Genomic DNA, 72,089 nt, shown 5'->3' with positions numbered 1-72,089 from the left:
CTAAGTGTATGGGCTGACAAACATTTACCCATGGTGGTCTACATGAACTTACTGTATAACCATGTGTGGCTGTGAATAGGTGCATGGGAATACACCTCCCAAAAAAAGACAATGAATTTCATTTTATGTTACTTTTATAAGAGTCAACCTGTCAGCATTTTTAGTTGTCAGGCGGATGCGCTTATCAGTTATAATTCCACCAGTGGCACTAAAAACCAGCTATGACAAAACACTAGCAGCAGGGCAGGCCAGGACATCCAGGGGTAGAGAGCGAGTTCATGCCATGTGTTCAGCTTGGATACTCAATAATTATAAGGCACAGAGGAAACACTGAGAATTTTGGTACAGTCAGCAAGGTTACCCCTCAGCATCTTCCCAAACTTTGCATTCCTTGTCAGAGTAACTTAGGGCCTGTGCGATGGAGGGTCTGAGAAAACTCTCCCAGAACTTTGCCAGTGTTTTCCTGCTCTGCTGGATTAGAGTTGTGTTTCTTTCGCCCGTACTTCTTGGTTGTCCAACGAACTGTGACCTCTGCCACCAGCAGAATTTTTTTAATAATTCCGCAACAAGGGCCTTTTGATACTGCCCCATTTTAGAAGACCTGCGTGCCTTGGGAATAAGAGATAGAAAGTTCTCTTAATAGCGTGGGTCTAGAAGTGTCACCATCCAGTATTGACTGTCACTCAAAATTTTGAGAACGTGAGGGTCATGGGAAAGGCAGCGTAACATAAACTCATCCATGCATACCAGAGTACTAACAGGCAAGACTTCTGTTCCTCGACAAGAGGACGACTGACGATGCTCTCCTCCTTCTCACTGTCCTCAGGCCATCCGTGCTTAACAGACAGTATGACAGTTGAACATGAAAGTAGCTCCTGTTCTTCCTCCTCCTCTTCCTCATTTTCACCCAATCCATGTTGGAATGAGATGAGGCTGGACTGTGTGTAATCACCCTGTATGGTTCCTTGCTCCACGATGGTACATATGTCTGACATCCATGTCCACTAGGGTTGAGCGACTTTTAGTTTTTTAGGGTCGAGACGGGTTTCGCGAAACCCGACTATCTCAAAAGTCGAGTCGAGTGAAATTGGCCAATTATCGCGAAAAGTCGGGGATCGACCGAAACACGAAACCCAATGCAAGTCAATGGGGGAGCATAGTCGGCAGTGAGTGGAGGCCAGGAAAACAACTACAGTGCCCATTTTAATGGCAAAAACATCCATTCTTGTTACTGAAGCTTGTCAATCTTAATTTACCTTATAATAATAGTAAGGCATTGGAAATTGGGGGTCATTTGGCTAAAGTTGTGGGGGGTAGGGCTGGTTCAAGTATTTAGTGGGCCCAGGAAATCTGGACCACGTCACGGCAGTGGAGCAGGGAGAGGTAAGTATTTAAACTTTGCAAGTGCTGTGATCCTGAGCAAGCAGGGGGGGGCCCACTCGTTGGCATTGGCACTGGCACAGGGCCCCTCAAAGTACGGCGGTGTGTTTGCACGGTGGGGGCGCCTCCCACCGGCAGCGACACTTTTGCGTATTATGAGGGGCCCTGTGCCAGTGACGTCGCCAACGAGATTTCCCCCCCCTTACCTGATGAAGGAGCCTGCAAATTCATCTGCACCTTCCTCTTTGGCTCCGTGTAAGGTGGTATGGTATGCGGGAAGGGGAACCTGACTTTCAGCAGGGTCACATTCTGGCTGTATATCGTGCACGGGGAATGTAGCGTTCTGGGTCAATGTACCAGCAAACTCATCTATCACTGGCTGGGCAATGGGCAGGATGAGGAGGAAACACAGATATAGGCCCAAATAATAAAGTGGGCTAAATGCAGTTCAAAATTGGTAACAGGACTAACCAGGGGGCATTACTTTGTTCAGTGGAGTCCAACTGTAATGAGAGGCTGACACAGTGAGTAGGCCCAAATCAGTAAGTAGGCTAAATGCAGTTCAAAATTGGTAACAGAAGTAAACAGACGGCACTGGTTTGTTCAGTGTAGGAGAACATCAAGGAGCGGCAGACACTGTTAGTAGGGCCAACAAAACAAGTAGGCCAAATGCAGTGTTATATTAAAAACAATTTAACGAGAGCCTGAAGATAGAAGCTAGGGAAAGGCAACCTGGAGAACACCTTGGAGCGGAAGACACCGTTTGTAGAACCAAGACCAAACTTGTAGGCCTAATGCAGTGTTGTTTCAACAACTACTTAATGAGAGCTTGAAGACAGAAGCTAGGGAGAGGCAACCTGGAGAACACCTTGGAGCGGCAGACACCATCTCTACAACCCAGACCCAACTTGTAGGCCTAATGCAGTGTTTTTAAATTAAATATAACCGGATAATAATTGTATATATGTAATCATGAATTACCCTTAAAAAACATAAGTTTATTAAATATATCTCTAAAAAGCCAACAACCAATGGCTCACCCCAAAAACGAAAAACAACACACCGTGAATAAACTAAAGTGGGGGGAATAGTCAGCCCTACTGAAACGTCTATGCTGAATGGCTGCCTAACTGCGGGGGTAGGCACCCTAGGGGAAGCGTTATGGCGCCCCCGCTCCGCGATGGCTGACACTGGGGTCCCTAGATACGCCCTGATGGGTTTATCAGGGCGTATCTAGGGACCCCAGGGTCAGCCATCGCGGAGCGGGGGCGCCATAACGCTTCCCCTAGGGTGCCTACCCCCGCAGTTAGGCAGCCATTCAGCATAGACGTTTCAGTAGGGCTGACTATTCCCCCCACTTTAGTTTATTCACGGTGTGTTGTTTTTCGTTTTTGGGGTGAGCCATTGGTTGTTGGCTTTTTAGAGATATATTTAATAAACTTATGCCTAATGCAGTGTTGTTTCAACAACTACTTAACGAGAGCTTGAAGATAGAAGCTAGGGAGAGGCAACCTGGAGAACACCTTGGAGCGGCAGACACCGTCTCTACATCCCAGACCCAACTTGTAGGCCTAATGCAGTGTTGTTTCAACAACTACTTAATGAGAGCCTGAAAATGAAATTTCAGGACAGGAAACAAAGAGAACAGCACGGAGCGGCATACACCGTTAGTAGGCCCCAACCACACTAGTAGGCCAAATTCAGTGTAATATTAACAACTACTTAACGAGAGCCTGAAAATGGAAGTTCAGGACAGGAAACAAGGAGAACAGCATGGAGCGGCATACACCGTTAGTAGGCCCCAACCACACTAGTAGGCCAAATGCAGTTGTTCCATTTAACAACTATTTAACATGAGCCTGAAGATAGAAGCTCAGCAAAGGCAACCAGGAGAACACCTTGGAGCGGCAGACACTGTTAGTAGGCCCCAACCAAACTAGTAGTCCCACTGCAGTTGTTAAATTCCGATAGGCTGAAAACCTGATAATTGCAGGTATTTTTTTAAAGAGGACAGCTGTATTGAGTGGCGCTGCCAGACACTGTTAGTAGGCCTTACACCACAAAGTTGGCTCGACGCAGGTTTAAAAAAGGTTACATGGTGTGCTCAGTGGAGGACAATTGGAAGGAGGGACCGCAGAAACACTTAGTAGGCCTAAAATAAAAAAGTAGGCTCTATGCACTTTTAAATAGGTTCAAGGGGTACACAGGCAGCATTGGTGTGGTCAGTGGAGGACTATTGGAAGGAGGGACTACAGACAGACTTAGTAGGCCTAAAATAACAAAATAGGCTCTATGCAGCTTCGATTATGTGGCAACCTGGAGAAGACCTTGGAGCGGAAGACACCGTTTTTAGAACCCAGACCCAACTTGTAGGCCTAATGCAGTGTTGTTTCAACAACTACTTAATGAGAGCTTCAAGATAGAAGCTAGGGAGAGGCAAACTGGAGAACACCTTGGAGCGGCAGACACCGTCTCTACAACCCAGACCCAACTTGTAGGCCTAATGCAGTGTTGTTTCAACAACTACTTAATGAGAGCTTCAAGATAGAAGCTAGGGAGAGGCAACCTGGAGAACACCTTGGAGCGGCAGACACCGTCTCTACAACCCAGACCCAACTTGTAGGCCTAATGCAGTGTTGTTTCAACAACTACTTAACGAGAGCTTCAAGATAGAAGCTAGGGAGACGCAACCTGGAGAACACCTTGGAGCGGCAGACACCGTCTCTACAACCCAGACCCAACTTGTAGGCCTAATGCAGTGTTGTTTCCACAACTACTTAACGAGAGCTTGAAGATAGACGCTAGGGAGAGGCATCCTGGAGAACACCTTGGAGCGGCAGACACCGTCTCTACAACCAAGACCCAACTTGTAGGCCTAATGCTGTGTTGTTTCAACAACTACTTAACAAGAGCTTCAAGATAGAAGCGAGGGAGAGGCAACATAGAGAACACCTTGGAGCGGAAGAATCAGTTTGTAGACCACAACGAAACTTGTGGCCCCAATGCAGTTTTATAATTCTGACAGGCTGAAAACCAGCCTTTTTTTTTTTTTTTTTCTTTTTTTAGAGGACAACAGCTGTATTAAGTGGCGCAGACAGACACTGCTAGTAGGCCTTACACCACAAAGTTGGCTCACTGCAGGTTGAAAAAGAGTTACATCGGTACACAGTCGGCATTGGTGTGCTCATTGGAGGACAAATGGAAGGATGGACCGCAGACAGACTGAGTAGGCCTAAAATAAAAAAAAATTAGGCTCAATGCAGTTTGAATTATCTTGCAGGGGTACAAAGGCAGCATTGGTGTGGTCAGTGGAGGACAATTTGAAGGAGGGACCGCAGACAGACTTAGTAGGCCAAAACTAAATAAATTAGGCTCAATGCAGCTTCAATTATGTGGTAGGGGTACACAGGCAGCATTATTGTGGTCAGCGGAGGACAATTGGAAGGCGGGACTGCAGACAGACTTACTAGGCCTAAAATAAAAAAAATTTGGCTCAATGCAGTTCAAATTATCTTGCAGGGGTACACAGGCAGCATTGGTGTGGTCAGCGGAGGACGATTGGAAGGAGTGTTGTTGTGAATTCTGTTGTCGGGCTCCCTCCTGTGGTCATGAATGGTACTTCGGCTGGTTCTGTCCATGGACTTCCTCTGGTGGGTGTTTCTGAGTTTCCTTCCTCAGGTGACGAGGTTAATTCGTTAGCTGGCTGCTCTATTTAACTCCACTTAGATCTTTGCTCCATGCCACCTGTCAATGTTCCAGTATTGGTCTAGTTCACTCCTGGATCGTTCTTGTGACCTGTCTTCCCAGCAGAAGCTAAGTTCCAGCTTGTATTTCTTTGCTTTGCTATTTTTCTGTCCAGCTCGCTATTTTTATTGTTGTCTTGCTTGCTGGAAGCTCTGGGACGCAGAGGGAGCGCCTCCGCACCGTGAGTCGGTGCGGAGGGTCTTTTTTGCGCCCTCTGCGTGGTCTTTTTGTAGGTTTTTGTGCTGACCGCAAAGTAACCTTTCCTGTCCTCGGTCTGTTCAGTAGGTCGGGCCTCACTTTGCTAAATCTATTTCATCTCTGTGTTTGTATTTTTATCTTTACTCACAGTCATTATATGTGGGGGGCTGCCTTTGCCTTTGGGGAATTTCTCTGAGGCAAGGTAGGCTTTATTTTTCTATCTTCAGGGCTAGCTAGTTCATTAGGCTGTGCCGAGTTGCATAGGGAGCGTTAGGCGCAATCCACGGCTATTTCTAGTGTGTTTGATAGGATTAGGGATTGCGGTCAGCAGAGTTCCCACGTCCCAGAGCTCGTCCTTTATTATCAGAAACTATCAGGTCGTTCCGTGTGCTTTTAACCACCAGGTCCATTTATTGTCCTGACCACCAGGTCACAACAGAGTGTCTGACACAGTTAGTACTCCCAAAAAATAAATAGATGTTAATGTCTCGCAAAACAACAAAACCCAAAAACAAAAGGGTGGCATACTTAGGTACAGGGGTGGGCTCCTCTGCTGAGTTTCAGACATAGTAATTTGGCAGTAAGTATTTACTGGTGTCAATATAGGACACTGAACCTGACTATTTTAACTAGCATCATACATGTCAACAAATTGATATTTTCAGTGCCAGGCATTGAAGGATGTCAGCGCATAGACTAAACATTGGTGGAGCTGTGAGAGATAATTTTGCAAGTGGTAGAGCACTGTTTGAGCTGGGGGGAAACTCTCTTGTGGCCGGTGGTACAGGCCCAGGGCCCCTCATGTTACAACGGTGTGTCTGACGTTGGGTGCGCGCCACCATCGCCAGAGACACTTTATTGTACTATGAGGGACCCAGTGGCATTGCCGTTGACCAAAAGCAGGCACACCCACCTCTTCAGACAAACAGCACTCTCACGGGTGCTTGCGCCAAGTGGCGAGACCACGGCCCCGTGGGGGGAGTTTGCCCATTTAGGGAGGTGTAAACATGTCATATGCTGGACAAACAGCTGCTGCAAATTAAGAGATTGGAACAGTCAGTAAGACCAGTCAAGCAAGACCTTTTTATAGGAAAGCTAGGTGTCAGCTGGGAAAGGTGGGGCAAAATAATTCGAAATCCATGAGTGGTTAATTTTAATGAAGGTTAGATCATCAACATTTTAGGTAGTCAGACGAGTCCTTTTTTCGGTCAATATTGAACCAGCAGCACTGAATACTCTTTCTGATAGCACACTAGCTGCTGGGCAAGCAAGCTCCTGCAATGCATATTCTGCCAATTCAGGCCTGGTGTCTATTTTGGATGCCCAGTAATCAAATGGGAATGACGGTTGAGGGAGAACATCGATAAGGGATGAAAAATAGTTAGTAACCATACTGGACAAATGTTGTCTCCTGTCACTTTGAATTGATGCTGCAGTACCTGTCCTGTCTGCGGTCATTGTGAAATCACTCCACAACCTGTTCAGAAAACCCCTCTGTCCAATGCCACTTCTGATTTGTGCACCTCTAACACCTCTGCCCTGTTGCCCCCTGCACCTCGTTTGAGAACCATCACCGGCGCTGTGTGCTGGAAATGCCTGAATCAAACGGTCTACAAGACTTGCTTGTTTGGTTGCTAATATTTGTACGAGGTTCTCATGTGGTATGATATTTTGCAATTTGCCTTTATAGCGAGGATCAAGGAGGCAGGCCAACCAGTAATCGTCATCGGTCATCATTTTAATAATGTGTGGGTCCCTTTTGAGGATAGGTAAGGCATAATCCGCCATGTGGGCCAAAGTTCCAGTTGTGAAATCTGCGGTTGTGCTGGGTTGAGGGGCAGTTTCAGGCAAATCTACGTCACTTTTCTCCCTCAAAAAACCTGAACCCGGCCTTGCAACGCCACCAGTTTCTATTGGCCCCAGAGAAGCTTCCTCATTCAAAAAATACTCATCCCCATCATCCTCCTCGTCCTCCTCCTCTTCGCCCACTATCTCGTCCTGGAGACTGCCCTGACCAGACAATGGCTGACTGTCATCAAGGCTTTCCTCTTCCTCGGCTGCAGACGCCTGCTCCTTTATGTGCGTCAAACTTTGCATCAGCAGACGCATTAAGGGGATGCTCATGCTTATTATGGCGTTGTCTGCACTAACCAGCCTTGTGAATTCCTCAAAACACTGAAGGACTTGACACAGGTCTTGTACCTTCGACCACTGCACACCTGACAACTCCATGTCTGTCATCCAACTGCCTGCCCGTGTATGTGTATCCTCCCACAAATACATAACAGCATGCCTCTGTTCGCACAGTCTCTGAAGCATGTGCAGTGTGGAGTTCCACCTTGTTGCAACGTCGATGATTAGGCGTTGCTGGGGAAGGTTCAAAGACCGCTGATGGTTCTGCATACGGCTGGAGTGTACGGGCGAACGGCGGATATGCGAGCAAAGTCTGTGCACTTTGAGGAGCAGGTCGGGTAACCCCGGATAACTTTTCAAGAAGCACTGCACCACCAGGTTTAAGGTGTGAGCCAGGCAAGGAATGTGTTTCAGTTGTGAAAGGGCTATGGCAGCCATAAAATTCCTTCCGTTATCACTCACTGCCTTGCCTGCCTCAAGATGTACAGTGCCCAGCCATGACTGAGTTTCTTGCTGCAAGAACTCGGACAGAACTTCTGCGGTGTGTCTGTTGTCGTCCAAACACTTCATTACCAATACAGCCTGCTGACGCTTGCCACTAGCTGTCCCATAATGGGATACCTCATGTGCAACAGTGGCAGCTGCGGATGGAGTGGTTGTGCGACTGTGGTCTGTGGACGAGCTCTCGCTTCTGCAGAAGGACGAGGAGGAGGAGGAGGGGGGCAAACGCCTACAGCCAACTGTTTCCTAGACCATGGGCTAGGCAGAACTGTCCCAATATTGCTGTCCCCTGTGGACCCTGCATCCACCACATTAACCCAGTGTGCCGTGATGGACACGTCCATGCATCTGTTGTCAGGTGCACCTTTGTACTCACAGATTGCCTGAGTGCATGGACTATGCGGTCTTTTACATGCTGGTGGAGGGCTGGGATGGCTTTTCTAGAAAAGAAGTGTTGACTGGGTAGCTCGTAGCGTGGTACAGCGTAGTCCATCAGGGCTTTGAAAGCTTCGCTTTCAACTAACCGGTAGGGCATCATCTCTAATGAGATTAGTCTAGCAATGTGGGCGTTCAAACCCTGTGTACGCAGATGCAAAGATGAGTACTTCCTTTTCCTAACGAGAGCCTCATGTAGGGTGAGCTGGACTGGAGAGCTGCAGATCATGGAACTAGCGGGGGTGCCGGTGGACATGGCAGACTGAGATAGGGTTGGAGATGGTATTCTTGCTGGTGCCCTACATGCAGTGTTTCCTACTACGAACCTGGTGATTCCCTGACTGCTTTGGCCTGGCGACAAAACCTGCACATTTACTGCAGGTGGTGCGGGAAATGGTGGGCTTACAGTGAGGGAAGGGATGTAGCGATGCTGACTAGCTTCATTGGCCGAGGGTGCTACAACCTTAAGGGATGTTTGGTAGTTAGTCCAGGCTTGCAAATGCATGGTGGTTAAGTGTCTACGCATGCAACTTGCATTTAGACTTTTAAGATTCTGACCTCTGCTTAAGGTAGTTGAACATTTTTGACAGATGACTTTGCGCTGATCATTTGGATGTTGTTTAAAAAAATGCCAGACTGCACTCTTTCTACTATCGGATACCTTTTCAGGCATTGCAGACTGAGCTTCTTTAACCGGATGGCCACGCTGTCCTACAACTGGTTTTGGTTTTGCCATGCGTTTTTGGCCAGATACGGGCCTGGCTGATGGAACCTGTTGCGATGTTGATGCCTGCTGCGGCTCCTCCTCCGCTTCAGAGCTACTGCCGCCTGCACCCTGTTCCCCCAATGGCTGCCAATCGGGGTCAACAACTGGGTCATCTATGACCTCCTCTTCTATCTCGTGTGCAACTTCATCTGTGTCACCGTGTAAGCCTGCGGTATAGCGTTCTTGACGGGGCACCATAGTCTCATCTGGGTCTGATTCTGGATCAGTACACTGCGAGGGCAATGTGGTGGTCTGAGTCAAAGGAACAGCATAGTAATCTGGCTGTGGCTGTGCATCTGTGCACTCCATGTCCGATTCAATTTGTAATGGGCATGGCCTGTTAACTGTTTCACTTTCTAACCCAGGAACGGTATGTGTAAAGAGCTCCATGGAGTAACCCGTTGTGTCGCCTAGCGCATCCTTCTCTGTTGTTCTTGGTGAAGAAGACAAGGAAGCGACTTGTCCCTGACCGTGAACATCCACTAACAACGCGCTGCTTTTACATTTAGCAGTTTCAGAAGAGGAGGCGAAAGAGCTAGAGGCTGAGTCAGCAAGGAAAGCCAAAACTTGTTCTTGCTGCTCAGGCTTTAAAAGCGGTTTTCCTACTCCCAGAAAAGGGAGTGTTCGAGGCCTTTTGTAGCCAGACGACGAACCAGACTCAACAACTCGAGACTTAGGTGCTATATTGCTTTTCCCACGACCACCTGATGCTCCACCACCACTACCATCATTACCAGCTGGCAATGACTGCCCACGGCCACGACCTCTTCCACCAGACTTCCTCATTGTTTGAAAAACAATTCCTGATGACTTCATTAATAAATTGTATGAATCATTGTTGAACCGCATGGATGCAGTCCTTCGAGCTCAAGGAAGTCACATAAAATATTAAATATGACTCCAATAGCACCACAACTTCATTCACCAATGTTATGCAATATAAATTTGTATTTTAAGTTAATTATTTGTTAATTATTTGTTAATTTATTAATGAAGTCATCAGGAATAGCATATAATGCAGTCTTACATGCCTCCCAGAGTTCATCTAGATGCTTTGGTTTTGTCTTCCAAGCTTCCTCTTTCATCCTACCCCAAACATGCTCAATGATGTTCATGTCTGGTGACTGGGCTGGCCAGTCCTTGAGCACCTTGATCTTTTTTGCCTGGAGGAACTTTGTTGAAGAGATGGATGTATGAGATGGAGCCCCATCCTGCTGCAGAATTTGACCCCTTTCATGATTTGGATTATAAGAGGTAGCTAATACTTCTTGACATTTTAGGCTGTTGATATTGCCTTCTACCTTGCAAATGTTTTGCACACCCCATACTGAATGTAACCCCAGACCAAGATCTTTCCACCACCAAATTTAACTGTTTTCTGGGTGTATTTTGGATCCATATGGGCTCCAGTAGGTCACAGTGGGCTGCGGTGTAATTCTACTGAAGATTTATCAGAGAAATCCACCTTCTGCCACTTTTCCAGCATCCATCTGTTTAGCAGGCTGTGGGACTTTGCAAATGCCACCCGATTTTGTATTTGCCTTTTATTTAGTGCTGGCTCCTGGGCTCTGATTCGACCATGGAGGCCATTTCTAGACAGAATCCTACAAACTGTTCTAGTTGACACAGGGACTTGAGGTGACCAGGCCTGTTGGAGCTCTACTGCAGTGGAAGAGGGGCTTGCTTTGGATTTTCTAACCAACAAATGTTCCTCCTGAGCAGTTGTCTTGCAGGGTCTGCCGGACCTGGGCTTGTCAAACACATCTCCAATCTCTTCAAATCTTTTTTTAATTGTTTGTACTTGACGCTGAGACACATTAAAGGTGCCAGCCACCTCTGCAGTGTATCTGGTCTTCAGCCTCTTGATAATCCAGGCTTTGGTCGCAGGGTGGATTTTTGTTATGTTGTCAGAGCTCAAGTTGCATTTCAAGTGCTGGGTGCTGGGTCTCTTTTTATACACATACACTAATTAACCGATCATTTACTGAGCAGAGGTGAGGATGTAAACATGGATTGGATGCATTAAATGACCAGGCGACTAAACTTTTGTCTTGCCAAAATCTGACCATTCTGTGTCCATTAACCGATCAATATTTCTGCATTGATGCCAATTTATTTTCTTAACCTAAACCACATTTCAGAGGGTTTCAGCTTTCAAAAGAATAATTTATACAACCAATGGATGAATTTAACATCAGGTTATACGCTTTTATTTACATAACATGGATAAGCGACATAGCTTCTGTCAGGGAGTGTAGTTTGACTTTATATTGGTTTAGGGATTAGGAGTGATGGTCTACTCATGCCTAATTCATATTTGTATGCCTATTTCACTACTTCCACAGGCTATCCCCTTTTAAAAGATCTCCTTTTTAGGTCTACTGATTCATTGTTAAATTCAGTCAAAGATGAACAATTCCTCCTCAGTCTCAAAAACTGCACCTTTAGGATACCCCTCTTTAAAGGGGTGAGGTATCACACTCATATTAAAAGACTATTTGTCCCCGTGGGTTTGTGAAAAACAGAAGTCCTAAGAGAGCCATCAACCCCTTTGAGATATAGACATCCAGAAAGGCAATCTCCTTTCCCTCTATTTCATGTGTGAAGGACAGGCCCATGTTGTTGTTATTTTAAATATTCCATAAAGGATGTAAAGGACCTATGGTTGCCTGCCAGCAGTGGGATTTTCATTCTGATAAGGGACTGGAAAAAGCATGACAAGCTAAGTACAAATAGTTTAACCAGGGTAGTGTTTTTTACTGCCCTATTGTCTGTCTCTAATTCATATTGAATTTTATCTGGTATATTTATGAGATTAAGAGTTCCTCCATCTTGGAAACTAATTGACAGATGGGAGCAACATGAATATCTAATTATCTATTAGAGGTAAATACTACCTGTACTGCACTTTACTGTGAGGGTGGTTTAGGGCTAGGATTATCTGGTTGTCTATTGGAGATAAATGCTACCTGTTCTGCTCTTTTCAAAAGGGTAGTTTAGAGATATCGATATCTGCTTGTCTATTGGAGACACATGCTACCAACATTCCACTCTATACCAGAGATGGTTTAAGGTATTAAATATCTGATTATCTATTGGAGATAAGTGCTACATTTACTGCACTTTATAGTAGGGGCGGCCTAGAAACGTAAGGGAAAGCTGCCGACGAGCGTGGGCACCATACCATTTAACATTAGGATGGCAACCTCTGTTGACAGGTAGGAACTTCTGTAGGGAACAACAGGGTGTAATACTTTGTACTTATCTCCTGGTAAAGGGTTTAGTATGTTTATTGGAGTACAATTCTGCTAGTAAATGCATATTGAAATTAAACCCACTAGTATTTGATGGTAACAAGAATTTATTAATGTTTTCAACTTGTTAATATTAAAAGTTATATTTTAGGGGTCCATACTCTTTTCTGGTTTGTAAAATAATTGGACCTTGCTCTTTATATATATATTTGCTTTTTTCCTAACTGATTGGACCTCCCTTAGCAGCAACAACTGCAATCAAGCATTTACGATAACTGGCAATGAGTCTTCTACATCATTCCGGAGGACTTTTGCCTACTCGTCTTTGCATAATTGTTGTAATTCACCCACATTGGGGCGTTTCTGAGAATGAACTACTTTTTACATTCATGCCACAGTATCTCAATTGGATTAAGGAAAGGGCTTTAACTAGGCACTCCAAAGTCTTAATTTTAATTTTTCTTAAACCATTCAGATGTGGACTTGTTGGTGTGTTTTGAATCTTTGTCCTGCTGCATAACCCAAGTGCGCTTAAGCTTGAGGTCATAAACATATTGTTAGGTGTCAAGTTCCCGCCGCTGCACAGGCAGAATCTCAAACCACCTCTGCTGCAGTGTCTCATTCTTCTCCAGCCGCAGTGGAGCCTGCTCAGCAGAGACATCGGTCCCAGCGTCTGGCTCAGGCAGATACTGTGCGCTTGGTTACTGCTGCCCTTCCAGGCTCAGCCATTGTAACCAGCACTGTTCAGCAGCGAGCAGATGCTCCTGGGACTAAGTCCTGCATTTCCTCTACTGAGTATGCCCAAGTGAAGACCTCTCATTGGAGGTCAGGGGTCACATGCTCAGGTCCTGTAGCAGCTCTTATTGGACCACTAGGAAGGTCCTTGAGTGCTCCAGCTATAAAAGGTAAAAATGCCATTTCTGGCAAAATGGAGACAAGCCTTTATGTTCTTATTTCTCATCAGTGGTTTTTGTCTTGGAATTCTGCCATGCAGGTCATTTTTGTCCAGTCTCTTTCTTATGGTTGAGTCATGAACACTGACCTTAGCTGAGGTAACTCCTGGGAAAGTTCCTTATTTTTCACCATTTGTAGAAAATGCATCTCACTGTGGTTTGCTGAAGTTCCAAAGCTTTACAAATGGCTTTATACCCCTTTCCAGGCTGATAGATCTCAATTATTTTGTTTCTCATTTGTTTCAGAATTTCTTTGGATCGCAGCATAATGTCTAGCTATTGAAGATCTGTTGTTCTTCTTCACTTTGCCAGGTCCTATGTTGTGAATTCCGCTCTTGGGCTCCCTCCGGTGGTTGTAAGTAGCATTTTTGTGAGTTCTGCTCTTTGGCTCCCTCCTGTGGTTTTGAGTGGTATGGCTGCTTCTTGGATTTAGCTTCAGCAGCTGTTTTCACTGATCGTCTTTCTGGCTCGGCTATATTAGTCTGGCCTTATCCCTCATTCAATGCTAGTTGTCAATTGTTCCTGCCTGGAGTCATTGCTCTTAGGACTTTCCTGACACTCTGACCAGTTCATCAAAGCTAAGTCCTTGCTTGTCCTTTTGCGGTTCTCTTGTTGTGGACTTGTTGTTCAGCACTTTCTTTGTTTTTGTTCATTTTTCCAGCTTTTCAGTATGGATCTATTCAGCTAAGCTGGAAGCTCTGGGCAGCAGAGTTTGCCCTCCACACCTTTAGTCAGGTGTGGAGATTTTTGCATTCCTCTGCGGTGGACTTTTTTTAGTTTTTATTACTGACCGCACAGCGTTCTGTCCTGTACTATTTTCTATCTAGCTAGAAGTGGCCTCCTGTGCTAAATCTTGTTTCATACTACGTATGTCATTTCCTTCTCCTCTCACAGTAATTATTTGTGGGGGGCTAATCTATCCTTTGGGGATTTTCTCTGAGGCAAGATAGTTTTCCTGCTTCTATCTTTAGGGGTAGTTAGCTCTTAGGCTGTGACGAGATGCCTAGGCAGTGTTAGGAGCATTCCACGGCTGCTTCTAGTGTTGTGTTGAGCTTAGGGACTGCGGTCAGTATAGTTGCCACCTGCTCAGAGCTAGACGCATGTCGCTCCTTAATCACCAGATCATAACAGTACAACTGGCCAACATTGAGCTGAATGCCTCTCAAAAGAAGGAAGAGAAAAAGAGTTCTGAGCCATTTTTTTTCTTTCTTTAGTTTGCTTTGTCTTTTTCCTTCCTCTTGATCTCTGGGTGATTTGGGATTTGGATGCAGGCATGGATGTTCAGGGTTTGTTTTTGTTTTCTTGTGTGGATCAGCTTGCTGCAAGAGTACAGAGTATTCAAGATTATGTGGTTCAGACTCCGGCCTTAAAGCCTAGAATTCCTACTCCGGATTTGTTTTACGGGGATAGATCTAAGTTTTTGAACTTTAAAAATAATTGCAAATTGTTTTTTGCTCTGAAACCCCGTTCCTCTGGTGACCCCATTCAGCAAGTAAAGATAGTTATTTCTCTTCTGCGTGGCGACCCTCAGGACTGGGCATTCTCACTTGAGTCAGGGAATCCGGCATTGCTTAATGTAGATGCATTTTTTCAATCGCTCGGATTATTGTATGATGAACCTAACTCTGTAGAGCATGCTGAGAAAACACTGTTGGCACTGTGTCAGGGTCAGGAAGCGGCAGAATTATACTGCCAGAAATTTAGAAAATGGTCTGTGCTCACTAAATGGAATGAGGAGGCTCTGGCAGCAATTTTCAGAAAGGGTCTTTCTGAAGCCCTTAAAGATGTTATGGTGGGGCCGACTTTTCAGCCTGTCTGTGCCAGAGCATGCCGCCATGCGGAGCTATGTTAAGGAGTCTTTAGAGAAGGGGCATATTCGGCCGTCTTCGTCACCATTGGGAGCGGGATTCTTTTTTGTTGCCAAGAAGGATGGCTCCTTAAGACCCTGTATTGATTATCGCCTTCTTAATAAGATCACGGTCAAATTCAAATACCCTTTACCTTTGCTCTCTGATTTGTTTGCTAGGATTAAGGGGGCTAGTTGGTTTACCAATATTGACCTTCGAGGGGCATATAATCTTGTTCGTATTAAACAGGATGACGAATGGAAGACTGCATTTAATATGCCCGAAGGCCATTTTGAATACCTTGTGATGCCATTTCGGCTCTCTAATGCTCCATCTGTGTTCCAGTCTTTCATGCATGATATTTTCCACAATTATCTTGACAAATTCTTGATTGTGTATTTGGATGATATTTTGATATTTTCCGATGATTGGGAGTCTCATGTGAAGCAGGTCAGGATGGTATTCCAGATCCTTCGTGATAATGCTCTATTTGTGAAGGGGTCTAAGTGCCTATTTGGAGTTCAGAAGGTCTCTTTTTTGGGGTTTATTTTTTCTCCTTCGTCTATAGAAATGGATCCTTTTAAGGTCCAAGCCGTTCATGACTGGATTCAACCCACATCTGTGAAGAGCTTTCAGAAATTTTTGGGCTTTGCCAATTTTTATCGCCGTTTCATTGCCAACTTCTCTAGTGTGGTTAAACCCCTGACCGATTTGACGAAGAAAGGCGCTGATGTGACTAATTGGTCCTCTGAGGCTGTTGAGGCCTTTCAGGAGCTTAAACGCCGATTTACTTCTGCCCCTGTGTTGCGTCAACCGGATGTTTCTCTTCCTTTTCAGGTTGAGGTTGATGCTTCTGAGATTGGGGCAGGGGCCGTTTTGTCTCAGAGGAATTCTGATGGTTCCTTGATGAAGCCATGTGCCTTCTTTTCTCGAAAGCTTTCGCCTGTGGAACGCAATTATGATGTCGGCAATCGGGAGTTGTTGGCTATGAAGTGGGCATTTGAGGAGTGGCGACATTGGCTTGAGGGAGCCAAGCACCGCATTGTGGTCTTGACCGATCATAAGAATTTGATTTACCTTGAGTTGGCCAAGCGGCTGAACCCTAGACAGGCTCGGTGGTCCCTGTTTTTCTCCCGTTTTGATTTTGTGGTCTTGTATCTTCCAGGATCTAAGAATGTTAAGGCGGATGCCCTCTCTAGGAGTTTTTTGTCGGATTCTCCTGGAGCCCTTGAGCCGGTTGGCATTCTTAAGGAAGGGGAGATTCTTTCTGCCATCTCCCCTAATTTGCGGCGGGTGCTTCAGGAATTTCAGGCTGATAGGCCTGACCGCTGTCCTGTGGGGAAGCTGTTTGTTCCTGATAGATGGACGAGTAAGGTGATTTCTGAGGTCCATTGTTCAGTGTTGGCTGGTCATCCTGGGATTTTTGGTACCAGAGATTTGGTTGCTAGGTCCTTTTGGTGGCCTTCCTTGTCACGCGATGTCCGTGCTTTTGTGCAGTCCTGTGGGACTTGCGCCCGAGCTAAGCCTTGCTGTTCCCGCGCTAGTGGGTTGCTTTTGCCTTTGCCCGTCCCGGAGAGGCCTTGGACGCATATTTCCATGGATTTTATTTCGGATCTTCCTGTGTCCCAGAGGATGTCTGTTATCTGGGTGGTTTGTGACCGGTTCTCTAAAATGGTCCATTTGGTACCTTTGCCTAAATTGCCTTCCTCCTCTGATTTGGTTCCATTGTTTTTTCAGCATGTGGTTTGTTTGCATGGCATTCTGGAGAATATTGTGTCTGACAGAGGTTCCCAGTTTGTTTCCAGGTTTTGGCGGGCCTTTTGTGCTAGGATGGGTATTGATTTGTCTTTTTCTTCGGCGTTCCATCCTCAGACCAATGGCCAAACTGAGCGAACTAATCAGACCTTGGAAACCTATTTGAGATGCTTTGTGTCTGCTGATCAGGATGATTGGGTGACTTTCTTGCCGTTGGCCGAGTTTGCCCTTAATAATCGGGCCAGTTCGGCTACTTTGGTTTCGCCTTTCTTTTGTAATTTTGGTTTCCATCCTCGTTTTTCTTCAGGGCAGGTTGAGCCTTCTGATTGTCCTGGTGTTGATTCTGTGATGGACAGGTTACAGCAGATTTGGACTCATGTGGTTGACAATTTGACGTTGTCCCAGGAAAAGGCTCAGCGTTTTGCTAACCGCTGTCGGTGTGTTGGTCCTCGGCTTCGTGTGGGGGATTTGGTTTGGTTGTCCTCTCGTCATGTTCCTATGAAGGTTTCTTCCCCTAAGTTCAAGCCTCGGTTTATTGGTCCTTATAAGATTTCTGAGATTATCAATCCTGTGTCTTTTTGTTTGGCCCTTCCAGCCTCTTTTGCCATCCACAATGTTTTCCATAGATCTTTGTTGCGGAGAAATGTGGTGCCCGTTGGTCCATCTGTTGATCCTCCTGCCCCAGTGTTGGCTGAGGGGGAGTTGGAATATGTGGTTGAGAAAATTTTGGATTCTCGTTTTTCGAGGCGGAAGCTTCAGTATCTTGTCAAGTGGAAGGGTTATGGCCAGGAGGATAATTCTTGGGTTGTTGCCTCCGATGTTCATGTCGCCGATTTGGTTCGTGCTTTTCATTTGGCTCATCCTGATCGGCCTGGGGCTCTGGTGAGGGTCCGGTGACCCCTCCTTATGGGGGGTACTGTTGTGAATTCCGCTCTTGGGCTCCCTCCGGTGGTTGTAAGTAGCATTTTTGTGAGTTCTGCTCTTTGGCTCCCTCCTGTGGTTTTGAGTGGTATGGCTGATTCTTGGATTTAGCTTCAGCAGCTGTTTTCACTGATCGTCTTTCTGGCTCGGCTATATTAGTCTGGCCTTATCCCTCATTCAATGCCAGTTGTCAATTGTTCCTGCCTGGAGTCATTGCTCTTAGGACTTTCCTGACACTCTGACCAGTTCATCAAAGCTAAGTCCTTGCTTGTCCTTTTGCGGTTCTCTTGTTGTGGACTTGTTGTTCAGCACTTTCTTTGTTTTTGTTCATTTTTCCAGCTTTTCAGTATGGATCTATTCAGCTAAGCTGGAAGCTCTGAGCAGCAGAGTTTGCCCTCCACACCTTTAGTCAGGTGTGGAGATTTTTGCATTCCTCTGCGGTGGACTTTTTTTAGTTTTTATTACTGACCGCACAGCGTTCTGTCCTGTACTATTTTCTATCTAGCTAGAAGTGGCCTCCTGTGCTAAATCTTGTTTCATACTACGTATGTCATTTCCTTCTCCTCTCACAGTAATTATTTGTGGGGGGCTAATCTATCCTTTGGGGATTTTCTCTGAGGCAAGATAGTTTTCCTGCTTCTATCTTTAGGGGTAGTTAGCTCTTAGGCTGTGACGAGATGCCTAGGCAGTGTTAGGAGCATTCCACGGCTGCTTCTAGTGTTGTGTTGAGCTTAGGGACTGCGGTCAGTATAGTTGCCACCTGCTCAGAGCTAGACGCATGTCGCTCCTTAATCACCAGATCATAACAGTCCTATTTAAGTGTTTTTTTTTTATTGAGAACAGGTGTGGCAGTAATTAGGCATGGGTGTATCAAGGGAAATTTAGCTCAGCTTCCCAAAGATGTGATAAACCATAGTTGATTTATTTTTAAAGGGGGAGGCAATCATTTTTTCCATTTTTTTTGCCTGTAGGTTTGGATTTCTTTTTTACCGAAATAATAAAGACCTTCATTTAAAAACTTCATATTTTAATTACTTATGTTTTCATTGTCTAATATTTAAATTAGTTTGGTGATCTGTAATATTTAAGTGTGACAAACATGCAAAAGAACAGGAAATCAAGAAGGTGCAAACACTTTTTCACACAACTAATCAGTGGGGAAAATAAGTATTTGATACACTGCCAATTTTGAAGTTTGTCCCACCTACAAAGAATGGAGAGGTCTGTATTTTTTATCGCAAGCGCACATCAACTGTGAAAACCAGAATCTAAAATTAAAAATCAGAAAATCATATTGTATAATTTTTAAATAATTAAATTCTATTTTTTTGCATGAAATCAGTATTTGATCACCTACCAACCAGCAAGTATTCTGGCTCTCACACACCTATTAGTTTTTCTTTACGAAGCCCTTCTACTCAGCACTCATTACCTGTATTACTTGCACCTGATTTAACTTGTTGCCTGTTTAAAAGACAGCTGTACACATAGTCAATCATTTGCACTCCAAACTTTCTACCATGATCATGACCAAAGAGCTGCCTAAGTGCACCAGTGACAAAACTTTAGACCTATACAAAGCTAGGATGGACTACAAGACAATAGTCAAGCAGATTGATAAGAAGGTAGCAACTGTTGACACAATTTTGTAAAATGGAAGAAACACAAGATGATTATCAATATTCCTCTCTAAAGGGCTATATACAAGATTTAGCCTCATGAGGGAAGGATGATTCTGAGTAAGGTCATGAATCAGCCTAGAACTACAAAGGGGCACCTGGTCAATGAGAAGAGAACTGGGACCACAGTCTTTCAAACATTTCAATTATTAACACACTATGCCATCATGGATTAAAATCCTGCAGGCCAGACAAGGTGCCTCTGCTCAAGCCAGCCAGAGAAGGTCATTTGATCAGATGACACCAAATACAACTTGTTGCTATCAGCTTTACTCATCAGCTTTACTCATCCTGTATGGAGGAAGAAGAAGGAGGAGTACAAGCCCAACAACACCATCCCTGTTGTGAATTCTGTTTTCGAACTCCCTCCTGTGGTCATGAATGGTACTTCGGCGAGTTCTGTCCATGGACTCCCTCTGGTGGCTGTGAGTGGAGCTGCTGCTTCTGAGGTTCCTTCCACAGGTGACGTAGTTTATTCTTTGGCTGGCTGTTCTATTTAACTCCACTCAGATCATTACTCCATGCCAGCTGTCAATGTTCTTGTACTGGTTCACTTCACTCTTGGATCTTTCTGGTGACCTGTCTACTCCAGCAGAAGCTAAGTCCCTGCTAGTTATTATTTGTTCATTGTTTCCTTGTCCAGTTGGCTATCGTGGTTTTGCCCTGCTAGCTGGAGGCTCTGGGATGCAGAGTGGCACCTCCGCACCGTGAGTCGGTGCGGAGGTCTTTTTGCACACTTTGCGTGGTCTTTTGTAGTTTTTTGTGCTGACCGCAAAGATACCTTTCCTATCCTCAGTCTGTTTAGTAAGTCTGGCCTCCCTTTGCTGAAACCTGTTTCATTTCTGTGTTTCTGACTTTCATCTTAACTCACAGTCAATATATGTGGGGGGCTGCCTTTTCCTTTGGGGAATTTCTCTGAGGCAAGGTAGGCTTTATTTTCTATCTTTAGGGCTAGTTAGCTCTTAGGCTGTGAAGAGGCGTTTAGGTCGTGTTAGGTACGCTCCACGGCTATTTCTAGTTGTGTGATAGGATTAGGGGTTGCGGTCAGCAGAGCTCCTACTTCCCAGAGCTTGTCCTGTGTGAGTTTAACCATCAGGTCGTTCCGGGTGCTCCTAACCACCAGGTCCATAACACATCCCATCAATGAAGCATTGTGGGGGGGGACATCATACTTTAGGGATGCTTTTCTGCAAAGGAAACAGGACTACTGTACTGTATTGAAAGGAGGATGGATGGGGTCATGTACCATGAGATTTTGGTCAACAACCTTCTTCCCTTCCAGCATGACAATGACCTGAAACACACTGCCAGTGTAACTAAGGAATGGCTCTGTAAGAAGAAATTAAAAGTCCTTGAATGCCCTAGCCAGTCTCCAGACCTTAACCTCATAGAAAATCTTTGGAGGGAGCTGAAACTCAATGTTGCCGAGAGACATCACTGAAGCCTGAAAGATCAGGAGAATATCTGTATGGAGGAGGGTGCCAAAATCCTTGATGCAGTTTGTGCAAATTTTGGCAAGAACTACAGGTAATGTCTGAATTATTTAATTGCAAACAAAGGTTTCTGTACCAAATGTTAAATTCTGCCTTTCCATTGTATCAAATACTTATCTCATGCAATAAAATACAAATTAGTTATGTAAAAATTATACAATGTGATTTTCTGTTTTTTTCTTATAAGATTCTGTCTCTCACAGTTGAGATGTACCTAATATTTACTAAAAATTACAGACCTCTCAATTCTTTGTTGGTAGGTAAACTTGCAAAATAGGCAGTGTATCAAATCCTTATTTTCCATATGAATATATATATATGTATATATATAGACATATGTACATTTTGCTTCCTGTAAGTTTGCCTACCTTGTCTGTGTAATCACAAATTGACTTTTTTGTATTTAAAATAAACATGAAAAGTCTGTCAGTGTTATTAAATGGATTATTGACCACTGCAGAGTTACTACTTGTTTCTATCATGAGATCACTTTGACATTACTAAGACTAGGTGCACTTGCAATTAAACTTTTTTTTGTCAAGGCATCAAGAGCACAGCGCAATGTGCTACCATGTAGTAAGCTGTGTGAAAGATGCACATTAGAATTTTGTAAGTTTATTTTATTATTATAAAATTAACATGCATTATTTGACCAAAATTGGAAAATCATTTTAATGAAATTTGTTAGTGAAAGTTGCATATGAATGGATGAGAGTTAACCCTCATAAGTTAATCATATGCCAGCTATTTCATCTCTCAATCCTCCCTGCTATTAACAGAGTGGCTCCTGACAATAACCTGGAACATCTGCACTCATACATCACTACTGAGTTTGCAAGTTTTATTGGTAAGTGGGAGGTGTGAGGGAGAAAACCTGAAAGCCTTCAAGTACGTGGTTTACAAGTTTATGTTCTTAGCATAAACAAAAGTCAGCTATGTTTTATGAGGAAAAGCCAGAGACATAATTTACTGTTCTGCCACTAACACGATTTCAAGCCAAGTAGGTGATTATTTTTATTGCGAGATGATTAAAGCAAAGCACTACTGTAAGTTAAATTTTTCTTCACTTATTTTTCTATGGCACGTACACAAAACTTTTCAATATTGGCTGAAATTGTTTGAAACTTATTTCAAATTGGAATGAAAATGTTTAGCAAGACACCAATAACCAGCACATATCACCTGAAGTAATAAGGTGATATACCATAATTACTACATTTTTCTTAAAATGTTTTTATTGATAGTTGGATAGAAACCCACTAACTCTGTGTTAATTGCAATAGCCAATGGGGATTTTAGCTGGTATTTTAGGCTTAAATCATTACATTATATTGTGTGATCCATCAAATCAGACTATATTAGTGAAGTAGTGAACGGATTGAATTAGGTTCTTATTTGATTTGGGAAATACATGTGATTAACTTCAATTGTAAGATTCAAAATTAAATTATCCAAGTTTTACCAGCTTATAATCTGATAGAGATGACATGTTGTATTCCACAGATCTCTTTTTTCATTGTCATTCTTTGCATATCAATAAAACTAACTGCTCTTTTTTCTTAAAGTTTTTCAGCTCAATTCAGTGCTATACAGTATATTTAAAAAAAATAAACAATAGCGTAAAAATTCAGGACAGTATGGCAAAAAGAGAATTTAAGTTCCTTCAAATTGTTTAATTTGGAGTCCAGGACCACTTCATAATCCTCCTCATAAGACGCATCCATAGAAATTTGCATATGTCATCTGTAGTGGTCAACACACTGTATTTTGGTAAAAACAAAAAAAAACAAGAAAAAATATATTTGCTGCAGCTATTATGGTACTAAAAGCATGCATGTGCATCAAGTTTCAAATAATGTTTTATTTTTGTCTAAACAACAAAAAACTGTGCCACGTAAGAGAGGTAAAATATCTATTGTTGTAAATTAATTGGTACCAATTTGTAAAAAGAAGCAGCAATACTCCAAGATCTGATCTTCTCTTCTGTTCTTCACAGTAATTCTTCAATCTTATTCATGACAATTGATGATCTTTGGCACCTTGACAAATCATGACATTCTGTGAGGAAGGCTAAGACTCACGTAAAGTTGCGCAGCTTTGCTAGCAATAGAGGTGCTGGAGACCAGGAACAACTTGTGAACAAGACCAAAGTTTCAAATTGCATTTAAAAGGGCTTCCTTAGGCACTAGACACTTAATTTAGCAAAGAAACATCAATTTTATCCTACATGCAATTAGCCATAAAGCAAAAACCTTAAAGAAGCTCCAAAAATAAAATGCTTTAAACATGGCCAAGGTACCAGTAAAAGATATATAAATTTATTATAGATTTCATATAAAACATGGACAATGAAAATCAGACAATTTACCACAGATACAAAAAAAAAGAAAGGTGGGTACACCCAAAAGTAGTAAAACATTCTGGTAGAACATCCATGAAGCAATACTTTTTATATATTAATGTGTTGTTGGTGTCTGTAAATACAGGCACTAATAATACTCAATCATCACATGTCATGATCTGTTCCATGGTTTTATCCTGTCCGCCCTTTTTCCAGGTGATCATGTCAAGGGTTAACTTTGCTCTGCCTCATTCTGGGATTAGGTTTGCTCTTTAGCTCCGATGCATCCTGCTGGCGGTGTCAGCTATAGTTCTGCCTTCGGCGTGTGAACCTGACTCTGGTAGCTCTTGGTTTGTCCTGCTGTGATCCCTGACTTGATCCATGTCTGTTAACTCCCTCTGTCTGCTCTTTTCCCATCAATTCCCTGTTTTCGGTTTTGATTCTCTGGCTTCTGACTTGGCTTGTACTCGGACTCGCTTCTGCCTTCTGACTTTGTCTTATCCGCTTCTGACCGTTGCTGAACCTCCTTGCTTTTTTCTGACCACATGTGCTGCTGATCCTTTTAGTACTTCTGCCTATTGTTTTTTTTTACTTGGCTTGCTTGACCACTCTCTCGCCACTTGGTTGCGCCTATTCTTTTAACTGTGGTGCTTCTCTGTGCACGCAGTCTCACTTCCCTCTCAAGCTCCTTCTGGTGGAGGTTGCATTATAGTGCAATGCAGCAGCATGACATTATAGCTGACCATATACATTTAAAGGGATTTCTGCAATTTTTTTCTCTGCTCTGCTTGCTATGGATCCACTTCATACTTGGCAGATCAAATGGACAGTTTGAAAGTGATGATACAAGACCTGTTTGTGGAACAAAGGACCTTGTCCTCATCTCATAACCACCTGCAAAGGGAGCTTTCTGACACAGTTAAATCGTTGCAGAATGGCTGTAAGCACTCTAACTCTGTTGATGTCTCATTGCACTCTCCTGAACCTACAGTCAAACTCCCAGATACTTTCTCTGGGGAGAGATTCCATACTTCCCTGCTTCTGCCCCTGAACGTGTGTCTGCGTACAGATTCTTTGAGGCTTTGGGACTGATTTATGATGAACCACACCAGGTTAGGGTAGCTGAGGACATGATCATGAGTCTCTCCCAGAATGATGAACTCACTGCTGAATAGTATTGTTCTGAGTTTAGGTAGTTGTCCGTCGAGATGTCCTGGGGTGACTCTGCTCTGAGATGCCTGTTTGATACACTGGCCCTTCATACGCCACCCAGTTCCCATGAAGAGGCCATGACCCAGGCCACTTGTATGGACCGGAGGTTATGGGAGAGAGGAATTATCCAGTGTGAGATTCCTGTATTGCCTGCCTAGTCTGAGGTAATGTCATTCAAGGAGACTATGGAAGTCGGCGCCACCAACTTCAAGGAGAAAGAGAGGAAATGACGACGTGATGGGAAAATTATGTTTTTGTTATGGAGATCCAAGACATTGGAAGAAGGATTGCCTCTCTTGTCCATTGAGTAACAAGCTGCTGAGTCGGGATGATGATCTAGGAGGTCATCTAGACTCTCCGGTACCATTTCCATCATTTCAAAAAATGTTGTTAGAGGTGGAACTGTGTTATGGAGGTGGTTTTGCATCCACTTCAGCATTTGTGGACTGTGGATCTTCCATGAACTTCATTGACTCTAGTCTGGTGTCCAAGTTAAAGTTAGGGACAGTTAGACTAGAGACTCCCATCCATATCGTTGCCATCGATAAGACACCATTGTCTAAAAATGTCCTTACATTTGTCTCTGAGAAGTTCCTCCTCAAGGTGGGTTCCTTACACCAGGAACAAATTTCATGTTTTGTTATGAATCCTACCTACTGGACTGGTGCTGGGATTCCCATGGTTGCAGAGGCATAATCCTGTTATAGACTGGGGATCTCGTGATATTGTTAAATGGGTCCTAATTGTTTCAAAGTTTGTCTTTCTGCTGCTTTTGTGTCTGCCATTAGTCCGGAGGGTATTCCGGAGTACCTAAAGGACTTTAGGGACGTGTTCTCCGAAAAAAAGGCTGAGGTCTTACCACCCCATTGTCCTTATGATTGTACCATCAATCTTATTCTGGGCTCTAAATTGCCCAAAGCCTGTTTGTACAATATTTCTGGCCTGGAAGGTACTGCTATGAAAAACTATACCTCTGATAGTCTACGCAAAGGTCACATACGTCCCTCTGTCTCACCTGTGGCCACGGGATTTTTTTTTGTCAAGAAAAAAGATGGTGGTTTACACCCATGCCTCGATTTCCAGGAACTAAATAAAATTACAGTGAGAAATACTTACCCTCTCCCACTCATTCCTGATTTCTATAACCAATTGTCTGGGGCTAAGTGATTTTCCAAACTTGATCTCACTGCCAAATGGATAACTCCTAGACAGGCTAGGTTGTCGCTTTTTTCTCATTATCATTTTTCAATCACTTTTCGGCCTGGTTCTAAGAATGTCAAGGCTGATGCCTTATCTCGCAGTTTTAATTAGATATCGCCCCCGAACCTCCTTACTCCATTCTTCAGCACGGGGTGGTTGTTGCGGAGGTATCCTCTGAATTGGAGCAGGAGATTCGGAAGGCTCAGTCTCTTGTTCCTCCCTCTTTGCCTGACAATAAACTCTTTGTCCCGATTCAGTACCGGTTGAGGGTTCTCCGGGAGTTTCATGATTCAGCTCTCAGTGGATACCCGGGGTTTTCAGCCACCCAGAAAGCCATTTCTAGGCTGTTTTGGTGGCCCTCCATGACCTCTGATATCACTGTGTTTGTGTCTGCTTGTGATACCTGTGCCCGTGATAATAGCTCCCAGAACCGGCCAACCGGGGAATTGGTGCCATTGCCAATTCCGGATAGACCTTGGACTCATTTATCCATGATTTTATCACTGATCTCCCTCCTTCTAATGACAAAGCTGTAATCTGGCTAGTGGTGGACATATTCAGTAAACAGGTGCATTTTGTACCTCTGGCAGGATTGCCTAATGCTGAAACACTATCTAAGCTGTATGTTGAGCACGTTGTTCGGCTGCATGGTGTGCCTTTGAATGTGGTTTCTGATAGAGGGTACAATTTGTGTCCAAATTTTGGAGGACATTTTGTAAAAGATTGGGTATTTGTTTGACCATCTCCTCGGCATACCAGCTTGAGAACAACGGTCAGTAGGAGAGGACCAATCAATCACTTGAACAGATTTTGAGGTGTCTTGCTATGTCTCAGCAGGATGATTGGTGTTCTTTGTTGCCCGTGGCTGAATTTGCATTTAACCATCAGATTAACCAGTCCACGGGCACCTCTCCATTCTTACGTAACTATGGTTTTCACCCCCATTTTGGTGAATTTTCTAGGAACGATTTAGGATGTCTAAGGGCTAACACGGCAGTGCAACAATTGGGTGAGGTGTGTAGAGAGGTCCAGAAGAACATTGGGGAGGCTCAGGGTGAACATAAACTTTTTGAGAATAAGCAACGGTCTGTAGGATCTATATTACTGGTGGAAGAAAAAGTGTGGTTGTCTACCAAGAACATTTGTCTTAAGTTTCCATCTGCTAAGCTAGGTCCCAGGTTTACAGATCCTTATGAGATTATTGAGGGGGTCAATCCAGTTGCCTTTCGCTTACAGCTTCCTCCATCGCTTCGAATCCCCAATTTGTTCCATAAGTCCCTTCTTAAGTTGTTTGCACCATCATCTGCTGGGCCTCGATCCCCTCCGCTTCCTGTCTTTGTGGATGGTCAGACCAAATATGAAGTGGAACGGATTGTGGAATCTCACATGATCCGTAGTTCACTTCAGTATTTGGTCCATTGGAGGGGTTGCGGTCCTGAGGATCGATCTTGAGTATTGGCGAGATCTGTCCATGCTGATCGATTGGTTTGGGCATTTCACGCAAGTTATCCTGGGAAGCCTGGGGGTCCAGTGCCCCCCCTTGGGAGGAGGGTACGGTCATGATGCGTTTCAGGGTTTTATCCTGTCTGCCCTTTTCCTGGGTGGATCATGTTAAGGATTAACTTTGCTCTGCCTCATTCTTGGTTCAGATTTGCTATTTAGCTCTGATGCATCCTGCTGGCAGTGTCAGCTATAGTTCTGCCTTTGGCGTGTGAAACTGACTCTGGAAGCTTTTGGTTTGTCCTGCTGTGATCCCTGACTTGCCCCGTATCTGTTGACTCTATCTGTCTACCCTTTTCCCAGCATTTCCCTGTTTTTCAGTTTTTATTCTCTGGCTTCTGACTTGGCTTGTATTCAGACTAGCTTCTGCCTTCTGACTTTGTATTATCCGCTTCTAAACTATTGCTGAACCTCCTGGCTTGTTTCTAGCCATGTGTACTGCTGATCATTTCAGTACTTCTGCCTATTGTTGTTTTTTGACTTGGCTTGTTTGACCACTCTCTCGTCACTTGGTGGAGCCTATGCTGCTACTCTGTGGTGCTTCTCTGTGTACGCAGTCTCACTTCCCTTTCAAGCTCCCTCCAGTGGAGGTTGCGTTATACTGCACTGTAGAAGCATGACACACGTTTGTACATGTATATATAGATAATTTCAAAGCAGGTACAATATTAGTCCAACATGTACTTTAACATAGCAATCACAATTAAATTAGAAAATAGCCTCCAAGTATGGACAGTCACAAAGATTAACATAATCAACATTGCACAATGTCCTATAATATAGCAGCGCGGTAGCAGATATACATATTGTGTACGTTGGACAAAGCATTTCCAAGCGAAACGCGCATTGGGTGTGGTGGATCCCCGTTCACTAATCATAGATAATTATGCCTCCTTTTGCTCTTATGTCACATTTTAGGCCTTATGCTTGTGCTGCACTGCTTCATACCCTTGGTACACTATATGTATATCTGCTATCATACTGCTATATGGACACTGCAATGTTGATTATGTTACTCTTTACGACTGTCCATACTTGGAGGCTATTTTTCTAACTTAACTGTGAGTGTTATGATAATGTGCATATTGAACTAATAATGTACCTACAGTACAGACCAAAAGTTTGGACCCACCTTCTCATTTAAAGATTTTTCTGTATTTTCATGACTATGAAAATTGTACATTCACACTGAAGGCATCAAAACTATGAATTAACACATGTAGAATTATATACTTTTAATTCCAGTTGTTTCACACTTTTTTGTTGTCTTATATTCTATTTTCTTCAAAGTAGCCACCTTTTGCTTTGATGACTGCTTTGCACACTCTTGGCATTCTCTTGATGAGCTTCAAGAGGTAGACACCGGGAATGGTTTTCACTTCACAGGTGTGCCCTGTCAGGTTTAAAAAGTGGGATTTATTGCCTTATAAATGGGGTTGGGACCATCAGTTGTGTTGTGCACAAATCTGGTGGATAGACAGCTGATAGTCCTACTGAAATGACTGTTCGAATTTGTATTATGGCATGAAAAAAAATGGGCTAAGTAAAGAAAAACGAGTGATCATCATTACTTTAGGAAATGAAGTTCAGTCAGTCCGAAGAATTGTGAAAACTTTGAAAGTGTCCTCAAATGCAGTGGCAAAAACCATCAAGCACTACAAAGAAACTGGCTCACATGAGGACCGCCCCAGGAAAGGAAGACCAAGAGTCACCTCTGCTTCTGAGGATAAGTCCCCAACACACCTCCAGGATGTGTAAGGGCTATTTGACCAAGAAGGAGAGTGATGGGGTGCTACGCCAGATGACCTGGCCTCCACAGTCACCAGACCTGAACCCATTCGAGATGGTTTGGGGTGAGCTGGACCGCAAAGTGAAGGCAAAAGGGCCAACAAGTGCTAAGCATCTCTGGGAACTCCTTCAAGATTGTTAGGAGACCATTCCCGGTGACTACCCCTTGAAGCATATCCAGAGAATGCCAAGAGTGTGCAAAGCAGTCATCAAAACAAAAGGTGGCTACTTTGAAGAACCTAGAATATAAGACATAATTCCAGTTGTTTCACACTTTTTTGTTAAGTATATAATTCCACATGTGTTGATTCATAGTTTTAATGCCCTCAGTATGAATGTACAATTTTCATAGTCATGAAAATACAGAAAAATCTGAGAAGGTGTGTCCAAAACTTTTGTACTGTGTATATATATATATATATATATATATATATATATATTTATTTAAACACTGCTCAAAAAAATAAAGGAAACACTAAAATCTATGTCTGAGTGCCCAACATCCACAGATGGGGTTGTGCTCACTGCCCAACACCATGTAGGACGCTTGGTATTTGCCACAGAACACCAGGATTGGCAAATTTGCCACTGGCGCCCTGTGCTCTTCACAGATGAAAGCATGTTTACACTGAGCACATGTGACAGACATGACAGAGTCTGAGACACCGTGAAGGGCAATCTGCTGCCTGCAACATCCTTCAGCATGACCGGTTTGGCAGTGGGTCAGTAATGGTGTGGGGTTGAATTTCTTTGGATGGCCGCACAGCCCTCCAAGTGCTCACCAGAGGTAGACTGACTGCAATTAGGTACCGAGATGAGATGCTCAGACCCCTTGTGAGATCATATGCTGGTGTGGTTGGCCCTGGGTTCCTCCCAATGTAGGACAATGCCAGACCTCATGTGGTTGGAGTGTGTCAGCAGTTCCTGCAGATGAAGGCATTGAAGCTATGGACTGGCACACCCATTCCTCAGACCTGAATCCAATTGAAAACATCTGGGACACCATCTACCATCATCACGTTGCATCACAGACTGTCCAGAAGTTAGCGGACACTTTAGTTCAGGTCTGGGAGGAGATCCCTCAGGAGACCATCTGCCGCCTCATCAGGAGCATGCCCTGGCATTGTAGGGAGGTCATGCAGGCACGTGGAGGCCACACACATTACTGAGCATCATTTCCTTGTCTTGAGGCATTTTCAATGAAGTTGGATCAGCCTGCAAACTTCATTTTCCACTTTGATTTTGAGCATTATTCCAACTCCAGTTCTCTGTGGGATATTACATAGTAACATAGTAACATAGTTAGTAAGGCCGAAAAAAGACATTTGTCCATCCAGTTCAGCCTATATTCCATCATAATAAATACCCAGATCTATGTCCTTCTACAGAACCTAATAATTGTATGATACAATATTGTTCTGCTCCAGGAAGACATCCAGGCCTCTCTTGAACCCCTCGACTGAGTTCGCCATCACCACCTCCTCAGGCAAGCAATTCCAGATTCTCACTGCCCTAACAGTAAAGAATCCTCTTCTATGTTGGTGGAAAAACCTTCTCTCCTCCAGACGCAAAGAATGCCCCCTTGTGCCCGTCACCTTCCTTGGTATAAACAGATCCTCAGCGAGATATTTGTATTGTCCCCTTATATACTTATACATGGTTATTAGATCGCCCCTCAGTCGTCTTTTTTCTAGACTAAATAATCCTAATTTCGCTAATCTATCTGGGTATTGTAGTTCTCCCATCCCCTTTATTAATTTTGTTGCCCTCCTTTGTACTCTCTCTAGTTCCATTATATCCTTCCTGAGCACCGGTGCCCAAAACTGGACACAGTACTCCATGTGCGGTCTAACTAGGGATTTGTACAGAGGCAGTATAATGCTCTCATCATGTGTATCCAGACCTCTTTTAATGCACCCCATGATCCTGTTTGCCTTGGCAGCTGCTGCCTGGCACTGGCTGCTCCAGGTAAGTTTATCATTAACTAGGATCCCCAAGTCCTTCTCCCTGTCAGATTTACCCAGTGGTTTCCCGTTCAGTGTGTAATGGTGACATTGATTCCTTCTTCCCATGTGTATAACCTTACATTTATCATTGTTAAACCTCATCTGCCACCTTTCAGCCCAAGTTTCCAACTTATCCAGATCCATCTGTAGCAGAATACTATCTTCTCTTGTATTAACTGCTTTACATAGTTTTGTATCATCTGCAAATATCAATATTTTACTGTGTAAACCTTCTACCAGATCATTAATGAATATGTTGAAGAGAACAGGTCCCAATACTGACCCCTGCGGTACCCCACTGGTCACAGCGACCCAGTTAGAGACTATACCATTTATAACCACCCTCTGCTTTCTATCACTAAGCCAGTTACTAACCCATTTACACACATTTTCCCCCAGACCAAGCATTCTCATTTTGTGTACCAACCTCTTGTGCGGCACGGTATCAAACGCTTTGGAAAAATCGAGATATACCACGTCCAATGACTCACCGTGGTCCAGTCTATAGCTTACCTCTTCATAAAAACTGATTAGATTGGTTTGACAGGAGCGATTTCTCATAAACCCATGCTGATATGGAGTTAAACAGTTATTCTCATTGAGATAATCCAGAATAACATCCCTCAGAAACCCTTCAAATATTTTACCAACAATAGAGGTTAGACTTACTGGCCTATAATTTCCAGGTTCACTTTTAGAGCCCTTTTTGAATATTGGCACCACATTTGCTATGCGCCAGTCCTGCGGAACAGACCCTGTCGCTATAGAGTCACTAAAAATAAGAAATAATGGTTTATCTATTACATTACTTAGTTCTCTTAGTACTCGTGGGTGTATGCCATCCGGACCCGGAGATTTATCTATTTTAATCTTATTTAGCCGGTTTCGCACCTCTTCTTGGGTTAGATTGGTGACCCTTAATATAGGGTTTTCATTGTTTCTTGGGATTTCACCTAGCATTTCATTTTCCACCGTGAATACCGTGGAGAAGAAGGTGTTTAATATGTTAGCTTTTTCCTCGTCATCTACAACCATTCTTTCCTCACTATTTTTTAAGGGGCCTACATTTTCAGTTTTTATTCTTTTACTATTGATATAGTTGAAGAACAGTTTGGGATTAGTTTTACTCTCCTTAGCAATGTGCTTCTCTGTTTCCTTTTTGGCAGCTTTAATTAGTTTTTTAGATAAAGTATTTTTCTCCCTATAGTTTTTTAGAGCTTCAATGGTGCCATCCTGCTTTAGTAGTGCAAATGCTTTCTTTTTACTGTTAATTGCCTGTCTTACTTCTTTGTTTAGCCACATTGGGTTTTTCCTATTTCTAGTCCTTTTATTCCCACAAGGTATAAACCGCTTACACTGCCTATTTAGGATGTTCTTAAACATTTCCCATTTATTATCTGTATTCTCATTTCTGAGGATATTGTCCCAGTCTACCAGATTAAGGGCATCTCTAAGCTGTTCAAACTTTGCCTTCCTAAAGTTCAATGTTTTTGTGACTCCCTGACAAGTCCCCCTAGTGAAAGACAGGTGAAACTGCACAATATTGTGGTCGCTATTTCCTAAATGCCCAACCACCTGCAGATTTGTTATTCTGTCAGGTCTATTAGATAGTATTAGGTCTAAAAGTGCTGCTCCTCTGGTTGGATTCTGCACCAATTGTGAAAGATAATTTTTCTTGGTTATTAGCAGAAACCTGTTGCCTTTATGGGTTTCACAGGTTTCTGTTTCCCAGTTAATATCCGGGTAGTTAAAGTCCCCCATAACCAGGACCTCATTATGGGTTGCAGCTTCATCTATCTGCTTTAGAAGTAGACTTTCCATGCTTTCTGTTATATTTGGGGGTTTGTAACAGACCCCAATGAGAATTTTGTTACCATTTTTCCCTCCATGAATTTCAACCCATATGGACTCGACATCCTCATTCCCTTCGCTAATATCCTCCCTTAAAGTGGACTTTAGACAAGACTTTACATAGAGACAAACCCCTCCTCCTCTCCGATTTTTACGATCCTTTCTAAACAGACTGTAACCCTGTAAGTTAACTGCCCAGTCATAGCTTTCATCTAACCATGTCTCGGTTATTCCCACTATGTCAAAGTTACCTGTAGATATTTCTGCTTCTAGTTCTTCCATCTTGTTTGTCAGGCTTCTGGCGTTTGCGAGCATGCAGTTTAGAGGATTTTGTTTTGTTCCAATCTCCTCACTGTGGATTGTTTTAGAAATGTTCTTACCTCCCTTCTGAGTATGTTTTCCTGGGTCGTCTTTGTTCGAGTCTTTGTTCTGATTTTCGTTGATTACATTTAGGTTTTATTGTTCTCAACACATTCCACTATGTAATGAATAAAGATTTACAACTGGAATATTTCATTCACTGATATCTAGGATGTGGGATTTTTGTGTTCCCTCTTTTTCAAACAGTATATGTCAGTGTCTAATACTTATTATTAGCATGTGTATGTAAAATTTGGGAAATGTATGTATTTAATATAAAAATGTTTTCATGGAAAAAAAATGGCGTGTGCTCCCACATCAGAGAGGGAAAGCCAGTGACTGAGGACAGATATTAATAGCCTAGAGAGGAATCATGGTTTTTGCCCCCTCCCCCCCCGGCTAAAAATATTTGCCCTCAGCCACCCCAGAAAAGGCGCATCTGTAAGATTCTGGCACTTGGCCTCTGTCTTTCACTGCCCTGAAGTGATGGCAAATGGGGTAATAAGGGGTTAATGTCACATTTGTGCTGTAAGGTGACATTTAGCCAGCTTAGTAATGGAGAGGTGTCAATAAGACACTTATCCCTTACCAATTCTAAAGCTTGTAAAGGGTTAAAAAAGACACAGCCAGAAAAAAAGTCTTTTAATTAAATAAAACACTAAACACAGTTTGACCATTTTATTGTTACTGGTAATCCATGCGAAGCCCTCGATCTTCTGTAAAAAATCTAAAATAAAAAACCAACAATATACCTATACCTGTCTGGCGTTCACTCATTCCCATGCCGTAATCCATATCTGGGGTATATAAAGTTTACAACCGGGAGTGGTGCTAATGCAACCGGCCTGGTTGTAAACTACTGAGGAATGAATAAAATGCAGGGAGTGGAGCTTCAGTGATTTGCGGTAACCTCACTGAAGCTGTGCTCCCTCACAGCCTGAACTCAGATGAACTCTTAAGCATGGGAAAATCAGCTGGCATTTTCCCATGCTCAAGAGTTCATCTGAGTTCATTACTAAGCCAGGCTCAATGTCACATTACAATAAAAAGGTGCATTAACCCCTTATTACTCCATATGCCAGACAGATTACAGATGTGCCTTTTCTGGGGTGGCTGAGGGCAGATGTTTTTAGCTGGGGGGACAATAACCATGGTCCTTTTCTAGGCTATTAATATCTGCCCTCAGTCACTGGCTTTCCCTCTCTGGCACAGAAAATTGTGCTGGAGCCCAGTTTTTTCAATGAAAACATTTTTTCATTAATTACATACAGGTCCCAAATGTTACACACACTGTTATCTATTCTATTCTTAACATGTCAGTGTGATTTTACTATACGCCGGACATGAATTACTGTTTTTTCAATGGACACCGATGCATAAAAATCGGACAACACTTGCATGATGCGAGTGCTGTGCAATTTTTTTCTCGCACCCTTTGACTTGCATTTGTGTGTCTTGCCTGAGATACGCAGCAAATCGCAGCATGCTGCAATTTTTTTCTCAGTCCGATTTCGGCAGAGAAAAAAAATTGCAAAAGGGATGTCACCCACTGAATAACATTGGTCTGAGTGCAATCCGATTTTTAATAGGATTGTACTCATCTGTTTTTCTCGCAAGTGAGTATGAGCCCTAAGGGTGCTGAAGTGCGCCAGAAACGCATAAGGTTTAGAGGGTTTTCCTTCTTATATTTCTCATTATACACATTTTAAACTGTTCTAATAAAATAAGATTTTTTTTACCTGAGTGAATGTGCTGGAATCACCCTATCATCTCTTCAATTTTGGCTGAAGTCAACAGCTGATATGGCACTCACCAGCTTTATTTGTCTGCAACAATTTCTATGTTTTTCATAGCATGTCAACCTCCTATCCTCCCACCTTTCCTATCATTTATAAAGTGCTTGTATTAATACAATGTATGCATATGTAATGTGTAATCCAAATATTTAATGCGTAGTACATATATTATAAAGAGTTTTTCAGGAACCAAATGCACCAATGATGATTATCCACATATACCGTATATACTCGAGTATAAGACGAGATTTTCAGCCCAAATTTTTGGGCTGAAAGTGCCCCTCTCGGCTTATACTCAAGTCAGAGTCGGCGGCAGGGTCGGCGGGTGAGGGGGAGAGGGCGCTGAGGCATACTTACCTGCTTCCGGGGCTCCTGGCGCTGTCCCTGCAGTCCCACAGTCTTCGTGTGCCGCAGCTCTTCCCCTGTTCAGCGGTCATGTGGGACCGCTCATTAGAGAAATGAATATGGACTCCACTCCCATAGGGGTGGAGCCGCATATTCATTTCTCTAATGAGTGTTAATGGTGACCGCTGATAGAGGAAGAGGCTGCGGCACCGAAGACCAGCTGTCTGGGGGAAGGAGCATGACGATGGGAGCAGGTAAGTATTACATATTCACCTGTCCGCGTTCCACACACCGGGCGCCGCTCTGTCTTTGCGTCCTCTTGCTCTGACTGTTCAGGTCAGAGGGTGCAATGACGCATATAGTGTGCGCGCCGCCCTCTGCCTGAACAGTCAGTGCAGAGAGATGCCGGGACGGGACGCTGGGGAGCTGCAAGCAAGAGAGGTGAGTATGGCTTTTTTTTTGTTATTATTATTGCAGCAGCAATGGCACAGCTTTCTATGGTACATCTATGGGCCAATAATGAACGGTGCAGAGCACTATATGGCACAGCTATGGGGCAATAATGAACGGTGCAGAGCACTATATGGCACAGCTATGGGGCAATAATGAACGGTGCAGAGCACTATATGGCACAGCTATGGGGCAATAATGAACGGTGCAGAGCACTATACGGCACAGCTTTCTATGGTACATCTATGGGGCAATAATGAACGGTGCAGAGCACTATATGGCACAGCTATGGGGCAATAATGAACGGTGCAGAGCACTATATGGCACAGCTATGGGGCAATAATGAACGGTGCAGAGCACTATATGGCACAGCTATGGGGCAATAATGAACGGTGCAGAGCACTATATGGCACAGCTTTCTATGGTACATCTATGGGGCAATAATGAACGGTGCAGAGCACTATATGGCACAGCTATGGAGCCATAATGAACGGTATGGAGCATCTATTTTTATTTTTGAAATTCACCGGTAGCTGCTGCATTTTCAACCCTAGGCTTATACTCGAGTCAATAAGTTTTCCCAGTTTTTTGTGGCAAAATTAGGGGGGTCGGCTTATACTCGGGTCGGCTTATACTCGAGTATATATGGTATTTACAATTCCAGCTGTTATAAGTAGAATAATTGTACAGCAGCAAAATGTTCAAATAATTACTGGTATTTACTTTAGCCCGACACAGGAGCGAAACGGCGTTGGAGTGATGCGTGGGGGTTGTGGCATGTCCTCATATAATGAATGTCTACCCATTATCTTACAATATTTTATCATACCATGTATATACTCTTCACCTTTTGAAGTTAATAATGGAACATGCACTTTAGATTGTCTGTCTGGAATCATGTATTCTGTATTCCATCTTCTTTAGGCTGTGAAATTATCCAATGCATTTCACTTTAAAATTGATTTCTTATTTATATGTTGAAGCAAAAGTAAATACCAGTAATTATTTAAGCATTTTGATTCTACACAATTATTAAAATTATATATACTAGTATTGTAAGTATATGTGGATAATCATTGGTGCATTGGGTTCAGTTACAACTCTTTAGAATATATGGATTACGCATTAAATATATACACATTGTATATATATAAGCACTTTATAGATGCTATCAATATATATGACAATATGATCCACTATATAACTGTCTAAGGGTCACTTCCGTCTGTCCTTCTGTCTGTCTGTCACAGATATTTATTGGTTGCGGCCTCTGTCTGTCATGGAAATCCAAGTCACTGATTGGTCGCGGCAAAACAGCCACGACCAATCAGCGACAGGCACAGTCCGGAAGAAAATGGCTGATCCTTACTCCCCGCAGTCAGTGCCCGGCACCCGCATACTCCCCTTCAGTCACCGCTCACACAGGGTTAATGCCAGCAGTAAATGGCCGCATTATGCCGCAGGTAACGCACTCTGTAACCGCTGCTATTAACCCTGTGTGTCCCCAACTTTTTACTATTGATGCTGCCTATGCGCATCAATAGTAAAAAAAATGTTAAAAATAATAAAAAAAAACAAAAAACCTGCTATTCTCACCCTCCGTAGTCCGCCGAGCTGCACGCTCCTGCCGCCATCTTCCATTCCCGGTGATGCATTGCGAAATTACCCAGAAGACTTAGTGGTCTCGCGAGACCGCTAAGTCATCTGGGTAATTTCGCAATGCATCCTGTGAACGGAAGATGGCGGCAGCTGTGCGCATATCACCGGAGCTTTGCTGGATCCCAGGGGTGAGTATATACAGTGGGGCAAAAAAGTATTTAGTCAGTCAGCAATAGTGCAAGTTCCACCACTTAAAAAGATGAGAGGCGTCTGTAATTTACATCATAGGTAGACCTCAACTATGGGAGACAAACTGAGAAAAAAAAATCCAGAAAATCACATTGTCTGTTTCTTTAACAATTTATTTGCATATTATGGTGGAAAATAAGTATTTGGTCAGAAACAAACAACCAAGATTTCTGGCTCTCACAGACCTGTAACTTCTTCTTTAAGAGTCTCCTCTTTCCTCCACTCATTACCTGTAGTAATGGCACCTGTTTAAACTTGTTATCAGTATAAAAAGACACCTGTGCACACCCTCAAACAGTCTGACTCCAAACTCCACTATGGTGAAGACCAAAGAGCTGTCAAAGGACACCAGAAACAAAATTGTAGCCCTGCACCAGGCTGGGAAGACTGAATCTGCAATAGCCAACCAGCTTGGAGTGAAGAAATCAACAGTGGGAGCAATAATTAGGAAATGGAAGACATACAAGACCACTGATAATCTCCCTCGATCTGGGGCTCCACGCAAAATCCCACCCCGTGGGGTCAGAATGATCACAAGAACGGTGAGCAAAAATCCCAGAACCACGCGGGGGGACCTAGTGAATGAACTGCAGAGAGCTGGGACCAATGTAACAAGGCCTACCATAAGTAACACACTACGCCACCATGGACTCAGATCCTGCAGTGCCAGACGTGTCCCACTGCTTAAGCCAGTACATGTCCGGGCCCGTCTGAAGTTTGCTAGAGAGCATTTGGATGATCCAGAGGAGTTTTGGGAGAATGTCCTATGGTCTGATGAAACCAAACTGGAACTGTTTGGTAGAAACACAACTTGTCATGTTTGGAGGAAAAAGAATACTGAGTTGCATCCATCAAACACCATACCTACTGTAAAGCATGGTGGTGGAAACATCATGCTTTGGGGCTGTTTCTCTGCAAAGGGGCCAGGACGACTGATCCGGGTACATGAAAGAATGAATGGGGCCATGTATCGTGAGATTTTGAGTGCAAACCTCCTTCCATCAGCAAGGGCATTGAAGATGAAACGTGGCTGGGACTTTCAACATGACAATGATCCAAAGCACACCACCAGGGCAACAAAGGAGTGGCTTCGTAAGAAGCATTTCAAGGTCCTGGAGTGCCTAGCCAGTCTCCAGATCTCAACCCTATAGAAAACCTTTGGAGGGAGTTGAAAGTCCGTGTTGCCAAGCGAAAAGCCAAAAACATCACTGCTCTAGAGGAGATCTGCATGGAGGAATGGGCCAACATACCAACAACAGTGTGTGGCAACCTTGTGAAGACTTACAGAAAACGTTTGACCTCTGTCATTGCCAACAAAGGATATATTACAAAGTATTGAGATGAAATTTTGTTTCTGACCAAATACTTATTTTCCACCATAATATGCAAATAAAATGTTAAAAAAACAGACAATGTGATTTTCTGGATTTTTTTTTCTCAGTTTGTCTCCCATAGTTGAGGTCTACCTATGATGTAAATTACAGACGCCTCTCATCTTTTTAAGTGGTGGAACTTGCACTATTGCTGACTGACTAAATACTTTTTTGCCCCACTGTAACTATTTTTTATTTTAATTATTTTTTTAACAGGCATATGGTGCCCACACTGCTGTATACTACGTGGGCTGGGTTAGATACCACGTGGCTGCTATATACTACATAGGCAGTGTTATATACTATGTGGCCATTGTTATATACTATGTTGGCAGTGTTATATACTATGTGGCTGTGCTATATACTACATGGGATATGTTCTATACTGCATGCTATATACTATATGGCCACTGTTATATACTGCGTGGGCAGTGTTATATACTATGTGGCTGCTATATGCTGCGTGGTCTGTGCTATATATTACATGGCCAGTGTTATATACTGTGTGGCCTGTGTTATATACTATGTCGCCTGTGTTATATACTGCGAGGCTGCTATATACTGCGTGGGCTGTGTTATATAGTACGTGGCTGTGTTATATACTGCGTGGCCACTGATATATTGCGTGGCCTGTATTAACGCATCGGGTATTCTACAATATGTACTGTATGTATGTAGCAACCACATAGTATATAGCACAGGCCATGTAGTATTTGTCTGCTATATACTACATGGCTCCTATATACTACGTGGCCTGTGCTATATACTATGTGGCTGCTGTATACATACATAAATACATATTCTAGAATACCCGATGCATTAGAATCGGGCCACCAACTAGTTATACAGAGTTTACTAGTGGCATATTTTATATTGACATAGAAAGAACATTAAAAAATTAGAGGGATAGAAGGCCTCTCACATGATGAGAGGTTGGAAAATTTGGACTTGTTTAGCTAAGAAAAGGCACCTCAGAGAGCATCTCATTTATATGTATAAATATACATGTGGTAAGTACAAAGGACTGGCAAATGACTTAGTCCTTCCGAGGACCATACTTAGGACCATGGTAAACTCATTACGGGTGGCCAAAGGTGATTTTGACGCCTAAATAGAAAAGGGTTCTCTACAGTTAGGTCAGTCAGAATGTGGAATGCCCTACCACAAGAGGTAATAATGGCAGACACTATAACAGCCTTTTTAAAAAGGGATGAATGATTTCAGCAATACACAAAACTTTGAGGGTTATAGTTAATTTAGTGACAAAATGAACAATTGGTGGAGAAAAATTGAACTTGATGGACCTGTCTTCTTTAAACCGATGTAGCTATGTAATATATTGGAAAGGTTAATTATTATCATATTTTTGAGGTAATACCCCTCCTGAGCTGTTGTTTTCTTTAACTACTTTTAATTTGTCCTTGTCTTGTGTTACTTTTATGTGTGATTTATTTTGTAATAAAGTGTTGTTATAAATCTACTAACTACTGATGTCGTCTCCTGTTTTTGAACACCTATTTTTTGGGTTTCTCTTCAGTTTTCAGGATTTACCGACAACTAGTATTGAGCGATACCTTCCGATATCCAGAAGTATCAGTATCGGATTGGATCGGCCGATATCCAAACAATATTGGATATCGCCGATACCGATGCCCGATACCAATGCAAGTCAATAGGACACAAATATCGGAATGTAAATAAGCCCTTTCTGTCCTTCTACATCCTGTTCCAGAGGGGGGAAGAGTGTGGGCGGTGCATGGGCAGACACTGTGCGTGTCTGTATGTGCGGGCGGGGTCTGTGCGGGCCTCCCGGGGATCTGTATGGGCCTCTCGGTGCTCTGTGTGGGCTTCCGGGGCTCTGTGCGGGCTGCAGGGGGTCTGTATGGGCCTGCCGGGGCTCTGTGTGGACTGCCGAGACTCTGTGCGGGCTGCCGGGAGTCTGTACGGGCCTGCCTGGTCTCTGTGCGGGCCTGCCGGGGCTCTGTGCGGGCTGCCGGGGCTCTGTTCGGGCTGCCGGGGGATTGTACGGACATGCCGGGGCATTGTGCGGCCTGCTGGGGCTCTGTGTGAGCTGCCGGGGCTCTGTGGGCATCTGCCGGGGCTCTTTGCGGGCCTGCCGGGGCTCTGTGCTGGCTGCCGGGGGTCTGTATGGCCTGCCGGGGCTCTGTGTGGGCCTGCCGGGGCTCTGTACTGACTGCTGGGGGTCTGTACGGCCTGCCAGGGCTCTGTGTGGGCCTGCCAGAGCTCTGTGTGGGCTGCCGGGGCTCTGTTCGGGCCTGCCGGGGCTCTGTGTGGGCCTGCTGGGGCTCTGTGCAGGCTGCCGAGGCTCTGTGCATGTGTGCCAGCATCGTCCGATGGTACTACACGTCCCATCAGACGATGCCTGCTACAGTGACAGTGATTGACACATTAGCCAATGATGGGACAGTAGTAGTCCCATCATACGGCTAATGTGTTGAATGTAAAAAAAAATACTACATACATACTACATACATACTACATACAGTACATTCATACATTACATACAATACATACATATAGACATACAGGACATTAAACATAGAGTACATACTCACCATTACTTGTCATTTTGATCCCCGAAGCCCGTGTCACCTGTAAAAAATATTAAAATAACCATACTCCCTGTCCGCAGAAATCTATGAGTGCCCCACGATGATCTCCCGTGGAGAACGGCAGCATCAGCTTATGCGACCACTCTCCAGGGGCTCTAGGAACACAATGACGGGAGGAAGGTATCCTTCCGCACTGTTTTCCTCCGCCGCTGTAAAAAAAATTGTCCCTAGTCTCACTTTTGGCATTGCTGTGTGAGAAATTTTCCCACGCAGCAATTGCCATAAAGTGAGACTTTGAACTATAGTAACCTCAGTGATGCACTGCAGGAGCTATTGTCTCCTTCAGTGTGTCACTGAGGGTCCTATAGAGCAGTGACATCACCCAATATCACTGTTCTATAGGGGAGATCGTTGTGGGACACTTGTTATTAATTGGACTACGGAGGACAGGTAGTATACGGTTTATTATTTTACGTTTTGCAGTTTTTGCGCTTTTTTTCACAGGATCCATTTTTTCCACCGGATCCGTTTTTTCTGCCGGATCCATTTTATTCCAAAGGATCCTTTTTTCTGCCAAATCTGTTTTTTTTCAGGAAGTATACGGTTTATTATTTTACATTTTGTGCAGTTTTTGCACTTTTTCTTCCGCCTTATCCATTTTTCCACCGGATCCGTTTTTTCTGCTGGATCCGTTTTTTCCGCCGGATACATTTTATTCCAGCTGATCTGTTTTTCTGCCAGATCCATTTTTTTTCCGCAGGATCTGCTTTTTTCCACCGGATCCAATTTTTCTGCCGGATCCACTTTTCAACTGGGTCTGTTTTTTTCTACAGGATCCGTTTTTTTCCACCTGATCTGTTTTTTTCCTCCGGATCTGTTTTTTCCTCCGGATCCGTTTTTTTCCACCAGATCCGGTTTTTTCTCCAGGATCCGTTTTTTCCGCCGGATCTGTTTTTTTCCACCAGATCCATTTTTTTCAAAACTCGACGGATTGTGCCAGACGGCAAAACCCTGATGTGTGAAAGCAGCCAGATATATGCATAGATAGATCTATGTATCTGTAGATATATCTATCTGTAAATATATCTATAGATAGATATATCCATAGATATATAATAGAAAGGATGATGTTTCTAAGGCTACTTTCACACTTGCATTTTTAGCAATCTGTCGCAATCCGTCGTTTTGGGAAAAAAACAGATCCTACACATGTGCTCGCAGGATGCATTTTTTACCCATAGACTTGTACTAGTGATGGATCGCGATGAATGGCCACATGTTGCGTCCGTCGCGCAACGGATCTGGCCCGCACAGACCCTGCCTACACACACACACACACGCAGTCTCTGCCCATGCACCACCCGCATTCTAATATAGTGCATCATTACACTATGGGAACTTCCGATTCCGGTATCCGATATCGCAAAAGTATCGGAATTCGGTATCGGAATTCCGATACAGCGAATATCGGCCGATACCTGATATTTGCAGTATCGGAATGCTCAACACTACCGACAACTTATTATAGGTATTTATTTCTCTTTATAGGATTTATTAAGATTCTTAGGGGATCTGTGCCAGGCCCATACATGTTAACAGTTTATTTACATGTAAGAAAAATATGCTTAAGACAAAGGTTTTTATATATCAAGGTATCATTTTATACAATTTTCTGTGACCTGCATGTTCATACACAGTAAAATGCATTGGAGGGTTGATACACTTACGATATTTTTCTGATTATAAAATGCACTTCTTCCCCCAGTTTTGGAGGAAAATGGGGGTGCGTCTTACTATCCAAAGGTTGCTTACCGGGGGAGGTGGCTGCAGTGGAGAGGGGTCACAGGAGGCAGGGTAACTGCTACAGAAGGTCCAAGATCTGAATCTGTGCATGTGCCATCTCCGGCGGCAATTTTTGCAGAGACCCACTGCTGGAAATCAATGAAAAAGGGGACTGCACTCACCAGTTCCAACATTTTATGAGAGTCCCCCTTCTGGGCACCCTTGGGGTGCGTTTTATGGTCCGGTACGCCTTATAGTATGCAAAATATGGGATATCAAGGATCGTGTAATTTGCAAAAATTTTAAAAACAACTGAGTTGTTACTAGGCCCAGAAGGCATCACAACACACTTATGGTAACCCACAAGTGCATGTAATGCTTTCTTCCACTTATCTCTTTCCATGATACAAATTTAGATGCTTCTTGGTAATGAAAACCTTTTTTATATTCCATCAGTTGAACCAGTTGATATTGTGTTTCACCAACTGTCAAGATATCTTTTTAATTACTGATAGATTTCACCTGGCTACAGTAAAAGGGGCTAGAGGATAGAAAGATACAGAGAGAGGGAGAGAGATAAACTTGCAGATGATATCATAGCGGCTCAGCATTATGGGGAATAAATACAAAATCTGGCACTCAAAAAATGCAATAATGAATTTATTCATGATTCAACAACCCCATTACCACAAGCTTTCACTTGCTGTCTTACTGAGCATTACTACTATCCGGAACCCTACACACATGACTTCCATATGAACTCCAAAGGAGTATTTAATATATCTTGCTGGGTCCCCCAACATTAACACAATCCGTCTGAAGAAGGTCTAAAAAAAGACCGAAACGTTACATTTTTCTTTGGGATTGTTGAATGACGAATAAATTCATTACTGCATTTTTTTGAGTGCCAGATTTTGTATTTATTATAATATAGGAGGTGGTAACCTTCCTCTGAGCACCTAGTTTTGAAGGAGTGTCAAATCAGATTATTTAATCCAGCAATATGGGGGAGTCTTCTGCACAAAATGAGATTATCCCGCTTTCTGATGCTTTACCAGTGTGGAAAATGGTGCATGGCGAGTTTCTCTTTTTTGAAAATCACAAATCATGAAAATAAAGTATTCATATCGCAAAGTGTTTAAATTTGCATGAAAAAGCAAATTCAGGATATTCGACTTAAACTCGATCCTCTGTGGATTGATCCTCTAATCTATGCTTAGTTGGTAATAATTGCGGGAGTGTGACCACAACATTATTGTGCATGTCTGAGTGCTCAGATTTCAATTGAAAACTAACAGTTGGGAAAAAAGAAATGATTAACCAAGGAGAGAAAAGTATAATAATAGGACTAAGTGTGGAAGGATAATTTGAGAAGTCAAAAATATAGAAATGGCAAGACAGGAAATATTATTAGTGGCAGAATCCAAAAATGGGGAACATAGAATGGCAACACCTAGCAGATGGAGGCAGTGGCAGAATTTCTAGGTGAAAGTCACAGCACCAATAGGTGATAAAAAGGATCATGCTGTAGGATTGCCAGAGCAAATTGACTTAGTGCCATTTGTAGCACATGGTCCTCCTGGAAGAAGGAGAAATTCATCCTGCCGCAATATGGGTGCAGTCAACTGATGTCTGGGGACTTTTTGGTCATAGTTCTGCAAGAAATTTAAATGGAAGTTATGGGCATTAATAGCTGGTTGAATAAATATATTGGTCATGCATAAAGACTGTGGTAAAAAAAAGTGTTGAAACATTATAGACAGTCCTTCTGATGTTAAATTCTTGGCAGCAACCCAGATACCTGCATTTCCAGCAAACAGGTGATTTTGTCAGAGAAGGTGTACTAGCCAGACAAATCCATTGAAGTAGCTGATAAGAAAGTTAAATCCAAGTGATAAATGCAAAGTTTAAATCTGATAGAAAATATTACTGTTCTGTGTATGAACCTGCAAAAAGAAGTCCATATATCAAATAATACTTTTGTATAGGGTTTTTACATGAGATAACTATTCAATATTCATATAACATAGTTTTTCTCCTATGAAAGACATACATACAGTAGTTGTAACAGGTCAAACATCTTTGCTGAACTGTCCATTGACTAGAAAGATAATTAACAGTAGATCTTAATTTTATTGTTTAGCCAATGCCAGTCATGAACAATTTCCAAAATTACTGTTTATGTTATTGATTTATAAATCATTGTGCCTATATTAAGAAATGTATAACGATTAAAGCATTAAAGTCATTATTACTGTTAAGATTACAATTATGATTACTGTTGCTATCATCACGGACATCGTGAGTTATTTTTTCTTAAGTAGACATGTTTAAGTAAACCAGTTCAGTTGTATTGAATTACGTGTTATAAATATAAGAGGTTTCACAAGCAATATTTTACTGTACAACTGTAAGATGCTTTTGGTGGCACCAATATTTCAGTAATGTTATGGCCAGACATACATCAAATCCTTATTGAAGCTTGAAACACCATCTCTTTAAATTACCTTTTTTTGTCACTTTAAAATGGCCTGTCAAACATGCTGTCAGCAACAAAATTTCTTACTCTACAATGGTGGCACTCTATGGTGTTAGAGTACAAAACAATACACATTACTAATATTATCCAATGCATTCTAACTTAGCTGGAATTAGGAAGCAGCTTTTTTCCATTTTACTGTTTGCCTGTCTTCATTTTTTTCATATTCCTATTTTCTTTTTCAATTTTAGTATGAACTGTACTACAATTGAGAGAAAACATTATATAACGTGAGATAATATAATTTTTGGCTTTTTACTTCATTACTAAATTTGTTTCAGCTACTTGAAAAGTGCTATTTGTAAATCCAATACAAGTGCAATTATATATAACGGTAATTGTATACTTAATTTTGTTCCTTTTTTTAATAGTAGGAATTTTTACCCTTTTTCTTTTTCATTTTTTCAACAGTAGTCTGACTTTAGAAAAACTAATCAGACATACAGAAGTGCTAAACTAAAGAAAGATTTTCCTGTTTTCTTTTTGCATGCCCATCAACTTTTGTTAAAACATTTGTAATTGACCATGCCTTAGAAAACCTAGGATAAATAGTTCATCCATCATGACTTGCCATGTAGCAAGAGCTCATTTTACTGACCCTTTTAAAAGAGTAATGGAAGTAGTTCTTGACAACCTTAAAACTACTAACGATATTAGAGATGAGCGAGTCTATTTCAGCCAAATCAAATTTGTCTTGACTTTTACAAAACAATTTGCATATGGCAAATTTACAAAATGATTGAAGGGAATGGGTTAAAGAAATCTTATATTCATCTTATATTCATCCTTGAGCACCTGATACCTCGCCAAATGCCCATGGTCCCCTGATTAGCTGATTAGCTGTTTTATTTTTTTAACCCTTTCTCATCTTATTCATATTGCATAAAAATTATTGCTTCAAATCAAATTTCCTTCCTGAACAAAGTAATTCTCAGGAGATACATTCAATTAAAAAAAACTATATATTTTTTTGTAACTTTGTAATAAACAGCTCCTTTGGCAATTGATGATTTATATTAAAAACCGTTGGCACAGAACAGAATACATGTTTGGCATTTGGTCTAAGTGATTAGTGCCGAACTGTGTTCATTGTCATCAAATGTAAACTGTACATTACAGCTAAGCAATGTAAAAGCAAAACCCAAGAAGCAATTGTGAAAATGCTGTATTTTTTCCATTTAATCTTTAAAAATATATATAATCATTTATTATGATTGCTATATGCTGTAAAAATAATTAAAACAGCAGCAGAATTGATTTTTTTTTACAAAATAAATAATAATTTAAACCTTAAGCTATAATATGAAGCCTACACAGAATACAACTGGCTCCACAAAAAATCAAAGCCTGTCAAGCTTAAAATAAAAGCGCTATAAATGTCATAAATAAATAATGTTATTTTGGTAAAGTATCAATTCCATGGATATCTAAAGGAATCAGAAGATTCAAAATTAGGCTGTTAATTAATACTAATCAGTTTCACACCACAGAAATGCAATACAACTTTATACATTGGACGACTTACAATAAATATGCCAAAAAGATTATAAAATAAGAAATAATATACCGTATATACTCGAGTATAAGCCGACCCGAGTAGGGTTGAGCGAAACGGGTCAAAAATTTTCAAAAGTCGCCGACTTTTGGCAAGGTCGGGTTTCATGAAACCCGACCCGACCCCTGTGTGGGGTCGGCCATGAAGTCATCGGCACCGAAGACCGTGGGACGGGCAGGGGGAGCGCCAGGAGCGCCGGGACTAGGTGAGTATATGATAGTCCTCTCTCCCCCTCACCCACCGACCCCAACGCCGATCATGACTCGAATATAAGCCGAGAGGGGAACTTTCAGCCCAAAAATTTGGGCTGAAAATCTCGGCTTATACTCGAGTATATACGGTAATATGCCATTGAGAATCTGAGACCTCTAGTAAACTAAATGGCATAAAAGTCACAACCAATCAAAATAAAGATGTGAACAACTACCTAAACCACTTTCAAGTTGCTGCATATCAAGAAGACACCAACGTTTGTGATGTAATACCAACAGATATTTGAAACAATGTGAAAGTGCTATCTCAAAAGTATTCTAAAAACTTTTTAAAACTGTAGAAATGAGGTATACTTGCAAAAGGCTAAACTTTATCTACAATAAAGTATTATTTTTACAATAAGTTTTTTTACCTTCTACTATTCTGCAGACACTATTTTTATACTGAATCAAGGAAAAGAAAACAAATCATAGAAAAGGTTGAGACTTAGACCACCCATTGTGTTAAAGGTCTATTGGGAAACATTAAGCTATCCAGATCAATTTGTCTTATTTTATTTTTACACTTAAAATAAAGTGAAAATTAAAGTAATGCTCAAATACTTTTTAAGTTTGAACATGTTTCAAAACTTCTATGAAGTGTTAGATCCAGTTTTATATTTGGAGAACCTTAAACAATTAATGTAGATTTTTTTAAAATTTTAAAGCTTTGCTTTTCTGCTTCAGACATAGAAAGGCAGTATCAGTAGTGTAGACTTTAATTAACAGAAACTGATGTACAATTTCAGTTTAATTTTTCTTTCACATATACATTTAGCTTTTCTAGGGAAGCCTTTGGAACTTACTATGTACATATAAAAAGTTCAGTATACAGTAGAGATGGTGACTTGCAGATTCAATTTTAACCTTTAACTCTACAGTTGCATGGAAGAAAGATTATGATTTGTCATATTGTATTAAAAAGAATCTGTCATACTCCCTAAGACAATATATGTATTGCTGCATAGGTCTTGAAAACACCAGGTAAAAGAGTGTTTCAGTATTCCTCTCTTCCAATGGGGTGCCACCCTCCTTTACAGCTTCACTCTCCACCAGCAAAATACTTAACACAGCAGCAGATACTGTCAAGAAAGGAGAGAGGTTGGCAAATAGAAGAAATGTTGAAAATGAATGCATTTGCTATGTTAAACTGCCTCTAATGCACTTCTGGTATCATTAGTATAATAATTAAAAACATGATTTCTGATGTAGCCCTTTTGGTGTGACTTATGTACCCATTGTATTTTCAAGACCTAAATTCACAGTGGGCACCTGTGATCTATGAAACTGGGTTACCTCCTGAGCTCTATACATTCAGTATGCCCATCATCATACAGGCGCAATGTCACAAATTGAAACATGACCAGAGTGGGCTCTACAGGCACTACAAGCTCTTGGCATTTTCTATGGTTTGCAGGATGTAGCCACCAACAGTGCCTATTAGATCATGTATTCTGTTGGGTGGTATAATTTTAATGTCAGTTTTCCTTCAGTACACTGAATTAAAATATGTGTAAAGATATTAACTAGTGATGAGCAAATATATTTGGCACTATTAGTTACTCGCAGAAATAGTACGGTATTCGGGCTATTCGTTACTCGGTGAGTAATTTGCTATTCAACTCTGTATATTCGAGTGACCTGCTCACCATGTTTGGTGTATTATTTGTAGCCAATGAACATGCTGGCTTGCTTGCCAATCACAGTAATGCCGGTACCATCTTTGGTGTGGCATTACTGTGATTGGCTGCCCGAACAGCGGGTGTTTGTCATGCTGTCATGTGCATGACAGAGCGGCAAACACACCATTTGATCGGCGGTGAAATCAACACTGCGGTCAAAGAGCCGCGGTTCCCATGCAGTCTCAGTGACCAGAGGTAACCTTGATGATGTCACCACTTGTCACGGAGGCTGCACTCGCAGCAGCTAATTCACCAATAGGTCTCAGCCTGAACGGTCACATCTTGGCACCATCCAGGTTGAAAACTATTAATCCCCAGACATGGTTTATGATGTGGGACAGAACGATGGAATCGTGTTTTTTTATTTTTATTTTAGCTTTATTACAGGATACAAGAGATTCAGTGGAATTAGGAGTTAGGTGAGTATAACTGTGTTTATTATTTTAAATAAAAATGGAAAAGTGTGTTTTGTTTTATTTCTAATAAAGGAATTTATTTTGGCTGCGTGTTTATGTACCATACAACTATAGTAATAGTAATGTATAGATGTCTTATAGATGCCTCTCCATTATTAATCCATGGGCTTGATGTCACCTGACAATACCAAGGTGCTATCAACCCCACAAATATGAACCCCACTTGCCACCGCTACAGGGCAAGTCGGAAGAGCCGGGCAAAGCATCAGATTTGGCTCATCAAATAGATTTGCCTTTTCTGGGCAGCTGCAGGCTAATATTTTTAGGCTTGGGGGGGTCAATATCCATGGCCACTTACCAGCCTGAGAATGCCAGCCCCCAGCTGTCTACATTAGACTTTTTTGAATGATAACCAACCTTGATAACAAGCCTTGCTAACACTGACAGCTCAGTATTTCTTGGAGGGTTAAAGAAAACACGGTGGAACTCACTGTTATGGCTAGCATAGCGCACCATATAATAAGAATGATAGGGTAAGATGCGTACGCAGCCCGGGTTCCACCGTGCAGAGATGGAACCTGCTGCTAAGTAATGACGGACTATATTGTTGTACAATGTGGATACACACATGGGTTAACTTCACCCTGTGTAAAGGAAGCGAACCCTGTTTCGTCACAGGGCCGCAGTACTGCACCAAGAGCGCAGGCAAGGAGTCTCAGAACTCAATCCCAAAACACAGGATTAGAGTTCGTCTAGACCTCTTGCGCTCGACAACGCAACTGGGGTGTCAGAGCAACAGCAAAAATAGCCTAAATGCACAAGAAAGCATGCAGTGCAAAACTGGCGGATGTGTTGTGAATTCTGTGGCTGAATTCACTCCTGTGGTCACAAGTGGTACTGTAGCTTCTGAGCTTCCTCCCTCAGGTGTTCTGGTGAGCTCGTTAACTGCTTCATTACTTAACTCTGCCTGATGCTGCTATCCTTGCTCCTTGGCAATGTTTCAGTGTTGGATCTGAGCTTCTCCTGATTGTTCCTGTGACCTGCTGCTCTGTATAGCTAAGTGCTTTTTGTTTTTTTTGTTGCTTTTTTTCTGTCCAGCTTGTCTTTTGTTTTGCTGGAAGCTCTGAGACGCAAAGGGTGTACCGCCGTGCCGTTAGTTCGGCACGGTGGTTTTTTTTTGCCCCCTTTGCGTGGTTTTGCTTTAGGGTTTTTTGTAGACTGCAAAGTTCGCTTTACTGTCCTTGCTCTGTCCTAGAATATCGGGCCCCACTTTGCTGAATCTATTTCATCCCTACGTTTTGTCTTTTCATCTTACTCACAGTCATTATATGTGGGGGGCTGCCTTTTCCTTTGGGGAATTTCTCTGGGGCAAGTCAGGCCTATTTTTCTATCTTCAGGCTAGCTAGTTTCTTAGGCTGTGCCGAGGTGCCTAGGTAGTTGTTAGGCGCAATCCACAGCCGCTTTTAGTTGTGTTTAGGATAGGATCAGGTGTGCAGTCTACAGAGTTTCCACGTCTCAGAGCTCGTTCTTGTATTTTTGGGTATTTGTCACATCACTGTGTGCGCTCTGATCGCTAAGCACACTGTGTTTCTGGATTGCCTTCATAACACCTGTCATTAGCAAACATAACAGTACAAGGAGCCAAACTAATGATTCTCAATAGAGGGAAAGAAAAAGTTCTGACATCATTTTTTTTTTTTTTCTGCTCTGTGTTCACTTTTTTTTTTTTTTCCCCTAGACATTTGGGTGATTCTGGACACAGGTGTGGACATGGATATTCAGGGTCTGTGCTCTTCAATGGATAATCTCGTTATAAATGTACAAAAGATTCAAGATACTATTGATCAGAAATCTATGTTAGAACCAAGAATTCCTATTCCTGATTTGTTTTTTGGAGATAGAACTAAGTTTCTAAGTTTCAAAAATAATTGTAAGCTATTTCTGGCCTTGAAACCTCATTCTTCTGGTAATCCTATTCAACAGGTTTTGATTATTATTTCTTTTTTGCGCGGTGACCCTCAAGACTGGGCATTTTCTCTTGCGCCAGGAGACCCTGCATTGAGTAGTGTCGATGCGTTTTTCCTGGCGCTCGGATTGCTGTACGATGAGCCTAATTCAGTGGATCAGGCTGAGAAAAATTTGCTGGCTTTGTGCCAGGGTCAGGATGATATAGAAGTATATTGTCAGAAATTTATTAAATGGTCAGTACTCACTCAGTGGAATGAATCTGCGCTGGCAGCTTTGTTCAGAAAGGGTCTCTCTGAGGCTCTTAAGGATGTCATGGTGGGATTTCCTATGCCTGTTGGTTTGAATGAGTCTTTGTCTTTGGCCATTCAGATCGGTCGACGCTTGCGCGAGCGTAAATCTGTGCACCATTTGGCGGTACTGCCTGAGGTTAAACCTGAGCCTATGCAGTGCGATAGGACTATGACTAGAGTTGAACGGCAGGAATACAGACGTCTGAATGGTCTGTGTTTCTACTGTGGTGATTCCACTCATGCTATTTCTGATTGTCCTAAGCGCACTAAGCGGTCCGCTAGGTCTGCCGTCATTGGTACTGTACAGTCCAAATTCCTTCTGTCCATTACCTTGATATGCTCTTTGTCGTCGTTTTCTGTCATGGCGTTTGTGGATTCGGGCGCTGCCCTGAATCTGATGGATTTGGATTATGCTAAACGTTGTGGGTTTTTCTTGGAGCCTTTGCGGTGTCCTATTCCATTGAGAGGAATTGATGCTACACCTTTGGCCAAGAATAAACCTCAATACTGGGCCCAGCTGACCATGTGCATGGCTCCTGCACATCAGGAAGTTATTCGCTTTCTGGTGTTGCATAATCTGCATGATGTGGTCGTGTTGGGGTTGCCATGGCTACAAACCCATAATCCAGTATTGGATTGGAATTCCATGTCGGTATCCAGCTGGGGTTGTCAGGGGGTACATGGTGATGTTCCATTTTTGTCGATTTCGTCATCCACCCCTTCTGAGGTCCCAGAGTTCTTGTCTGATTATCAGGATGTATTTGAAGAGCCCAAGTCCGATGCTCTACCTCCGCATAGGGATTGTGATTGTGCTATCAATTTGATTCCTGGTAGTAAATTCCCTAAAGGTCGATTATTTAATTTATCCGTGCCCGAACACGCCGCTATGCGCAGTTATGTGAAGGAATCCCTGGAGAAGGGACATATTCGCCCATCGTCATCACCACTGGGAGCAGGGTTCTTCTTTGTAGCCAAGAAGGATGGTTCGCTGAGACCGTGTATTGATTACCGCCTTCTTAATAAGATCACTGTTAAATTTCAGTATCCCTTGCCATTGTTATCTGACTTGTTTGCTCGGATTAAGGGGGCTAGTTGGTTCACTAAGATAGATCTTCGTGGTGCGTATAATCTGGTGAGAATCAGGCAAGGAGATGAATGGAAAACTGCATTCAATACGCCCGAGGGTCATTTTGAGTATCTAGTGATGCCGTTCGGACTTGCCAATGCTCCATCTGTGTTTCAGTCTTTTATGCATGACATCTTCCGTGAGTATCTGGATAAATTCCTGATTGTTTACTTGGATGACATTTTGATCTTCTCAGATGATTGGGAGTCTCATGTGAAGCAGGTCAGAATGGTTTTTCAGGTCCTGCGTGCTAACTCTTTGTTTGTGAAGGGATCAAAGTGTCTCTTTGGTGTGCAGAAAGTTTCATTTTTGGGGTTCATCTTTACCCCTTCTACTATCGAGATGGATCCAGTTAAGGTCCAAGCCATCCAGGATTGGATTCAGCCGACATCTCTGAAAAGTCTGCAAAAGTTCCTGGGCTTTGCTAATTTTTATCGTCGCTTCATCTGTAATTTTTCTAGCATTGCCAAACCATTGACCGATTTGACCAAGAAGGGTGCTGATTTGGTTAATTGGTCTTCTGCTGCTGTGGAAGCTTTTCAGGAGTTGAAGCGTCGTATTTGTTCTGCCCCTGTGTTGTGTCAGCCAGATGTTTCTCTTCCGTTCCAGGTCGAGGTTGATGCTTCTGAGATTGGAGCAGGGGCGGTTTTGTCACAGAGAGGTTCTGATTGCTCAGTGATGAAACCATGTGCTTTCTTTTCCAGGAAGTTTTCGCCCGCTGAGCGTAATTATGATGTGGGCAATCGAGAGTTGCTGGCCATGAAGTGGGCATTCGAGGAGTGGCGTCATTGGCTTGAAGGAGCTAAGCATCGCGTGGTGGTATTGACTGATCATAAGAACTTGACTTATCTCGAGTCTGCCAAGCGCTTGAATCCTAGACAGGCCCGTTGGTCGTTATTTTTTGCCCGCTTCGACTTTGTGATTTCGTACCTTCCGCGCTCTAAAAATGTGAAGGCGGATGCTCTGTCTAGGAGTTTTGTGCCCGACTCTCCGGGTTTATCTGAGCCAGCGGGTATCCTCAAGGAAGGAGTCATTGTGTCTGCCATCTCCCCTGATTTGCGGCGGGTGCTGCAAAAATTTCAGGCGAATAAACCTGATCGTTGTCCAGCAGAGAAACTGTTCGTCCCTGATAGGTGGACTAATAAACTTATCTCTGAACTTCATTGTTCGGTGTTGGCTGGTCATCCTGGAATCTTTGGTACCAGAGAGTTAGTGGCTAGATCCTTCTGGTGGCCATCTCTGTCACGGGATGTACGTACTTTTGTGCAGTCCTGTGGGATTTGTGCTAGGGCTAAGCCCTGCTGTTCTCGTGCCAGTGGGTTGCTTTTGCCCTTGCCGGTCCCAAAGAGGCCTTGGACACATATTTCGATGGATTTCATTTCTGACCTTCCCGTTTCTCAAAAGATGTCAGTCATTTGGGTGGTCTGTGATCGCTTTTCTAAAATGGTCCATCTGGTGCCCTTGGCTAAATTGCCTTCCTCCTCTGATTTGGTACCTTTGTTCTTTCAGCATGTGGTTCGGTTGCATGGCATTCCTGAGAATATTGTTTCTGACAGAGGTTCCCAGTTTGTTTCAAGGTTTTGGCGAGCCTTTTGTGGTAGGATGGGCATTGACCTATCCTTTTCCTCGGCTTTCCATCCTCAGACTAATGGCCAGACCGAACGAACCAATCAGACCTTGGAAACATATCTGAGATGTTTTGTTTCTGCAGACCAGGATGATTGGGTGTCCTTTTTGCCGTTGGCTGAGTTCGCCCTTAATAATCGGGCCAGCTCGGCTACCTTTGTTTCTCCATTTTTTTGCAATTCTGGGTTCCATCCTCGTTTCTCTTCAGGACAGGTTGAGTCTTCGGACTGTCCTGGTGTGGATTCTGTGGTGGATAGGTTGCAGCAGATCTGGACTCAGGTAGTGGACAATTTGATCTTGTCCCAGGAGAAAGCTCAACTTTTCGCTAATCGCAGACGCCGTGTGGGTCCCCGACTTCGTGTTGGGGATCTGGTTTGGTTATCTTCTCGTCATATTCCTATGAAGGTTTCCTCTCCTAAATTTAAACCTCGTTTTATTGGTCCGTATAGGATTTCTGAGGTTCTCAATCCTGTGTCTTTTCGTTTGACCCTCCCAGACTCCTTTTCCATACATAATGTATTCCATAGGTCGTTGTTGCGGAGATACGTGGCACCTATGGTTCCATCTGTTGAGCCTCCTGCCCCGGTTTTGGTGGAGGGGGAATTGGAGTATATTGTGGAGAAGATTTTGGATTCTCGTGTTTCTAGACGGAAACTCCAGTATCTGGTTAAATGGAAGGGTTATGCTCAGGAAGATAATTCCTGGGTTTTTGCCTCTGATGTTCATGCTTCCGATCTTGTTCGTGCCTTTCATGCGGCTCATCCTGGTCGGCCTGGGGGCTCTGGTGAGGGTTCGGTGACCCCTCCTCAAGGGGGGGGGTACTGTTGTGAATTCTGTGGCTGAATTCACTCCTGTGGTCACAAGTGGTACTGCAGCTTCTGAGCTTCCTCCCTCAGGTGTTCTGGTGAGCTCGTTAACTGCTTCATTACTTAACTCTGCCTGATGCTGCTATCCTTGCTCCTTGGCAATGTTTCAGTGTTGGATCTGAGCTTCTCCTGATTGTTCCTGTGACCTGCTGCTCTGTATAGCTAAGTGCTTTTTGTTTTTTTTGTTGCTTTTTTTCTGTCCAGCTTGTCTTTTGTTTTGCTGGAAGCTCTGAGACGCAAAGGGTGTACCGCCGTGCCGTTAGTTCGGCACGGTGGGTTTTTTTTGCCCCCTTTGCGTGGTTTTGCTTTAGGGTTTTTTGTAGACTGCAAAGTTCGCTTTACTGTCCTCGCTCTGTCCTAGACTATCGGGCCCCACTTTGCTGAATCTATTTCATCCCTACGTTTTGTCTTTTCATCTTACTCACAGTCATTATATGTGGGGGGCTGCCTTTTCCTTTGGGGAATTTCTCTGGGGCAAGTCAGGCCTATTTTTCTATCTTCAGGCTAGCTAGTTTCTTAGGCTGTGCCGAGTTGCCTAGGTAGTTGTTAGGCGCAATCCACAGCCGCTTTTAGTTGTGTTTAGGATAGGATCAGGTGTGCAGTCTACAGAGTTTCCACGTCTCAGAGCTCGTTCTTGTATTTTTGGGTATTTGTCAGATCACTGTGTGCGCTCTGATCGCTAAGCACACTGTGTTTCTGGATTGCCTTCATAACACCTGTCATTAGCAAACATAACACGGATGCCACTAACCACCCAGACTTGGGATAGGAAAGCGCTCTAATAGCGCACGGCGCCACACTGGTGGTCACAGCAATTAGATGCTGTTTCCTGCTAGATAGCAGACAGCTATGCGAACCTTTTATAACGACAGTGCTACAAGACCTTCCAGATGGACCAATAGGAGCCGCAACAGGACCTGAGCAGGTTACCCCCGACCGCCAATGGGAGGTTGTCCCGTGGGCATGCTCAGTAAGGGAAAAGCAGGACTTAGTCCCAGAAAGACCTGCTTGCTGCTGAACATTGCTGGCTACGAGGACAGAGCCTAGAAGGGCAGCAGTAACCAGTGGTCCAGTATCAGCCTGAGCTAGACTCTGGGACCAACGTCTCTGCTGAGCAGACTCCACTGCGGCTGAAGAAGAATGGGAAACTGCAGTGGAGATGGTTCGAGATTCCCCCTGTGCACAGGCGGAAACTCGAAACCTAACATTACCCCTCCTTCTAGGGCTTCCCTTCCTTGGAGCTCGCTATGCTTGAAGGCAGCAATGAGCTGTGGAGCTCGAATGTGCTCAGCAGTCTCCCAGGACCTGTCCTCTGGGCCATAACCCTTCCAATCCACCAAATAGAATTTTTTGCCAAGTACCACCTTGCACCCCAAAATAGCATTCCCCTCACAATCGTCCATAGACAAACCCAATGTCCGGGCAGATGACTTGGAAAACCGGGACATGTATATGGGCTTCAAGAGGGACACATGAAAGTAGTCGGTGATACCTAGGCGTGGAGGAAGGGCCAGATGGTAGACCACAGGGTTAACCTTTTCGAGGACCTTGACGGGACCCAAGTAGCAAAGTGCAAACTTAGTGGACTCAACTCGCAGCCTGATGTTATGGGCAGAGAGCCACACCAAGTCGCTAGGAGAAAAGGTCGGAGCGAGGCGCCGATGTGCATGGGCGGAGGTCCTCATTCTCTCCTTGGAGGCCCAAATGGCATCCTGAGTGTGGTCCCAAATGTCCCGTGCCTCCAGAGCCCAGTCTGCCACCCTGGAGTTGGCGGAAGACATGGGCATGGGCACAGGGACACGCGGATGCTGGCCGTAATTTAGGAGGAACGGATTCTGACCGGTGGAGTCGGCTACGGCATGGTTAAGTGCAAACTCCGCCCAAGGTAGCAAGGATGCCCAGTCATCTTGCCTGGCAGAAACAAAATGTCGTAAAAAAGTGACCAGGGTCTGGTTGGCCCTCTCAACCATCCCATTTGTCTCAGGGTGATATGCCGAGGAGACATTCAACTCAATACTGTGTAAACGACAAAGCTCTCTCCAGAATCGAGACACAAACTGGGGACCCCGGTCACTAACAATTTTGTCCGGCATACCGTGTAGGCGAAAGATATGCTTGATGAACAACGCTGCCAGAGCCCGGGCAGAAAATAGCCTTGGAAGAGGCACCAAGTGCACCATTTTGGAAAAATGGTCGGTGATCACCCAGATAATGGTGCAGCTACGAGACTTGGGTAAGCCCACCACAAAATCCATTCCAACCATCTCCCGGGGCCTGTCCGCCACCGGCAGGGGGTAAAGCAACCCAGCTGGCCGTTGCCAAGGAGACTGTCATGAGCCATATGCGGCCACCAGTATGTCCTCGCCAGTAGCTCAGATGTCCTTTTGGACCCAAAATGTCCACCCACCCTGGACGAGTGAGCCCAAGAGAGAACCTCCGGACACAGGCTGGATGGTACAAAAGTCTTGCCTGGAGGCACAGACTCTAGCGAAACCGGGGCCACAGTTCTCAGGCTCTCAGTGGGGACAATAAGCTGAGGCTCCTCTTCCTCCTCTGATGATGATAAAATGGAGCAAGAGAGAGCGTCGGCACGAATGTTTTTCACCCTGGAAAGAAAATGGAGGGTGAAATGAAATGGGAGAAGAACAAGGACCATCTGGCTTGACGAGAATTTATCCACTGAGCTGTCTGCAAGTACACCAAATTCTTGTGGTCTGTGAAGACTTGGATGGTAAAACGAGCCCCCTCCAAGAGATGTCTCCACTCTGATGAAGCCAACTTCATGGCTAGCAACTCCCTGTCCCCGATGGAATAATTCCTCTCCGCTGGTGAAAAGGTCTTAGAAAAGTAGAAGCAAGGATGCTTCTGACCTTGAGCATCCTTTTGGGAAAGACTGCTCCAGCACCAACGGATGAGGCATCCACCTCCATTATAAATGGCTTATCTACATCGGGACGATGTAGGATGGGAGCACTAGCGAAGTGTGACTTAATGGAGTAAAAGGCCTTGGAGACCTCCTCAGACCACAATTTGGGATTTGCTCTCTTCTTGGTGAGGGCAACCAAGGGAGCTACCAAAGTTGAGAAGTGTGGAATGAACTGGCGATATTAAAGAGACTCTGTCACCTGAATTTGGAGGGAACAATTTTCAGCCATAGAGGCGGGGTTTTTGGGTGTTTGATTCACCCTTTCCTTACCCGCTGGCTGCATGCTGGCTGCAATATTGGATTGAAGTTCATTCTCTGTCCTCCGTAGTACATGCCTGAACAAGGCAATCTTGCCTTGCGCAGGCGTGTACTATGGAGGACAGAGAATGAACTTCAATCCAATATTGCAGCCAGCATGCAGCCAGTGGGTAAAGAAAGGGTGAATCAAACACCCGAAAACCCCACCTCTATGGCTGAAAATTGTTCCCTCCAAATTCAGGTGACAGAGTCCCTTTAATTAATGAACCCCATAAAGTGCTGCACTGCTTTAAGAGAATGGGGTTCCTGCCCGTTCATCACAGCCTGTAGTTTGGCAGGATCCTTAGCCAATCCCTGAGCGGAGATATTATAGCCCAGGAAAGGTAAGGACTCCTGCTCAAACACACATTTGATAGAGGGAATTTGCCTGAAAGAGGTCGAAGATTCTGCAAACAGCTCTCTGGTGGGAGTCAATATCTGGAGAGTAGATGAGAATATCATCCAGATAGACTACGGCCGAGGTGAAGAGCATATCCCGGAATATGTCTTTCACAAAGTCTTGGAAAACAGCTGGGGCATTATAGAGCCCAAAGGGCATAATAATAATAATAATAATAACAATAATAATCTTTATTTATATAGCTCCAACATATTCCGAAGCGCTTTACAGTTTAACAGTTTCAAACACAACAGTTATAAGTAACAATGTTAACAATATAATAATTAAAGCGAAATAAAACGATCCTGCTCATGAGAGCTTACAATCTACAATGAGGTGGGGGAGATACAAAGCACAGGTGTGTATTTACAATGATGTATTTACAATGATGGTCCAGCCATCTTCAGGGGGTGGGGGATTGATGGGGATAGTGAATGGGCTACACACACACACAAACATAAAATGAGTTTGATTAGTGAACGTGGTAGGCTGCTCTGAACAAATGTGTTTTGAGTGAGTGCCAAAATTATGCAAATTGTGGATGGTCCTAATATCTTGGGGTAGAGCACTCCAGAGGATTGGGGCAGCACGGGAGAAGTCTTGGAGTCAGGAGTGGAAGGTACGCGTTAGTGCAAAGGTTAGTCTAAAGTCATTTGCAGAGCACAGCAGTCGGTTAGGCCGACAGACAGAAATGAGGGAGGAGATGTAAGGGGGTGCCGCACTGTGGAGAGCTTTGTGGGTGAGAACAAGTACTTTGAATTGTATCCTGTAATGAATGGGCAGCCAGTGTAATGACTGGTGAAGAGCGGAAGCGTCCGAGTAACCATTAGCCAGATGGACGACCCTGGCTGCTGCATTAAGGATGGACTGAAGAGGGGAAAGTCGCGTGAGGGGGAGGCCAATTAATAGAGCATTGTAGTAGTCCAGAAGGTAGTGGATCAGGTCGACAGTGAGGGTTTTTGTTGTTTCCATGGTGAAAAAAGGGCAGATTCTAGAGATGTTCTTTAGGTGTAAGCGGCACGAATGGGCAAAAGATTGTATATGGAAGGTAAAGGAGAGATCGGAGTCAAACATAACACCCAGACAGCGCGCCTGCTGCCAGGGTGTTATTATGGTGCCACCCACGGAGAGGGAAATGTCAGATTTAGGAAGGTTAGTAGATGGCGGGAGCAGAAGAAGTTCAGTTTTGGAGAGGTTGAGTTTCAGATAGAGAGCGGACATGATGTTGGAGACTGCAGACAGACAGTCAGTGGCGTTCTGTAGTACAGCGGGGGTAAGGTCAGGGGATGACGTGTATAGTTGTGTGTCATCAGCATAAAGATGATACTGAAAGCCAAATCTGCTGATGGTCTGTCCAACTGGGGCTGTGTAGAGGGAGAAGAGAAGGGGGCCAAGGACTGAGCTCTGAGGTACCCCGACAGTGAGAGGAAGAGGAGAGGAAGTGGAGCCAGAGAACAGAACACTGAAGGAGCATTCAGAAAGGTAGGAAGAGAACCAGGAGAGATCATTGTCCTTAATGTCTAGTGACTGGAGCCTAGAGAGTAGGTGGTCAACAGTGTCGAAAGCTGCAGAGAGGTCAAGAAAAATGAGCCGAGAGTGGTCACCGTTACGTTTTGCTGTCAGAAGATCATTGGTCACTTTGATAGTACAGATTCAGTCAAATGTAGGGGACAGAAACTGGACTGTGAAGGGTCTAGGAGGGAGTGAGTGATAAGGTAACGGGTAAGGCGGGAGTATATCAGGCGCTCCAAGAGTTTAGAGATGAAGGGGAGATTGGAAACAGGTCTGTAGTTATTTGGGCAGGATGGGTCAAGAGCGGGTTTCTTTAGTAATGGCATCACGAGATATTCATAGTGCCCATCCCTGGTGTATAAAGCCATCTTCGATTCATCCCCCTCACGGATGCGAATCAGGTTGTAAGCACTCCGCAGATCTAATTTTGTAAATACCCTTGCTCTCCGAAGCCTATCAAAGAGCTCAGATATCAGGGGCAGAGGATATTTATTTTTAACAGTGATGGCATTAAGACCCCTGTAATCTATGCATGGACGTAGTTTCCCATTTTTCTTCTGCACGAAGAAGAACCCTGCCCCAGCAGGTGACACTGACTTCCTAATGAATCCTCTTGCCAGATTTTACCTGAAGGTGACACTAACTTTCTAATGAATCAGATTTTCCTGGATGTACTGTGACATTGCCTCCATCTCCGGGAGAGAAAATGGATAGACTCAACCCTGGAAAGGCTCAGCACCAGACAAGAGGTCAATAGGACAGTCACAGGGGCGGTGAGACGGAAGGGTCTCCGCAGCTCTTTTCGATAACACATCCGCATAGTGACAATATTGCATGGGGAGAGAGGATAGATCTGCGGGTACCTCAGTAGTAGCAACCTGAGCACATTTCCCCTGACATCTACCCCCACAAGATTCATGCCATCCCAAAATTCTGCCTGTGGACCACTCAATATGAGGAGAGTGGTACCGTAGCCAAGGTATCCCTAACAGGACCTCATCAATTCCCTCAGGAATGACGAGCAGAGATATAATTTCCTGATGAGATGGCAATATGGACAGAGAAAAAACAGTCTGGTGTGTTATCTGTGAGGGCAATGTCGACCCATTTACCACTCATACGGTTACTGGTTGAGCTAACATTACCAGGGGAATTGCATGAATTTGGGCAAAGGCAGACGACATAAATTTGCCCTTCGCCCCAGATTCCACGCAGAGCACTACGGAGTGGGTAAATGAGCCTAATAGTAATTTTCCCCTTAAAGGACAATTTGAAGGCAAACGTCGCCGTGTCTAGTGTACCTCCACCTACTACCACTAGACGCTGATGTTTCCTCGACCACTGGGGACATCTGGTGGCAAGATGTCCTGACTGTTGGCAAACATGACAAACCTGCAGTGCACGAGCACTTAGATCCTGCTCGGGACACTACCATAGCTTCATGTGACTCACGGGCCTGGACTGGAGATTCCAAAGGTTTGGCAAAGGTGGGAGCGAGCCGAAACCTCTACCTACACTGGGCTTGCTCTAACCTCTGCTCGAGAAAATGGAGGTCAATATGAGTGGACACTGCTATTAACTCTTCCAGTGTGACAGGAATCTCCCTAGTGGCCAGAGCGTCCTTCACGTGGTCAGCCAGCCCCCTCCAAAATATCAGAATTAGAGCTTTATCCGACCACTCCAGCTCAGATGCTAGGGTGCAAAAGTGGATGGCAAAATGGCTGACCAAGGACGAGCCCTGAGTCAATGTCAACAGTTGGAGTGCCATATCATTGGTGACTAGTGTTGAGCATTCCGATACCGCAAGTATCGGGTATCGGCCGATACTTGCGGTATCGGAATTCCGATACCGAGAACCGATATTTTTGTGATATCGGGTATCGGTATCGGAAGTGTAAAATAAAGAATTAAAATAAAAAATATTGTTATATTCACCTCTCCGGCGGCCCCTGGACATCAGCGGGAGGATCCGGCGTCCGGCACGGCTTCTTTCTTCAAAATGCGCGCCTTCAGGACCTGTGGAATGACGTCCCGGCTTCTGATTGGTCGCGTGCCGCCCATGTGACCGCCACGCGACCAATCAGAAGCCGCGACGTCATTCCTCAGCTAAAGTCCTAGAATGAGCGCCTTCTAGGACCTGAGGAATGACGTCGCGGCTTCTGATTGGTCGCGTGGCGGTCACATGGGCGGCACGCGACCAATCAGAAGCCGGGACGTCATTCCACAGGTCCTGAAGGCGCGCATTTTGAAGAAAGAAGCCGTGCCGGACGCCGGATCCTCCCGCTGATGTCCAGGGGCCGCCGGAGAGGTGAATATAACAATATTTTTTATTTTAATTCTTTATTTTACACTTTAATATGGATCCCAGGGCCTGAAGGAGAGTTTCCTCTCCTTCAGACCCTGGGATCCATGAGGATACCTTCCGATACTTGATGTCCCATTGACTTGTATTGGTATCGGATATCGGTATCGGCGATATCCGATATTTTTCGGGTATCGGCCGATACTATCCGATACCGATACTTTCAAGTATCGGACGGTATCGCTCAACACTATTGGTGACACAAGTTCCTAAAAAGACCTGTCTCAGAGTGCTCAGGAACACTATCACCAGAAAATTTTGGAGTGTCTTATATAATTTCTTGACATCATTTTGCTGCCCAAAAAATATCTAGCTGCTAAAATAATATTTAACTACAGGGCAGATATTTTACACTGGGTTTTGTCGGCCACACGGATCGCATATCATTGAGCTCAAAAATGTGCCATTTCAGGCCTCCATAGATTTTTTTTTTTGCTGTGTCTTAGCCTACTCTTTGACACAATTTAGCTGGGCAAATAAAACAAAAACAATATAGGCCAGATATTTGAAAGAGGGCTATCTCCATCAGATGCCTCATCTATCTGTGGGCTACAAATTGTGGCATTTGAGACCTCCTTTTAACTGTTTTGGCTATCTGCTACCCTAGCTATATACTCTATTTTGCGTTAAAAAACAAAAAATAGAGGCGACATATTAAACATTGTAGTTTGTCCATCAGGCGCCTCATCTATCTGTGGGCTACAAATTGTGGCATTTGAGGCCTCCATTTATCTGTTTTTGTTGTCTGTTAACCTAGTTTTATACACTATTTTGCTTTAAAAAACAAAAAATGCAGGCCACATATTGGACAGTGTGGTATCTCCATCAGAGTCCTCATCTATATGTGGCCTACAAATTGTGGCATTTGAGGCCTACATTCAACTGTTTTTGCTGTGTGTTACCTTAATTCTACACAATATTTTCCGTAAAAAAGCCACATATTGAACAGTGTGGTATCTCCGTCAGATGAATCATCTATTTGTGGCCTACAAATTGTGGCATTTCAGGCCTCCATTTAATTCTTTTTGCTGTGTTTAACCCTAGTTATTGACAACAGTTTGCTGAAAAAAAAATATTACCTACAGTCCAGATATTTTAAACTGTGGTTTTCCCGCACACGGATCACATATAAATTTTCTCCAAATTCAGCCATTTGTAGTGAACGTTGAAAATATTGTTTAAAATGGGGAAGGCACGTGGCAAGGGACTGGGAAGTGGACGTGATGGTGATGTATGATGCATGTAGAGGCCAAGGCCGAGGGCAAGATGAAGTTGTGCTACAAAAAATTCACAGCACAAATGAATAGTCAATGGAGTAAATTTAAAGTAAACAGTTCACAGAATAACCCCAAGATTAAAAATACCTTTATTAACTTAATTAATTAAAAATTAGTGCTCAAAAAACCGTCACCCAAGAAATTTTGTAGTTACATAGAAAAGGCTTAGGGAGGTGCCTATCCCTGGTTGCCTATCACTCGTCAGCACCCTACCTGACAGCAGAGGTTGGCACCCTAAACCTGCGCAATGGCACCCCCGCTCACCGTCGAGTGTCCCTTCTATCCTCAAACTCTCTATACGGGAAGGGATGGAAGCGTGTACAGATGTACTGTTGATAGATAGAGAACAATAAATGATGAAGACTGTCCCTTAATCTAACCCTGCCTCACAGCGGAGGTTGGCACCCTAAATTTTATGATATATGGCGCCCCCGCTCCTCGACGACTGCCCCACGAGAATGTCCTAACTAGATTAGTATAGGGGCAATATCTAGCTATAATGTAAAGTGCTGAAGTGTAAGACCATATACAGACAAGCAATGATGAACCATGGAGACATATAAGATGAAAAATATAGTCTTGCAGGGAATACCCTTAGGTATCAGTGTTATACAATATTCATATAGGTAATAGTAACTGTAGTTCTCACTAGAAAAAAAAACCAGGACAATGATTTTGCACAAACAAATGTCCTAGGTAAAAAAAAAATATATATTGCACAATGTCCTACGATAATGGTCTTAATAGATCAAACATAACAACAGTTACATTTAAGAGTTAATGTTCCATACGGAGAAAACCTGCATACCATAAAAAAACAGGGTTCACATACTTTCATAGACCCATGCATAGGCCTATAAACATCAGTCTTTCAGATTCAAACAATAGATAGGTATATGTACATTAGTCTCACAGATTCATAGACTGTAAGCCTCATGAGCCCCTAGATAGGCATGTATCAATCAGTCTCATAAACTCGTATATGTACATTAGTCTCACAGACTCATTGGCTGTAAGCCTCATGAGCCCCTAGATGTATCAGTCAGTCTCAAACTCAATGCGTTTCTTCTCCCACAAGAGGTTCATCAGGAGTGTATTCATATATTATCAGAGACCGCTGCTTATCTTTTTATGTTGGTTGTCCATGATGATACAGGACAAGAGCACGTCAGGTCTATACCCTCCAGATAGAGTGCATGCAGTGATGAGTCCAAAATTGAACTTTTTGGCCACAACCGTAGACATTACATTTGGATAGAGGTCAACAAGGCCTATGAGGAAAATAACAACATTCCTACTGTAAAGCATAAAGGAGGTGGATTGCTGATGTTTTAGAGATGTGTGAGCTACAAAGGCACAGGAAACGTGGTCAAAGTTTAAGGAAAGATGAATGCAGCCCTTTATCAGCAAATACTGGAGGCAAATTTGCAATCATCAGCCAGGAAGCTGTGCATGGGACAAACTCGGATGTTGCAACATGACAACAATCCAAAACAAAAGGCCAAGTCGACCTGTCATTGGCTACAGCAGAACAAAGTTAAGGTTCTGGAGTGGCCACGTCAGTCTCCTGACCTCAATATCATTGAGCCACTCTGGGGAGATCTCAAGCACGCAGTTCCTGCTAGACAGCCCAGGAATTTACAGGAACTGGAGGCTTTTTGCCAAGAAGAGTGGGCAACTTTACAATCTGAGAAAATAAAGAACTTCATCCACAACTACCACAAAAGACTTAAAGCTGTCATTGATGTTAGAGGGGGCAAAACACGGTATAAAGGAATGGGGTATGTGAACTTTTGATCAGGGTCATTTGCATGTTTTGAGTTGTGATTATGATTTAAAAAGAGAAAACACAGTAGTTTAAAAATATATGGCTTCACCCAACCACTAACCATGAGAGGTGAAAAAGTTTTGGTGTTATCATTCATATTCTATGCAAAAAGGCCAAAAAAACAAAACTTCTGCCGGTGTATGTAAACTTTTGAGTACTACTGTATTTATCTATTTTATGTGTATATACTGTTTGTAATCTGTCTATTCTATCCTGTCGGCTCCTGCTGTGATTTTACTGTACGCAGGAGATGAATTGCTGACTTTTCATCTATCATGCGGTGTGAGTCAGAAAGGTATCTTTTCCATGCTGTTCTCATTTAGTTTTAGCACTTTCCCATCCATTTCAGCTTTTTTCTCATGACCCAGACCTGTTTGCTGGGTGTAGCAGAACAATATTCCTCTATATATACGCGGATAATAGAAAGTTTTTGTGCTGAAATTCCCGAATCTGAATATTGCCGAATATTAATCACTATTTTAACCTTGTTTAGAAAAAATATTGGTGAACAAATGTGGATATTTACTATTCTCTTTGTCTTTTTTTGTGACAATATCACATGCATTATTATTCTCTATCAATTAAAGGTGTTATATATAACTGCTTATAAATATAAAACTATCCCATTAGAGCAACTAAAGTCAGTCACTTAAAAGGGTACCATTTTTCTAGTACTGGAACAATCACAATTGATTGGGCCATTAGATATCTTACTTCTACAAGTCAGTTTCAAGTTGTTGTACTTTTTGCTTTTTTGTTGTCCTTCTTATCATCCTAGTCCAGTATGCCACATTTGTTTTTATGCACTGAGGTCACAGTCTGTGAGGATGTAGTGAGTTCAATGTTCTAAGAATACCACCCGCATGGCCAGTTATATTCCAGCTTCCTTTTACTATTCTTACCATTAATCCTATCTAGTTAGTCTGTCTGGATTTCTACCATCTTTTTTTGTGTTAGTTGGTGACCTATTTTCTTTGAACTCTTCTACTGTGCTGTCTGGTAATTTTGCGCTGCACTATCCACAGTTATGAACTATGGGCTGTTCTTGACAATAATTCATTCTACCTACTCCAGTATTATAAGCAAACTGTTGCAAACAAACTTGTCTGTACTATTATTCACCCTCTAGGTCCCTCCAATGCTTACTTGGCAAATTACCCAATTTATACCATAATTACTAATATTACTTAAGTCGAAGAAAGTACCAATGCCCTAAATGCGAATCTAAGTAAAAATGGGTCCAGTAGGATAAGTTTACTATACATTTTAAGACTCAGTATCTGTAAGCATCAGACATAAGAACATAACATAATATTATAATGGTTTATTGAAGTGAAATGATTAAAATAATTTCTCAATGTGTTCAAAGTGTCACGGAGGAGTAATAAATCCAACATAGACGTAATCAGTATATAACTTCTAAAAGGATTCTAAGATAAACATTTTAAATGTATATTACTTGACATTATTCTTGACAAAAACATGATTGTATATAAATATCCTCACCCTGTTTATCTCTGTTTATATGCACACAAAGAATATAGTTTTACTTCGGCCATCCATCTTCTTGTCATGCTTCTTGCTTAGCCTTCCATGACATTAAGGAGTGTAGGCTATTAGCAAAATAACCATCTACTAGACAGGAAAGGAAACAAAACTGACAACTATATTTATGAGCATTTTAATTGCAGTCATAATGCACAGCAATCACCAAATTAGCACGAGCAACACATTAGATTTTTTCTCTACTATTTTCATAAAGTTTCAACTGCATCAGTATTGCAGTGTACTACATAGTTTATGCTATTACACATAGTGTTGTAGCTCATTAGTGTGTACTTGAATTTATTGCACCATCCAGAGTTTCACACCTCTTGTCTGACCAACATGAAACTTTTTAATAGGCCTTTTAGAACTCACATAAACTTAAATTAATGTCGCACTTATGCTGGAACACAAGCCCAATAAATATTTTAATAAATAAAGTGTATGTTGTGCATACGACGAGCATGTTATGCGACTTTAATGAATGCACTTTATATGTATATCCCTTGTTGATTGAGAATTATTGTAAATTTATCTCTCTGGCTTTAATAAAAATAAATCTACTGTTACAGTGCCTTGCAAAAGTATTCGCCCCCCTGGAACTTTTCAACCTTTTCCCACATATCATGCTTCAAACATAAAGATAGTAAATGCACATTTTTGGTGAAGAATCAACAACAAGTGGAAAAAATTGTGAAGTTGAATGAAATGTATTGGTTGTTTTACATTTTTGTGGAAATTCAAAAACTGAAAAGTGGCGCGTGCAATATTATTCAGCCCCTTTAACTTACTACTTTGTTGCTCCACCTTTTGCTGCGATTACAACTGCAAGTCGCTTGGGGTATGTCTCTATCAGTTTTGTACATCGAGAGACTGAAATTCTTGCCCATTCTTCCTTGGCAAACAGCTCGAGCTCAGTGAGGTTTGATGGAGATCGTTTGTGAACAGCAGTTTTCAGCTCTTTCCACAGATTCTCGATTGGATTGAGGTCTGGACTTTGGCCATTCTAACACCTGGATATGTTTATTTGTGAACCATTCTATTGTAGATTTTACTTTATGTCTGGGATCATTGTCTTGTTGGAAGACAAATCTCCGTCCCTGTCTCTGGTCTTTTGCAGATTTTCTTCAAGATTGGTCCTGTATTTGGCTCCATCCATCTTCCCATCAATTTTAACCACTTTCCCTGTCTCTGCTGAAGTAAAGCAGGCCCAAACCATGATGCTGCCACCACCATGTTTGACAGTGGGGATGGTGGGTTCAGGGTCATGAGCTGTGTTGCCTTTATGCCAAACATGTCGTTTGGCATTGTTGCCAAAAAGTTTGATTTTGGTTTCATCTGACTAGAGCACCTTCTTCCACATGTTTGGTGTAGCTCCCAGGTGGCTTGTTTCAAACTTTAAACGACGCTTTTTATGGATATCTTTAAGAAATGGCTTTCTTCTTGCCACTCTTCCACAAAGGACAGATTTGTGCAGTGTAGGACTGATTGTTGTCCTATGGACAGACTGTCCCACCTCAGCTGTAGATCTCTACAGTTAATCTAGAGTGATCATGGGCCTCTTGGCTGCATCTCTGATCAGTCTTCTCCTTGTTTGAGATGAAAGTTTACAGGGACAGCCGGGTTTTGGTAGATTTGCAGTGGTATGATACTCCTTCCACTTCAATATGATCACTTGCACAGTGCTCCTTGGGATGTTCAAAGTTTTGGAAATAATTTTGCATCCAAATCTGGCTTTAAACTTCTCCATATCAGTATCACGGACCTGCCTTTTGTGTTCATTTGTCTACATGATGCTCTCTGTGCTTCAAACAGAACCCTGAGACTATCACAGAGCAGGTGCATTTATACGGAGACTTGATTACACACAGGTGGATTATATTTATCATCATTAGGCATTTAGGACAACATTGAATCATTTAGAGATCCACATTGAACTTCTGGAGTGAGTTTGCTGCACTGAAAGTAAATAAATATTGCACGCCCCACTTTTCAGTTTTTGAATTTCCACAAAAATTTAAAATAACCAATAAACTTCGTTCGACTTCACAATTGTGTTCCACTTGTTGTTGATTCTTCACCAAAAATTTGCTTTTGATATTTTTATGTTTGAAGCACAATATGGCAGAAAAGGTTGAAAAGTTCCAGGGGGCCGAATACTTTTGCAAGGCACTGTACTAATTGTGAGTTTATTTGGTGAATCACTGATCACACTGCAAATATATGGTAAATTTAAAATTTTTACACTTTATTTGTATATCTCCACATTATAATTTATTGATAATAAAGCATAATGGTATATATTTATTATAAAACCTAATTTTTTAAAAAAATATTTACACTTTATTTGAATATCTCCTCATTATAATTTATTGATAATAAGGCATAATGGTATATATTTATTATAAAACCTAATTTTTTTAAAAAATGTTTACACTTTATTTGAATATCTCATTATAATTTATTGATAATAAAGCATAATGGTATATTTATTCTAAAACCTAATTTTTTTTAACTATTTCTATATCTATAGATAAAAACATCAATCAAGCTCTGCTGCTTGATAAGTTTTCAGTCTTAAAAATTAGTTACTTATTGTATTTTGCCTCCAACAAGCACTTCATTGCATTCAAACAGTCCCTCACTACTTTCAAGACCACACTCGCCACAGCTAAACAAACCTACTTCTCGTCTCTCATATCCTCCCTGTCTCACAACCCTAAACAGTTATTAAACACCTTCAATTCTCTCCTCTGTCCCCCAGCACCTCCTCCCTCCCCACTCATCTCAGCTGAAGACTTTGCCTCATTTTTCAAGCAGAAGATTGATAACATCAGAGACAGTTTTGGTCATCAACCCCCAGAGCCCTTCCTCCCGACTTCCCAGCCCTCCACCTCCAAAACCAACTTCTCCACCATTACAGAAGACCGACTCTCCACTCTACTCTCAAGATCACATCTCACCACCTGTGCACTTGAACCGATCCCATCCCACTTCATCCCAAACCTCACCACAGTCTTCATCCTAACCCTAACCCATCTCTTCAACCTATCACTAAAAACTGGTGTTTTCCCCTCAAGCTTTAAACATGCCTCCATCACACCTATCCTCAAAAAGCCCTCTCTTGACCCATCCTCTGTATCTAGCTATCGCCCTATATCACATCTCCTCTATACCTCCAAGCTACTGGAACAACACGTCTACCTTGAACTGTCCTCCCATCTCTCTTCTTGCTCCCTCTTCGACTGCTTACAATCTGGCTTCCGGTCACACCACTCCACTGAAACTGCCCTAACTAAGGTCACCAATGACCTCTTAACCGCCTAGAGCAAGCAACACTACCTGTCGGCTGCCTTTGACACAGTGGACCATTCCCTCTTATTACAGACCCTCTCATCCCTTGGTATCACAGACTTGGCCCTATCCTGGATCTCATCATACCTAACAGACCGGACATTCAGTGTCTCCCACTCACACACCACCTCTTTACCTCACCCGCTATCTGTCGGAGTCCCACAAGGTTCAGTCCTAGGACCCCTGCTCTTCTCTATTTACACCTTTGGCCTGGGACAGCTCATAGAATCTCATGGCTTTCAGTATCATCTCTATGCTGATGACACACTGATCTACATCTCTGGACCAGATATCACCTCCCTACTAACCAGAATCCCTCAATATCTGTCCACTATTTCATCCTTTTTCTCCGCTAAATTTCTGAAACTTAGCATGGACAAAACAGAATTCATCATCTTTCCCCATCCCACGTGACCCCCCAGTAAACCTATCCATTACAGTAAATGGCTGCCCACTCTCCCCAGTCCCACAAGCTCGCTGCCTCAGGGTAATCCTTGATGCTGATCTCTCCTTCAAACCACATATCCAAGCTCTTTCCACTTCCTGCCGACTTCAACTCAAAAATATTTCACTAATCCGTTCATTCATCAACCAAGAATCTGCATAAACCCTAGTCCATGCCCTCATCATCTCTCGCCTTGACTACTGCAACCTCCTGCTCTGTGGCCTCCCCTCGAACACTCTCGCACCCCTCCAATCTATTCTAAACTCTGCTGCCCAATTAATCCACCTGTCCCCCCGCTATTCCCCAGCCTCTCCCCTCTGTCAATCCTTTCACTGGCTCC

This window comes from Ranitomeya imitator, chromosome 3 (genome assembly GCF_032444005.1).
Source record: "Ranitomeya imitator isolate aRanImi1 chromosome 3, aRanImi1.pri, whole genome shotgun sequence".
Classification (NCBI taxonomy): domain Eukaryota; kingdom Metazoa; phylum Chordata; class Amphibia; order Anura; family Dendrobatidae; genus Ranitomeya; species Ranitomeya imitator.
The sequence above is the reverse complement of the archived record's forward strand: the minus strand, read 5'-3'. Positions refer to the sequence as shown.